General features: G+C 33.7%; 1 protein-coding gene and 1 non-coding gene across 2 annotated transcripts; both read left to right on the plus strand.

Annotated features, from left to right (window-relative positions):
- Positions 1-9,762: 9,762 nt before the first annotated feature.
- raskol (Ras GTPase-activating protein raskol) lies at positions 9,763-40,078 on the plus strand (the record flags this gene model as incomplete). Its single annotated transcript, XM_081764993.1, is given in 11 exon segments — positions 9,763-9,932; positions 11,692-11,854; positions 15,703-15,961; positions 18,608-18,756; positions 19,884-20,050; positions 22,607-22,723; positions 25,477-25,643; positions 28,376-29,340; positions 31,984-32,150; positions 34,030-34,265; positions 38,177-40,078. Coding segments are annotated over 11 exon segments (2,837 nt in total), but the record flags the coding sequence as incomplete, so codon positions are not given.
- A 22,222-nt stretch (positions 40,079-62,300) lies between these two features.
- Positions 62,301-62,375, plus strand: TRNAG-UCC (transfer RNA glycine (anticodon UCC)). The gene has a single exon. It is a non-coding gene; the product is annotated as a tRNA-Gly (tRNA).
- Positions 62,376-66,517: the final 4,142 nt, after the last annotated feature.

Genomic DNA, 66,517 nt, shown 5'->3' on the forward strand with positions numbered 1-66,517 from the left:
CACTAGTGCAGCAATGTCCGGTTCAATCTTCATGACGAACATTATCAAACCATTTTCAACTGATAAGCGATTTCTTATCTTTGTTTTAATGTTTACCATAAAAAAACACACTTTCGCACAAGTACGATATAGCAAATGGAATTATTACTTTTAAAGCAGCAATCCCCAGACCAGGATATTCTTCTCTCCTCATCAGGCAGAACTTATCCAAGTCTTCGTTACAAAAAACCAGTTGCAAAGACTTGTCGCATGATCATTCTATTATTTGGTCAAGAAGTTGTGGGCTTAGATCGGATACGTTAATGGCCTCTTCAATGAAGGAGTTTAACATCTATCTTGAACCAGCACCTTCGTCATTGGGAATATAGATATTACAGTTACTGTATCCACTGCCAGTGCCGGGCGCCGAAAAAAGGGGCCACACATTTCGGAGGAAGTGTGTTACTCATGTTAGGAAAGTACATGTACACATGTGTAAAATAGAAGGAAAAACGTAATAAAATGTGCTCAAAATTAAGGAAAGGTAGGGTTTATTTTGAAAATGTTATTGAGCTTCGTGCCAACCATGGTGGCGCTTCGTAGCTAGTCTGTCGACGTCACTCATATATACGGTGACATCGTACTATACTCTCGCCCCGGGCACTGATTTTCCATGGCACTGTTCACTATAAACAAAAAAATGGATTCTACTATTATAGAAATAGGTATGTTAAAAATCTCACACAAGCTTATTATAAAACAAATTATAAAAGGGTCGCTGGCAAGAGCGTGTGATAAAAGGGGATCGTGATAGGAATTAGATTGAGAACCACTGGTCTAGAGTAATTTTAACCACATTTCTTATAGTTTCAAAAAGATTGCTGTCGGGTTACCTATGGTGAATGGGAGGGGGATACATATAAAAGATTGCTAGAAAATGATCGATATTAGATTCATAGTTTTCGGGGTCGCTTAGATAAATAGTGAGACTTTCAATTTCGCTTAACTCCGATTAAGCTCTCATTAGTAGGGATGGGCACGAACGACTTTTCTTTGAAACTCGACTCGACTCGAAACAGACATCTTTGAGGTCTACTCTTGGACTTGGCGCGAAAAATATCTTCCAACTCGACTCGGATTAGAGTCAAGTCGAACCAAAACGAGCCAAATCCTGTGTGTAGTCCTACCTAGACAATACATAGACAATAATTATTCTATCATCAATTATACTACTATTACTACAAATAATAATAATAATAATATTATTATTATTATTATTATTATTATTATTATTATTATTATTATTATTATTATTATTATTATTATTATTATTATTATGACAACACCGTGTACAAACATGAACAATAGATGGTTAATAAAGGAATACTAAAAGCTAGTTGACTGCCGACGTCGGTAGTCATGAACTCTACAAGGCAAAGACATCGTTCATTACTCTAAGCTGTAAGCGTCGGTGGACTACAGATGGTCAACTATTGACCTCTCGCCAGAAATTGGTGGCCCCGCAGCGACGATCCGTGGTGGCCCAAGTTCCATTTTGAAAACTTTACCACCAGCAGCAGAGACGCGATGAAACGCCAACGAACCACAAAATTACTCTCCCAAAATATGTCAAAATGCCTATATGTGTGGTTTGTTTATATTTAGGTGAATCAAAAAAACACAAAACAAATACCCGGGGTGGACGCAAACTATCAATATTACGATTACTAGGCACGTGTTCTCCTGACTTCCCCACGGAAACGATCATAAAAAGCTTGGTTGTTGAAGGATAAATCATTGACGTCTTAATTTAGCCAATCAGACAAACCCCTACATCTCGAGTTCTAGAAGGTGATACCGTGAACCGTTCCAGATTTATTGCTTCCTGGTGGAGTACTATCCATGAGCAAAATTTGAGCATAATAGCCGACATGCATCTTCGGTGCCTCTTATCTTTAGTACAATTTTAACCAGAGATGGTGTGGGTCAATGAAAATTTGATCCACGACCCACCATGACCCACTATCACTCACCACCCAAATGCCCCATTGGCCCACTCTGACCCATCAACCATCGTGATCCACTCTGACCCACCACCAACTATGAACCACTCTGAGAACCATTGCGACCAACTCCGACCCACCAAAACCCATCGACATCAACTTTGACCGATGGTCCACGTCCTCCTCTCCATTGACTAAAGAGGTTACACTTGTAATAAAACAAGACTGTGAAATTATTACTTATCGGAGTTTGAATTTCTACCGTCAATGGCTCAAGCACCTCTCTGTTACAATACTGGTGGGTCTGACCTTTACGATATATAATGGCAAAGTGTTTCTCATCTTCCAAATTAAAATGAATTTAAATTTATCATATATAATTATTTCTTTGTTGCCTTACAGACACATTTCAGTAGAAAATAGGGTGAAATTTGAAAGTTTCAAATCAAGGAAAAGTAGACCAACGTAAAAAAAAAAAAAAGAGAGAGAGAGAGAGAGAGAGAAACTAATTTTCTATATAATTAAGCATGCCGTACTAATTGAAAATGCCCATGTAATTAAGTTTAGAATACAAATTTTATGGCCATTTTTCTCTAACTTTATGGCTTGATTGCCTTATGCTCGGAACGCTCCATACATTAAACACCAGCTTCAGCAATTATAAATAGAAAGCAGTGGGTATAAAATTCAAAAAGAACTTTAGTTTGCATTACTCAATTTGTTTCTCAACTAATATCAATCGTTTTCGATTATTTTTACAAATCAACCCACTACCAATTTCCAATATATAGAAAATGCACCCCCGTCCCCCCGCTCATAAAAGATAATTTTAAAAAATGCCAGGACATATTTTCTTTATTTTTAATAAAGAGTTATATGTTGAATTTCAGCTCTCAGTTGAACGGCTTGTAAGATACTAAATTTTTCGCAAAAATTCGGACTTCTACTCCCCCTAAGGATATGTATTATAATGAAAGTGACACGCGTATGATAACTTCCCAGTTGGGAATGGAGCCTGATTATATACCAAACGTCAATTCATTTGACTTTGCAATTTGACCGTGATGATTACGCAGACATAGTTACTTTCAATTTTTTATGATACATATCCTTATTTCATATGTTACAGATGATTCAAAAATATTTTTTCAAGCAGTTAGCTCCTCTAGAATCTCACAGGCTGCATCCCAAAATCCAACTCCTACTATCCTATGACAATCCAAAAGTGACTGAACTTTTTTTTTATTAGAAACAAATGACAAAAGAAAAATGGAGATCTTGAAAGTAAAATGTAGAAAAGCTCGGTGCCCCCAATAACTACATATTTCTCCACCCCTTCATCCCGAACTTAAAAATAAAACTTAATTCGAATATGGTTAATTAGTGAATTTATTACAGTTAAATTCCACTCACTACATGCTACAGCTACAACTATGTAACAAAAAATAACAACTGTGAAACATGTTCTGAATTACTATTAGATTTCTTACGCTATTATTAAACATATTAGAATAGTAAAAGAGGATTGTTCGTGAAATAGTATATTTGCTCTTGATTTATAACTTTTTCATACGGAAAAAATTAAAATATTATTCAAGTTTTAAACTTTGCACTCTGCAAATATGTTGCCCTCTAGGCAATGGGACTAATGTGAAATGTGGACTAATGTGGACTAATGGGAAATGCTGCACTGTTAGCGGCGCTGAAAACTTACGATTCGATTCTAATATCGAATGATTTCGATATCTTTATGTCGCTACGTAACCACCCGGGGTGCTAATGGAAGCTTAATTGGACTTGAATTGAAAGTAGAACTATTCACCTAAGCGACCACGAAACTATAGATTCGATACTAATATCGACCCGTTTCTAGCATTTTTGATATGTATCCCGACAGTACTCTTTTTCCAGCGTGTAAGAAATATAGTTAAAATTGCTCTAGATATATCAGAATTATGTTGAAATACACACATAAATCCACTTTTATATTCTGTATAAATAGAGAGTGAGCGAGCGAGCGAGCGAGAGAGGGCGACTCAAGGCATCACCACCTCCACATTGCAAAAGCATATATCAGGAATTGAATTGAAAATCTATGTAAAGACTTTCTGCTGTGGCATGCTTCATAAGGACAATTCCAGTCTGCTCACGTGACCTTTGGGGTTCATGAATTTTTTTTGCGAGCGTTCCGACTTTGGATTCTCTGTTTATACCTTCTGTTTATGCATCGAATAACTTTTCAAGAACATAAATGACATTCTGTATTATGAATGTTGAGAATTACCCTCTATATGACAAATAGCTGCAAATAAATACACAACATGATTTATTTATTGCTATTGAACGAGTTTCTTAACTTGTATTTACATCCTCATATATAATACCGACCTACTGTGAAAATTATCTCAGATGTTATATTTTAAACATAATAATTACTATGTTCTGCAATGATTATGTTATATATACACAACTTATGTATTCTAATGTAATTATTTTATATAATTTTTCATGCATTGCGGAAAATATAATTTTAAAAAAAGGATTAGCCTAGACGGGATTCGAACCCTCAACCTTATGATTTGAAATCCGACAGCTTACCAATGAGCTAACACAATCTTCTAGCAATGTATAACGGATCTCAAGATAATTATGACATTCATATCCATTACAAAGCCGTTTCTGTTCTACTTTGACTTTTATTTTAGTACTCAGGCGATAATTATGTTCTATTTCTTAACTTTGAGCATTCTTTTACATATGGAAAGATTCTTTAACGTATTTAAATGTTCCATTACGTATGGAGAGCTAAATGACAAACAAGCATGTGCTGACATTGAAAAAAAAGGTTTCGAAATATTGTATCATTAAGTATTTCAAGCAATGTTGCTTTTTTAAACACTTGGTAACAAGTCTTATTATATTTAAAAGAAGAAAAACACATCTGCAAACTTTTTCCAGATTGCAAAGGCTGGCTTGGAGGTTCGAACCTGGCTTACTTTTTCCCGAAGATACCCGAAGCTGGACTTAGAAAATTATTGCCTTAAAACACCAGTAAAGAATGCGCTCAACCTTTTTGAGACAATGTGTACCATTTCTTAAAAAATTACTTGTAGATGAAATAAGAATCTACCTTACCTGTTAGCAATAAATATATAATGGCAGTCAGTCATCTTTGAGAAAAGCAATAAAAGGATAGTGCTAAAAATATAACTGCTAGCTGATTCATCTTTTGAGTTTTTTTTTTTCATTTTAATTTGAAATGAAAAAATGAAATCTTTCAGTTTAATGTCCCACGACTGTGCCCTTTAGGCAAAGAGAGACTGATAATTAAAGCAAGGAAATTATGGAAGAATTGGTGTAATGAGAATGTGCAAGGAGATGGGAGTACCCCGAGAAAACCCCACGGACACGCTATTGTCTACCACAAACTTATTTGGCCAGGGATCGAAGCAGGGACTCCACGCTTAAGCGCTCTACCAATGATCCACCGTGTATTCCCCCCTATTTTAGTTGGTAGATACTTTCCAAGTGCAGTCATTATGAACCTCTCATATTGTGTTTCTCTTTTGCGTTTTTCAAAACTGTCTCCTCGTGTTTTGTTTTTTTCCACTAAACTTGTATTTGTTCTTTTCTCCAATATCCACATGTTAAAATGATTTAAGTAATTTTTAATCCATTTTGCGCGCTATATATGTTTCTGTTCCATACACATGAACTATTTTATGTTTTTTTCCTTAACTTTCTTGCCCTTACATACATTTTAAAATAAAATATTTACTATGCAATACCACTCTTCTCCAGCTTATATTTATGTTTCCCTGCTTACTGTCAGGTAATAACTTTCTTTTCGTGTTAAGTATTTTGGAAATACAATCTGGGATGGAGGCACAAGGAGACACAAGTGTACACAGGATCATGAGGAATTAATTGTGTGACTGTATCTTTGACATGATACGATGAATCCTTAATTGTTTTCAGGTGTGGGAGACTCTGGTTCGATTCGCGGCGGGAGCTCATGTGGTTCGGATTCCACATCAATCAGTAGGTCCCGTCTCATAAGCCTCGCTGCTGAAAGGGACGTTAAACTCAAAATTAACTCAACCTTAATTGTTTTCAATATTCTTTCTTCCATCTTGGTAGCAATAATAACTGGAAGAATAGTACAACATAAGGCGTCATTTGTAAAGTTTTATGTGAGCATTTCTTTTATATATATATATATATATATATATATATATCTTATATATAAAAGAGAACGCACAAATCCTTTGTTCCCTCATCACGCTAATACGGCTGAACCAATTTCTTTCATTTTTGGGGGGTTATTAGGATTTGGACCCTAGATGGTTTTTATCATATCACTTTAATTTTCAATTACCAGTGTCTTGAGATAATTGACCATTCAAGTGTCCATAACGTACAAATCCTTTGTTAGTTCATCATAGGTAAAAATAAACGTATTTATATGCAACCCGCATGACCGTGTCACTCGGCGGGTTAACATAAATGACAGGCGATATAATGTTAACATTTACTGCAATCTACTATGGTTTTTATCATATCACTTGAAAGCGAAAAAGTAAAAATTATCTAATTAACAAGGTTTATTGCGTTCCGGGGTGACCCCAGCGAAGCGGGGTGAACGCTGCTAGTATATATATATATATATATATATATATATATATATATATATATATATATATATATATATATATATATATATATATATATATATATATATATATATATATATATATATATATATATATATATATATATATATAATATGTGTGAGAGAGAATTTTTCGTGATAGTAGTGTAAAATGTGAGTGGTTCCTTTTGGAGTATTCACATATACAGAAAACAATAGAAACAAATAGAACACAATTCCGTTCGTTCCTTGCATAACTTTATAAGTAGCTGTACTGTTTTTGTTCAGTCATCCTTTTAACTTAACCAGAATGCATGCATTTTAAACATATTTACTCTCCTAACTTAAAAGTCATACATTGAAAATAAGAGAAACTTCATTTTTTTTTTTTTATGTTATAAGCGAAACCATTTTGTAATAGAGATTGCATATCAGTCAGCAAGTGCCGTAAAAACAGTATTTCTATTTTTTTTAAATATATTTTTTTCGTGTTCGTATAAAAAAAGAAAGAAAGAAAAAAAGAGAACATTCTTTTCAAATAACAATAAAGTTCTTCTTGTGCAGTAAAGTTTTAAATGTATTTTCCATCTTGTTAAGGAAACTAGTTAGTAGTTATATAGTCAACAACGTACAAAGCATACTTCATTAGCCTCTTGTTTTATTCTCAGTTTATTAATTTATACTGTCTTGCAGTCACATCAGCATGTTTTCTTTCATAAAAGCAAAGTAGTTTATTGATATAGAAAGCGTGAAAAAGATTCACTCATATCTATGGACGAATGGAATCGGTGTGATATCAAATTCGTTTTTCCCTCCATTTATCATCAAGTAGTTTCTTGTTTAATGAACTCAAATGGTACTCACTTTGCACTTCTTTATTATAAATGTTCAAAAAAATCATATTAAAAGTCGAGTTTTCTCTATTTTAAACAAGAAGCAAAGTGAGTACAATTTGAATTTTTTGATAAGATTGTTCTTCAGTTGATTTGCATAATTTATAGTCCTTTGTTTCCATACAACATATCTTCCATTCCTAGCTGATTTAGTAATTCTTCGGCTTTTATTATGTCCTATTTTGCAATTGGAATAAGTGCGACGTGTATACAAGGCATCACTTTAACGATTCAGTTGAAGATAATGGTTTATTTGAAGCTTGAATGCAACCTTCAATCGGTTTTTCACTAATATATATTGTTTTTTGTTTAATCCTATCAGTTTTATTAGTGAACCTGTGTTACCATTATAGAAATGTTACATTTCTTATTTATGATCTTAATTTATGTACAGATATTTTTGAAATTGCTAGAAAAATTTTATTATGAACGTTAGTATCACGTTCTTCTTCTTTTCTTACGCTTTTTTAAATGTCTGAATAGTTATCTACACGACATAGAAAATATAATATATATTTTTAACAGCGGACAACAAAAGGTGATTCAAAAAAGAATACAGCTAATAGAATATTTTGCTTAGCTAAAAATCTTACTGAAAATCAAAATCAAATATGTTGGAATAGTTCGTTCTTTCTTGTTCTTTCTTTAAAATAAATAAATAAAAATACGAAAATATAGTGTGATCTATTTATGTAAAACGACACATTAAAGTTAAGTTACGTAAATCCTCATGAAAAAAAAAAAAAGTACAGTAGAGCGTCGATTATCCGAACGTCGGTCAACCGAAAGACCGCTTAACCGAACTGTGTACTCGCTCGCACCTGTTACTCTCCCACCCTACCGCCCATCATCCCCCTCACTCCCAAACCAAGTTTCCCACAGTAGTCGCCGCACTGAGCCACCGCTGGCGGAACATTGCTTCTAATAGGGCTTTCACAAGGCGCTGCTGACCGGCCAAGCCGCCAGTCGCTGTGTTTCAACAATCAGTACACTTCTGTCGGTTTGGCACTGGCTGTAGAAGTACAGTACAGTACAGTACAGTTCGATTATCCGAACAAACCAGTTTTCCGAACACCCATGTCCCCCAATTACTTCGGATAAACGACGCTCTACTGTAATTTTCAACCGTTTGAATAATTTAGTTGCTTCTTATCGTAAGTAATATAGATTTTGAGATGCACCAATATTGTCTAAGGTTCGCCTTTCACCGAATTCCGTATTAAAGTCTAACGTCGTTAGGTCTAGATACTTCACGACCACGTGGAAAAGAAGAAACTTTTCTGATCCAGACATTTTATCCTGACTTTACACCATATCATGAAACCATCACTATAGGTATGCTACAATATTAGTAAGTCATTTGCCGCGAACAAAAGCTATCATGGACTACGATCTTCAGCTTTCCCTTCTCGTTTTTACGTAGAAATTTTCTGTTTTAATACCGTCCATTAACTGTAGCCTCTGTCACTTCTCCCTCTTTTTCCTGTTAATACATCCCTCATGATACAGTTCCTTCGTAGCCAATGTCCCAGCTAGTTTTTGTCCTCTTTTCAGTTACATCTAATCGTGTTTTTCTCTCCTACTGTTTCTAACACTTCCTGATTTGTTTTCCGTTCAATCCAGCTAGTTCTTTTGTCCATATCCATATTTCGAATGCCTCCAACGTTTTTTTCACCTGCTTTGCATCATATCCATGTTTCTGCTCCATCGAGTACAGTACTTAACACGAAATGTTTTATAAGTCTTTTTCTTAACTTCTTAAGGATCTACAAAATAGTCTTTACTTCTCCCTAGATCCTTCCTTCGCCGTTCCTATCCTTCCTTTAATTTCATGTTTGCCCTTAATGTCCTCTGTAATAATATTACTCAGATATCGGAAAGTAATCACCTGTCCTACTTAATCCCCTCCTACTTCTTTCTATATTTGATACCAAGCACTTAGTTCGAATCAGCATTCTTGGGTCTTTCTAACACTTTTTCTCATCCCAATCTGGTGCGTGATTATTTCAAACCTTTGGTTGTTTCACGTTGTGAAAGAGAGAAATATATATTTTTGATATATATATATAACATATATTTGTAACACATTTGGATATCTCGATTCTTTTCAATATGACATTGTTTTTATGTTTTCATTATATATGCAAACTGTGAATTTACTACAACTTTCTTTTAGAATATAACACTAAATGTGGAGTAGTTGTAACTATAAATGTTTGTTTTGTCTTTCTTCTAGGTACTGTGAGCATTCCGGTACATGCGGTAACTTCACGCTACCTCATTGAAAAGTGGTATCCGGTGGTGTCAGAAAAGAATTCCAATAAGGACCCACCAGCGCTTAGGGTAAAATGCAGGTTTCAGACTGTCGATATACTACCTCTCGAGATTTACCAGGAATTTCTGGAGGTAAATGAAAAATATTATTTTTGATAAGCAGCATAAGTGTGTGGTTTCAGAAATAGATGATTTAAATTTTACTGGTGGGAAAATCATAAAACGAAACATTAGAATTATTTTTTTAAAGAACTTCAAAAGTAATGCTTATGCTGGCAAGTGTGCTAAAGGCCCAGGTATAAGTTGATATCCAATATTAGATTCTGCTTCACCAATTAATTGACGTTTTGTTCCAGTCAAATGGGAAATTACATTGTGGGGTAATCGTCGAGCACTAATTGCATATTATTTTAATCCTTAATTACGTTGTGAAAATGAGTTACACTTACACCCCGGTGGGGTTTGCCACACCCCAGTTGTTTTTCATGAATGGAGAATTTTTTAAAAATTGCAATGCTGAGTAATCTCTTTGATCTTTAGTCCTTGTTTTGAAATGTTCAGCTAAGTTCTAATCTTACGTAGACACTCTCAACAGATATTTGTCAAGTTTCATTCGTGTATTATATTAAAATAATAATAATAATAATAATAATAATAATAATAATAATAATAATAATAATAATAATAATAATAATAATAAGTGTAATTTCATCCCTGTTTGAAGATTGGTTGCCGTAGAAGGTAACGCCTTCTCTAGTGCCAATGTCATCTGTTGTGTCGTTATGAAACATCAAATTTATAATTACTAAAGCTAAAAATAATTTTTATATATGAATCGAGTTTACCATTCACAATGTTCAATAAAAAAATAGTAACCTTTACACTCTAGTGGGGCATATCAGACCCCAAGTAACAGATCTTCTAAAAAGTCAGGGTACTTGTTTTTCACTGTATTAATACAATATAGTTCACGCCAAGTTTTTTTGAGGTAGACAAAATCCAGCACCGTCTATTGACTACCTATATATTTAGAGAGGAACAACTGACGACTAGGATTTGTGAGACTCCACCAGAGTATTTAAGGTTTAAGTATATAATTTCTAACAGCAACAACTTGATAGCAGGTCTCATGGAGTTGATACTTCATCCCTCTTGATTGAGATGAGCAAACAGTCGCTCGCATGAGATAATACACATGGACAGTTAACAATTTCAGCTCATCTGTTAGAGTTCTTCAAATATTTTAAGGTAGCAAAAGTTAGAAGAACATGATATACAAGACCTTGTTGTAACTCGTTTTGCATGAATAATACAATATCTTCATCACAATATCACGTACAGACGTGTAAGGAAGAAACCGGTTTTGATTGTAATGCCATATATCAGATCTCTTTATAGCTCGCCAAAATACGGCAGAAAATATGTGAACGATTTTTTTTGTTTTGTTTTGTTTTGTAAGGTATGAATACCAGAGGACTAAGCCAAACAGGGTAAAATGCACTGGAGAAGTTAGCAAGTTTGCGGAAGAATGAGAAAATCTAGGCAATAAACAACGACAGTTGGCACTTGATGAAACGCAAAATCATTGTGATGGGGCTATACTTTTGTTGTTACTTCGTAATAAGGTTTTTTTTTTTTTTAATAAGATCCGGAATTTATCATTCTTAGGTATTAAAATGGAAATATTATATATATTATTTGTAACATTAACTATACAGGGAATGATAAATACTGTTTTATTTATTTATTTTTTTTTATTTTTTTTTTACGACGAGTAATCGGTATTATTATTTTGAAATAATTCATAACATTATTCTCAAATAAACTTAAGGAATAAACGTGAAACATAATAGAATATGTATTTGATATTATTTTCTTTTTTTATTTTTAGTATTTGAAAAGTGAGTACAAGTTACTATGTGAACTTCTGGAGCCGGTGGTTGGAGTTAAAGCCAAAGAAGATATAGCCACGGCAATGGTTCATGTGATGCAACGAGAAGGCTGTGCCAAGAATTTCTTAGCCGATATTGTGATGATGGACATCGACAGAATAGGTAAAAGGATTTGAAATTCTGAGATTGCAGTGTGTTTTTCGTTTTAGTCCTGTCTCGTGACACAGATCTTCGTAGAATGTTTTAGTGTCTCGTGAACACCCACCGGATTTAAGTTGTATCATATACCTCAAGCGTAAAAGAAAGGAAAAATAACTTGGGGTAGATATTTCCCCACGTTGAGCCGAAGTACCATATGTTGCCATCTTGGAGAATGGCTACCGTAACACACTCAAGCAACATATATGCCGTCTGCTTTAATGAAAAGGCCTTCTCTTTTCTATTGCGTACAGTTTTAGTAATTAATACATAAAAGATGTTTAACTAAAGTTATTTAAACAACAATGAAGTATTCACCTTTGGTACTTTCATATAGCATTAAAAAAATCACGATTGAGGCAATGAAGAATTTGGCAATACAATAAGTTTAGTCAGAATTTTTAAACTTGTGTTTATACAAGGTGTTTCAAAACAACATCGACAACGTTTGGGAGATGATTCCTGACACCAAGATGAGACAAAAAGTGTAGACCAACCTGGATGCAGAAACCGGTCATTTCGGAGTTATAGGCTGCAAAAAATGAACTTTAAAGGCCATGGCTCCAATACTATGGGATCTACTGTAGTAGGGTCAAGACTTCACTTAACGAACTAGTATGTGCGCTATCCAAATATCAATGTTTCAGAATCCTACGGTACTTCCGCAACAATTTTTATAGAGGTAGTTGGTGAGTTCTTCAAATTATATATCCGTAGCCAGACTCTCTTTATAAAAATTACCTTAAGATTCTGAAACATATATTTTTGGATAGCGCCACATTAGTTCCTATGTGAAATCTTGACCCGACTACGGTAGGTGCGATAGTATTGGAGTTATGGACCTTTAAAGTTCATTTTTTTCATGTTTTCGGCAACCTATAACTCCGAAAGGAAGCATTTGTGCACCCAGGTTGGCCTATACTTTTTGTCTTCCCTTGGTATTAGAAATCATCTCCAAACGTTGTTGCTGTTGTTTTGAAACACTCTGTATATTGTAACGAAGTTCGGAATAAACGTTTCATCAGTGTTAGTTTCTTGCACAATGGTGAAATGTTTGTACGAACCGCGGGAGATGGTAAAACATAAATTAGTCAAACCTATTCAATGAAGATCGCATATCCTCCGTATCAAAAGACAGACTCTGGTGTTCAGTCATTGTATTAATGAGGGTGAAAGAGTATCTAGTGCACTGGAAGCGCTCACCAAGGGTGAAATACATATAATTCAATTTTTCCAGGCAGAAGACCATAATACAGCCACCATTCATTGTCAAATGATTAAGGAATTATGACGGTAACCTTATACGTGATTGCTGTGCGCACAATTGCTACAGAGAGTTTAAAGATAGACCGTACACGACGAGAGAAACCAAAAGTAGATATCTGTAGCAGAAAACGACCTTAATGAACGTATGAATAATGGGGTTCGTCGAAGAGGTAAAATATGGTTTCTGAACTGGAATAGGAATTCTTGGAATTTCAGGGAAATCAGCAGCCGGCTAAAGAAATAGAATTACATAATGGACGGGCGCTTTGATTGTATTTGATATTGTTTCACGCTCACTAATCCACAATGATTGAACACCAGATGTGGGGAATGTGTGATCTCCAATTAACAGATTTAATTAATTTGTTTTTCGCCATTTCACATAGTTCTCTACAGGGTTAACAGAGATTGAAGAATAAAAAAGGGACCTCATACATATTACGGAACCCTTACGATAGTATGTACAACGTAACATGTTTATTACATGTATACCGGACTGGAAGTCACACCAATAATTGTTATAGTAGTTCAGAGATATACATGTATCGGTTAGGCATTACAACACATGTATCACTGATACGCTTGCCATAATCATATTTAAGTAATGTTTCAATATTAGATTAATAATTTGTCCGAAAGAATGAGGGAATTGAAAATGAAATACAAGCTGAGGCTTTGTTTTATGTAATTCATATCTTATATGGGTAAAGGGACATTTCTCTGCCTGGCAAGAGACAGGAAATATCGCAAAATTAATCTTTCATAATAATAAAAAAAAATCATAATTTGGAATTTATTAACTATAATTAATCATTAATTTTTTTTAAAAAAATCAACTTTCCGGTAAAAGTGACGATTTTCAGGTAATTTTAAATCTAGTTTCCAGGAAACTGATCGTCATTTCTAGAGAATGGTGAGTTTTAGGAAAAAATCTGAAAAGCTCTCTTTGATAGGCAATTTTCAGCTCTTTCAAATTAGTCCAAAACCGAACGAAGGCATCTCTTCGTCTGCCATTTTTACAAAATAGCGGCTTGAGCACAAAGTGGATAGATAAGGACTTCTAGTATATTGATGAGAAAGAGAATTACAAAATTCTGAAAAAAAAAAAAAAATAATCATTACTAATAATGTCTAAGGTTGATAACCTAATTCAACTGGTCTACAAGGTTATACTATACTTTATTCAAATCATCAATCAAACAGCCTATCAGCTTCTGCAAATCTAAATAGAATTTTTCGTACAATCATTTCAAAGCATTAACTTTACTATCAATTTTGCTACTGCTGAAACACCAGTCAGCATTCACTCAGACGGGACTTTGATAGGATTCACTGAGAAAGTAACACTATATATTTTGCCTGTTTCGTACAGAGGGATAAATCCTATTTGTTTGTTTTCTCACTTCCAAAAATTTATCCATAATTTTTGAGTCAATGGCTTTGGATAAATTACATATAGCTTGCTTGCGTACTTAATTGTCCTATTCTACGTCATCTGCAGTATGAATAGCTAAGAGTAAAATAGCAACGTGTGGGTAGCTACCATGAATGTGCTACACCAGGAAGTTGATTCAAGTAAATTATTTAGACTGGATTTCCTAACTGGAATTGTTTAAAAAGTGTCTTTCGTTACGCAATGCGAGTTTTTCAATAAAATTCAAATATTGGCAAGATAACGACCCAATTTTGCTAAATCTTGACTTGATATTTTAATGCTATACTCAAACAATCTGCTGAGTACAATATCTTTAAATCGTTTTTCCATTAGTATTAGTCGAAATTCAGTTACGGACACCAGCCTTTTATTTCTTTCGTAGCTAAGGCATATTATTGCATACTTTAACTAAGAAGACCTGATTTCTTTAACTGCGTTCAACTTGTTAATGGGATAGAGTGAATATATAGCAATGGGAATATTTAGTTCTTTGAACTTTACCCTAGTTAAGTGAGTGATGAACTAAAATGTAAATAGAACTGTGCGTAACTTGCGTTAGTTACTTAATTTATTTTTAATTTTTAATTTGGTTTTCCTATCACTATTTCAGGTTTAGAAAAAATGAACATTCATTCCTCCTCTAAAAGCTGTAGTTCCCACGGAGAATTACAAATTCACATGTACTGACAAAAATGAATTTTACACTTTGAAACTACAACCTACTTAGTATATAGCAAGAAAAAAAAAAACTATTGACTGTAAATAACGTATGCACTATTTGTCTATAATATTAGGAAAGGAGAATCTACTCCTCAAGACGTACACACTGATACCCATAACTCAATTTCGACCAAAAAGTAACATTTCACCCTTATTCCCCGTAGTCTTCAAATGTGAAACGTTTCTTAGTTTTATTTTGTTGTCATCCATAGATACAGTGTTTGAAATCACAGTGCTTTTGTTACGCCGAAAATGAGAAAATTAGATTCATCCATTATTAATGGAAATTGTAAGAGTCCACAACGTAAACAACATTTTGCTGTAGGTCTTGAAGTTACGTGCAAGAGTTTTCTGCGACGAACGTTGGTTTTAATATTTGAAACTTTTTCAGATGATGAACGTCTTACTTTCCGTGGTAATTCGTTGGCTACCAAAGCAATGGAGGCGTATCTCAAGTTAATAGGAGACAGGTATCTTCTGGAAACGTTAGGAGAACTGGTGAAAGTGGTGTTAGAGACCGGCCACGATTGTGAGGTCGATCCCCTGAAAGTAAGCAATATGGCAGCACTTCAGAGGCAACAACAGAATTTGAGAGCTGCTGTAGAAATGGCATGGGCAAGAATCCTAGGATCACATTCCAACTTCCCTGTGTAAGTAGCTTTGACCATTAAAATCTTACCTTGTACCTGAACCAGTGCTCCCACTAAGTATTTCACTTCTCACTTCATTTCGGCCCTCTCTGTGGCCACGTACGTTCACCTATAAAATGTAAACTGGAATATCACTGATCTTGTATTTTGTTTTTCTTAGTCCCGTGAGAAACTAACCGCAAGTATTCCGAAAATATGTTAATTTTTGTATCAAATCACTTTTATAAAACGTAAAGCTGCTTTTTGTGAATTGCTTTTATGTATATATTCAATATCATTTACCACTAATTCTCTCTACACAATTATTTTCTTCTGTTCTGTGAATTCTGTAATCGTAACATTCACTTTTTACTTCTGTAACATTTTCATATTAACTTGTCACGTATGTTGAAATTTTGCTTCAATTTTGTGACTTATTTCTATGTTGGTCCACACGGAATTGTTTGAAATCTTCTGCTTGGAAGAACGTGTACTCAAATGAAAATTAGCACAGAGGCTATATGCAAGTTGGACTCACGTTTCTTAACAGTGTTCTCCTATCGGGAACAAAATCCAGGTATTTCGCAATATGAAAGACAAAATACATAGCAGAGTTTTGTGATAGATAACTATTTTTTGAACCACATTTATTTTCTCTCTTCTCGAAGAGAGAATAAGCAGAATGCTAATTTTAAATTTCAAAAGTTGTTAGATTACGAGTTTTAATTAAAATTTGTAGATGTGATAAGCGCTACAATTTAGAATAATTTATATTGACGAACTATAGTAAATAATAGCACTATTAGTGGGCTTTTAGGGGCTCGATTTCCGGTGGAACTTAAAATTTCACATTAAATTGTGGAACCATGTCTTAGTCTTGATGCTAGAAAGTCGTTAAATACAAAGAAAACATTTTATATTGAGCCATACTCATAAATAGTCAAGCTACTCTTTAAGAGGGTATTATATACAGTAAAACCTTGTTATTTGCCAACAGCGTGATTTGACCCACCCACACAGAATCATACAACTAAAGGATTGTCCAACCTCTTCTGGTTTCATAGTATATATGTTTTCCTTTTCGTCAAATAAAATAAAGTGAAGAAAGCTTACCTCTACTGACGAACTAAATTACAGAAATGAACTTAAATAAAGCTCTACAAAGATTGAATACCTGTAAATTAGATCTACATTAAATAGTTATTCTTTTTAGTATTCTTTGCCGTCAAAACTCAAGATACTTTATACACTTCCTATCTTGATAGTTTTTATTTTTTTTTCTTCTACTTTCCTTTTATGTTAGTTCCCACGCAGCAATCCGAGTGATAGTATGTCGTCAACACTTTGAGGAGAAACTACGTGTAGCAGAACAATGAAATAGCTTCTTGTAATGTTCTATGAATGATTTCACAGATTTGCGCTGAGAATAACTTCTTTGTGTAGAAAAATAGTGGTGCACAAGTTATTTCTTGTATAGTCTTCGTACTGTCTCTTGGTGTATTTATAATTGTGAATAAAAAATTAAATGTGATCTTTCGTCAGATACATTAACCGATAATTATCTGATAGTATGTCTAACGAACAAAATTATAAATTGTCGAAGATATAACACAAGTTCATTATTAATGCATAGTGAGTCTTTGGTCAGAGTTAATTATTTATTCAGCTGTAGTTTTATTTTATTTAGTTCTACATTCTATGATTATACTCTTATATCGAATGAAGTTACTAGGGGGTATATCGAAAAGGTTGATCCCGAAACCAAGTTTACGAAGGTGAGTGAGTTACGTATCTGGTACCTCACCACCATTTCAATTACAGACTTCCAACTTACCATGTACACTACACTAAATAAGGAATTGTATCAGAAATAGGTGTTCGTAAGCCTGATACGAAAAAGATAAAATAGATACTAGATTTATATATGAATACAACAGACACGTTCTTTTTACTACAATAAAAGGGAAAAAAATAATTAAATATCCGATATGTGTAATGTACTAAGTAAGAAGACGCCGAAAAAAGACTTAAAACCTTATGAATACATTGTCAAAATGCAAAATACAACTTTGTGTAATTTCATTGTTTAAAGCAGGGGTTCCCAAGCTTTTTTTGGCTGATGACGACACAATTTGCTGAACACCCACATCATCGCGACGCACTATTTTAATTTTTAATTGTTATAATAGTGTTGGACAATAAAAGTAGTGACTCTGTGTAGTACTGAATATTATTGCTGCCGCTGGAAGCGTTAACTAGTACAGTCAGTCTCAAAATTGATTGTAACTAATTGTTAAATCTTGCATGATTTTGTAAAGTCTAAAATTTCGCGATATACCCTATTGGGACTGCGTGACACACTGGCTGGGAGCCACTAGTTTAAGGAATTGAGACTATATTGGCTGATTCAATACTATATTTTTTATATATATAAACTTTATAATTTGTTTTATTTATTTTCGAAAACGTACTAAACACATTCTATAGTTTACTTTGAAACAATTTGATTTTTGTGTCTTCAGTTACTATTTTTAAACAGTTTCGACTCATCAATGTTTTGAGTGTTTTTAGTTTTCGAAGTGCATTGTATGCTGTTTATAAACAGAAATGACCTTGAAGATTTTCGTGTGTTATATTGATTTGTTTGTTTAATTTTCTTATCCACAGAGAATTACGGGAGTGCTTCCATACGTTCAGACAAAGGTTATCAGCGATGGGCAGGGAAGATATCAGCGATAATCTTATATCAGCTTCCATTTTCCTTCGCTTCTTGTGCCCAGCCATTTTGTCTCCAAGTCTTTTTAACATCACACAAGGTAAGGACGTGTTTAGTTTCAGAGTGACGTAAAAAACAAGCTTCATACAAAATACGAAGTTTTGGTTTTAATTTTATATAGTAATCCCTACAAATTAAATTTACTGTTGTATTTTTTTTTAAAATTATATTGTAAGATTTAGCTTTAGTTGATATGTCTCTCCAATTACTGATAAATGTGCGTAAGTTATGTGGATGTTTCTTTATAATAAATACATAGTATGTATTAATATTATTGATGCACAGTGTTAACTTATTTCAAATGAACATATAGCGCGTATATTTAGAGTTTCTGGCTTAATCCTTTTGATATTATTTATTTCTGTTTTTTTAATGTTTGTCAGCAGTATTTAGAGTCCTGTAGTACACGGCATTTTTTAAAATGAAGTTTGTAATAAAGAACTCTTCCCAATTCCTTAACCTAAGTGGTGTAGCACAGGTTTTGTTAAATTGTGGTTCTCGAAGTTTGCCCTTGTAGTGCTCTCTTACATTGAACGTTAGTTTACATATTAAAATGGGCATATCACACTATAAAAGGAATTTAGGAATTATACAGAAGAGGTATCATTCACTGTTTCTCTTGGACTGATATTTTATAAAATTTATTTCCGTACGCACTCTCTATAAAGTATTCTTGATAACTTTCAATTATTAAAGGAAACTTAATATTTCTTCTGTTAATATAAAATTAGAGAGTTTTGATTAATACGGCTTTAAAGATATTAGCATTCCAGTATTAACATATTCTCATTGCTTCTGAAGAGGACAAGAGTATCATGGTTCGTAGAACATTCCGACGAATAAAAGAAGTTATCACTTAAAAAAGTATATTTTGCTTCATAAAATTGCGTATGTTAATTCAGTTTCTTCATTAGCGTATTGTGTATAGTTTGCGAGAAAAAAATCTGTCCTTGAAGCTTATGACCTAGGGATGACATTAATCAAGAACAAAATCCCCTCCTACCTCCTCGGAACAATGCCAAGTCGTTAATCCTTTTTAATGGTGGCAACACTGACGCATTGATAGACCGCACTGTGCCCTAATGTTAACAATGTTGACAATATTTACTATCAATTTAAGTTGAAAATATACTCTTTTATATAATATTGTTTTATTTATTTTTGCAGAATATCCGAACGAGAAGGCTGCGAGAAATCTGACGTTAATAGCGAAGACCCTTCAAACTCTTGCGAACTTCACAAGGTTTCAAGGGAAAGAAAACTTCATGGAATTCATGAATGATTTTCTGGAAAGAGAAGCCATCTCAATGAAAAACTTTCTTCAGTTGATATCTGTAAGTTTTGTTTCACTTTAACTGATTGTTAGAAATACAATATTATTTCAGAAAAAAATCCAAGAATAAATTTATTTGAGGAAAAAATTTATAGTAACAGTACTGACTCTATATTTTCTGTAAATTACCGTACATTTTATTTCATTAAATATAGGGGTGCAGCAGTACTATAACTTTTGGGGGTTGACTGCCTCCCTGACTTCCATTTAAGCTTCCCGCTATTTGAGAATGGGGACCACTTCAAGATGATACTTTCTTAGTGCATCTGATACGATATGAACATGAATGTAAATGAAGCATGAAATAAATTCCCTTCAAAAAAGGTTTTAAATGAAAATTTGATCTACCAATTTCCGTAAAATATATACTATTAGGATCACCAGAAATCTATGGGAATAAAAATGATAGTGACTATGTTTGGGACTTAATAACTCTTGAATCATCCACAGATCTCGATCAAATTTTCAACATAGATGAGGTTCGGGTCTGGGTTCACTTTGATGGTGCAACTTAGGAGAGGGGAATATAGATAGATAGATAGATAGATAGATATAGATATAGTACCAATATTAGTGTCGAATTCATAGCTTTCGAGATTGCTGAGATGAACAGTGACACTTTGGTGGATGTCATTTAAATCTAAATTCAGCCCCACAACTTGGAGCAATATATATATGTAAATGATAAAAAATTACCGGTATCAGAGAGCCCTTTAGTAACAGTAAAAAGTGACTGACTAACGGAACATATTACTTATTTTTCTTATTTTAACGCAGCGAAATGGGTAATTAACGCTAGTAATCTATCTATATATATATTTCTTAAGACTTTAAGTTGATAATATTGTCCATTATATTTAACGTGTAAAGCATGGAATGGACTCCCACCATACCATTTCCAAAAGAAACTGAAAATAATTTATAACACTGCTGCTGCCCCATAATGCTCATTTGAACATTACCGTAAGATGAAACATAAATGTAATCTGGACCCTACCTTCAGTAAAACGCCAGCTGGGGTCCCTAGATGTAATACAAGTGTTTATTAATGTTTTGAATAGTAGAGAGGTCATGTTTCGTTTCGTATTTTTCTAGGGTGGTTACTTTTTGGGGGGTGGGGATATGTTAATTGTTTTCCACCCCAGGAAAAGTTCCAAGTTACTGTTGGGGTGCAGCTTATACGCGAAAATTAAAAAAGAAAAAGCACATTGTTATTAGTATTGTGTAGTTTTCTTGCCGAAAGTCTCTTTCAGTTCGTTTCTTTTCATGTGACAATCATTTGATCCGGGAAAATATGCTTTTATTGAAAGGAGGAGTGAGTGAAGAAACAGAAGAAAGCGGTTGAATTAATAGAGCATTCAATACGTAAATAGAAAATTCAGTTGCTGGTTCATAGGTGTGGATGAATCCTTCAATGGACAATTAAAGGATTCAATCCAAATGAAGTCGACACGTGTTTCCAGATAATCGGGCTGATGATGGCAGTGACTATTGCCGAAAGCGAAATTAGAACACAAATTAATAATACCTTAAATTATTCAGTGTTTGATTTGGTCAGATGTTATTTTTATTTAAATTATGCGTAGATCCAAGGCTAGAACGAACTGTATGCAAATGAATGATGATTTACAAAGTTCACATTGCCTTTGAAAGTCGGAGAAAGTCGAGGAAATTAAAATGAGTCAGGGATTTTCTTCAAAATGTGCCGAAAGTCAGGGAAATTTACTATATTTCACAGAAGAGTCAGGGATTAAGCTTTAAGCTGCCCACAGAAGATACGAAGAACACCTCAAAGAATTAAAATGACCCGAAAAGATAAGAAAGAGGTTTTAAAAAATCTTTACATATAAAAAAAACTTGAGCACCGTGAGGCGTTAAAACTTCAAGCTCTGAAAGAAAAAAAATAAATTAAAAAAAGCAAATTTTACAGAAGGAAAAAAGTAAGCTAAGTGTGTTGGTTGCAGATAATCAAAGAGATAAGCCATATTATATGATATAATGTATGTTTAGTTGTTTATGTTTATAAGTGTATTCAGAATACCGAGGTATTGAAGGTAGCTGATGTATAATTCTTGATTGGTGCTATGTTTTATTGTCTACCAAATCCAGAAGTTTGACTCATAATAATTATTTACAGTAAGAAAGTGAACTCGCACTGTAGTTGAAAAAAAAAAGAAAAAAAAGTGTTGAACGACTATAGAGATGGTTGGAACCGATTTAGAAGAATATATTTATTTCCTAAACGTAACCATAAATGATAATGTTCGCATGTCAGGGAAAAATTTACTGTCACGGAAATACAGGAAAATCACTATCAGAGATTTCAGGTGTGAACCCTGATTAAGTAATCGGTGAAACTATAAAGAAAACTAATGCCCATATACATAGTTTTTACTGATTACGTGACACAATCAAGATTGGAACGCATGCATTTCTACAGGTGAAAGTTTTTCACCACTCAATAAGTACTATATTCGCAGTTTTAGTTAAAAAAAAAAAAATATCCATTTATTATTTATTATTCAAGTAGTAATAATTTCAATTTTTCTCTTTACAGAGTCCGTTGCCTAAAGATCATCACTATCTGGAGTTTGATGGTTACATCGACTTAGGAAAACAACTCAGCGTTTTACATACTCTTCTACTTGAGTGTATCCCAAAGATTCCTCTCAAGGTAGGATTTTTGTTTGTTTCTAATTTGTGTCATTTGTTTCCAATCACATTTAAATGTTTAATTTAAGTAAATGTACTGCAGTAATAAAGCAGATAATTAGCGTATATTGAGAAATCTATTGTTTCTTAGTTACGTTCAAATTCTGACCTATAGAAAGGCCAAAAACTCACATTATACATATATATAAGATCTTCATACACTTGAGAAATAGGTTTGGTGCTATTTTTGGTTGGATCTTTTTCCGTATTGGAAACCCTCATGTTGAATTCCTTATAAGCTATTGAAGTGTACAAATAGTTTGTTCGTAACTATTAGGAGTATTATCATTGTTGGGAAAGGACACGATCAAATTGTTAGTTTTTTTTTTTTAATATATAAGCAATATATATCAGCAGAACTATCAATTATAGACAACGAACGACATATTTTTAGTGCCATTAAAATTTGTTTTTGTTGGTATTCTCAGAAACTACGCATCAGAGTTTATCCTTAAGCATTTCATTTTGTTAAGCCAGATGTAATATATCGACTGATATGTGTTTTACCTTTGAACAATATTTTAGTTAAATGGAAATTAAAGCGTAAGATATCTCATTAACTATACTACATACTGTTGTCTTGCTAGTGCCATAATGAGGAGCTTCGTGAGCATATACATCAGTATCAGTCTCACCGTAATAGATGGCGTCATTCTTGTTCAGCACCAGTTTTTGAGTTTTAATAAAAATAATTCGTTTTTCTTAATTTTCTCGAAAACTACGCATGAATCTTTTACATTTTGTTCTACTCATTGAGATCTATCAATTGCTCCATGCGTCATCTTTGGATATATTTTTCTTTAAACACCAATAATACTGTGTAAGGTCTGTCCAAACAGTATCAGGAATGATTGTTTCTAGCCAAGAAGAAAGTGTGATCTCCATAGACTTGGTCGTTAGTAAGGGATGTCAGGTATACGACGCGATCTGGTTTTGTTGCCTTTGCAAAGTGTGGTTAGTGCCCCGAGTGAGCAGTTGTTATATAGTGTTGTCAGTGTTTTGAGTAAATGGAAATGATTAGCCGACATTGTAAAATTAATCGGAGAAAGTGTTTAAAAAGGAAGTTTCGTTATTCATTTACTGTATTGTTTATAATTACCCGTTAGATTGTCGAGAAGAAGGTAGTGTTCAAATAACTTAGTAGTTAAATCAATTGGTTTGTTTTTGAGCTTTCAAATTAAGTAAGTGTGTAGAGTGAGAAAGCTCTGTTAAATGATAATATTAAATAAATAAGGAGAATTATAGATAGTCAGAGTTATTTAATAGTTGATATAAACAGTACCGTAGACTGTTTCGGCATACTCGCCCTTCCCTCGGATGAAACGGAGCCAAAAAGGACACAATTATGGGACGGTGAAAGGAGTGCAAACAGCTTCAGCAGAGTGTCTAAAGGAGATTTCGCTTGCATATTTCAGTGGAGGCGTACTAAGCACGGTAGACGCGCTGGCAACGGTGTACTAATGTAAAAGGGTCTTATTTTGAAGAATTTTAACCCATTGTACATATATCTGCAATAAAGTGTTTTCCGTGCATGTAGCCTCGAAACTTTTTGAACAGACGTTTCTAAAATTTGTAAAATAACAAATTTGTTAACAATGTCGTATACCTATGCCATCTTAGTTTCTTTTTAGCCTATTGATTTATTTGGGGAATTATTTTTTCTATTTTCTTTGAAAAGAACTGGAATGTAATAATATAATAATGCAATTTTACTCATTTCTTCAAATCTAATTAAACCTCCCCTATTTTGTGAAAATTACCTTTTCTTGATACGTAATTTAAATATATACCTAATAACAATATTTAAATTAAATAATATTAAATTTATATGTAACTGAAATTAATTTTGAAAAAAGCAAACAACATTTAACTAGATTTGCAGGAGAGTTTATTTCAAAGAAACCAGACAAATAATTCCTCGTATAAATCTATGAGCTGATTTTTTTTTTTTTTTTTTTAAAGAAATGAATAATGAAATTAATTATCCAGTATATTAATTAATGCTAATATTCGGATTTATTGGCATAGTAGAAATCTTTTGATGTCATCGGCTTATAAGGTATTAAGAGTCGTATTTATGATTTTGCACTTGGGTTTCATCAAGAGCGGAAGAATATTCCGTAGATTGATTTCTAATGATTATTTTAAAGACATAAAAAATTGAGTTATAATAATAACTATAAACTCACGTGAATTTATTGTCTCGATTTGATATGTGTCCATAAATTAAGGATAATATTTCCTATTCCAGGCATATTCTCAAATAATAACTATAAACTCACGTGAATTTATTGTCTCGATTTGATATGTGTCCATAAATTAAGGATAATATTTCCTATTCCAGGCATATTCTCAAATAATAACTATAAACTCACGTGAATTTATTGTTTCGATTTGATATGTGTCCATAAATTAAGGATATTTCCTATTCCAGGCATATTCTCAAATAATAACTATAAACTCACGTGAATTTATTGTCTCGATTTGATATGTGTCTATAAATTAAGGATAATATTTCCTATTCCAGGCATATTCTCAAATAATAACTATAAACTCACGTGAATTTATTGTTTCGATTTGATGTGTCCATAAATTAAGGATAATATTTCCTATTCCAGGCATATTCTCAAATAATAACTATAAACTCACGTGAATTTATTGTTTCGATTTTATATGTGTCCATAAATTAAGGATAATGTATCTTTCCTCTTCCAGGCATATTCTCAAGAAATTGATAAGCTCCAGAAGATCCTGGACAAAATTAGATTGGCATTAACTCAACCTGTTGGCCTTCTGAGACAGAATAGTTCTCCTGTGCAAAGTTATAGACATTCAGAGGGCGATAAGCATGCTTTCCAGAGTTTACAAAGAAACATTTTCAGGTAAATGGAAAAGTATTTACTTCGGTTGTTCATTTTTTTCTAACTTAACTACCTAGTCAACTGTGATAAGTTGATAACTTCTGTGGTAAGTTGGTGGTTCACCGAGAGGGAGTAAGGTAGTAGTTAGTATTCTTATTTCGCAGTCGAAAAGATCCTGAGTTCGTATTCAAATTCAGTGGCCTGCCATCCTATTAAGTTGGTACGAATGAAATGTCTGCCTCAGGTGCGTCATTTTTAAGGTCAAATACAATAAAAACTACAATACGTGAACAACCAATAGCCGTCTGCAATCGCACACTTTCGCTTCGCTGAGTCAACGATTGGATTTCTTAGCGAAAGAATTCGTGAGTCTGCGATGCGAAGAAGTCTTCAACCGTATGTGGTACATCCCGATTATCAGGGAGGTTTTTCCTCTCAGAAAGAGCTTGAGATCTCGGAAGAGAGAATCAGTGGTGAATAAGAAAGAGTTTCATATTACAGGGTTGCAAACTGGCCAGTAAAGTCAGTAAAAGTCAGTATTTAGTCAATAATTTTTAAATAAATCAGTAAAGTCAGTATTTTAGGCTCTTTGGAAGGTTAAACAAAAATTTTCAAATTTTAAAAGCAAGCTCAGCTGAAATTGAAAAAGGGTTTTCAAGCTCCCTATGCATTATTGACTCCTGATAGGGCTATCATGTCACAAAGGGTTCTCAATGCTCATTTGCAAAGTAAGGGAGCTCTACATGAGATATATGATGAAGCACATCTTATATATATATATATATATATATATATATATATATATATATATATATATATATATATATATATATAAAAGAGCTTTTAGATCTGGCACATGCTGCTTACAAAAGTTATAGAGAGTTCTGTAAGCAGCAGAAGAAATTGAAGGAACAACAAGAAAGAGAAGCAAAGGGAAAACAACGGGCTGCTGAAGAAGAAAGGAACAATTGAAGAAAAAGAATGTTCTTTAAAACGTCTAAGGGATAAAGAAAAAGAGAAGAGACAAATATCTGATAGGTTACTGAAGGAAGCAAATGAACAGTTGAGAGAGTCCATTAAGAACAAAAATCTTATTGGTGCCAATGTAGCACAAGTAATGCTTGACAGTGCCACAAAGATGAAAAAGCTGATGAAAAGAAATAAAAGGCTGATAAAAGTTAGAAAAGTGTAGAAAAAGGAGACTTCATTAATTACTACCTTTTTCATGAAGAAGAAGAAGAAAGGAGTGAACATCATAATAATATTCTTAAGTTTGTATGAGTAAAAGGAGGAACGGAAATTGGCCTGAGCAACTGTAATTATTTTTTCATCTTTTGAAAATGAGTATACTGCAATTCAGTTTTCTATGTATTTAATTTTGCTTAGACAGTTTTAAAAAGACAATCTTGGTATTTTTCCATCTCTTGATTTAATATACTTATTATCATATTATATTGCAAGATTTGTTAATAACTGAGTTAATATATGCTTACAGCTGTTCAGTGGGGAGTAGGGTGGCCAATTATTTGTTAGTCTCATTTTAAATTGTAGAGCTCATCTCATATACTCTTCCTGCTGCGACCAGTAATATGTTTTATTTAAAATGTGAATTCGTTTTTTCATCTTTCTTTCTGCTACTTTTACAGCCATGAAAAAATAAGTTTAATCACTGCATCGATGTAGTATTTAACATGTATATGGAATAAATAATAAGTGTTTTGTTGGAGATGTAATTCATCACTGCATACTTTGACCGGTCGTCAACCATTACGACATAGAACGGCTGATCAATATAGCGCTTCGATAAAATAACACCAAAGTGACACTTAACTCTTTCTAAGCACCATACTGATGTAGAGTCAAAAGTTTGGTATTATTGTTGGTTTTCGGTAATTTTGAAATTGAAACTAACCATTTTGAATTCCTTTAAGCAATAAAGGTCAATTTTACTTTTTCAAGATCGATGTAATTCTTTATAGTATGGATTCAGTTCTGGTTTTCAGTGAATTAGGTTAACACATAAGGGTAAACTTGCTTTTACTTTTCTGCTAACATTCTCTATAGTTCAAGGTTAATTCAAGTTAGCACTGATAGGAAAGTGAGTGACATAGTAATGATAAATGAGTTTAGGAGCACAGGAAAGTGAATGACATTTTAAATGATAAATGAGTTTAGGAGCAAAGGAAAGTGAATGACAGTAAATGATAAGTGAGTTTAGGAGCAAAGGAAAGTGAATGGCATAGTAAATGATAAGTGAGTTTAGGAGCACAGAAAAATGAATGACATTGTAGATGATAAATCAGTTTAGGAGCACAGAAAAGGGAATGACACAATAAATGATAAATGAGTTTAGGAGCACATGAAAGTGAATGACATAATAAATGATAAATGCGTTTAGGAGCACAGGAAAGTGAATGACATAGTAAAGTAGAGTTAAGGAGCACTAAGAAAAAATGAATCAAGTTCCTATTTACAGTATGTAGGTTTGTACTTGTAATTCGTAAGATCCACATAACTCATCTACATGTGTGAAATAAAGGGTATCTTGTGTGTAGCGTAAATATGAAAATTATTATTACATTTCGCTTTTCCTCTTTTTGTTATTCGTCAATTACTACTTTCAGATCATTTATAACGTAAACTATCTTTCAACAACCGAGGAAAAAGAAGAGTTACTCAGTTTCTAGTAATATTAATCCTCTGCATATACTCAATAATGTTTTTTTAAACAAAATTTCTTGTTTATTCCCCAGGTTTAATGATCCAACTGTTGGAAATCAACAACATGGCGAATCATCTCCTGTATCTCGTTCACCAGGGTTGAAAGCATCAACATTACCGAGAAACGCTTTTCTGCAGGGCGCTTCGAAACACGTCCTCTCTCCAGATTATGTTGTGTACAGTGGCATGGACAGTGAGGGCAACAGGGAGCGAGTCCCTGTTGCCAGTGGACTTGTGTGTCATCATAACCAGTTTGTGTCTCAGAACTCGTACATTAGTCATTGTAATCATCACTGTGTACATATTCATTGCCAGCCTCACCTTAATTCTAGTACGCCGAGTGCAGAACAGTTCCATAGGCGATTAAATATGGCGAATGGGAACGGAAATTTGGAAGAATTTTCCGATTTCCTTCAATACGCCGATGACACTGTGGAAGCTGGTTCTTCAGGAGAACTAGAAAATAATATTAAAGGTAGTCAAATCTCAATTTCCCAGTTATCCAACGTTGCTTCGTCCGGGTACCAAAGTTTTGCCTATAGTCAAAGTTCCAGCCCAGTGGATCCTACGATCAACAGAGAAAACGGAAATCCTATTGCTAATCAGACTGCTGTCTGTCAGAACGGTAATGGTAATAACAATAATAATAACGGCAACAATCACTGTGTAAATGGTACAACAACTAATAACAATGGCGTACCGCTTCAGCCATTAGCATTTACCAATCCTGTCTATCACATGGACCAAAATGGTGAAGTTGCTGGAAGGCGGGGGAGTCCAAGCCCTACCCACGGGCGTGATAGTAGGCCTCGTCGAAGGCATTCGTGCAGCTCGTCATCAGGATCTGCTTCTCGGACGTCGACGCCGACCCCACCCTCTAACAGACGATTCGGAAATCGTGCTCCACGCACAAATCCTCAGTGCACATTGAAGAACTGGAGAACACAACAGCAACGCGCATACCATGGCCATTCTCCAACGTTGTATGCATTTGCAGGTAAGACATGAAATTTGCTTGTAATTCCTTTTAATAAAATTTAATATACGTAGATATAAGCAAGTTTGTAGGGTCTAGGTCAAAACTCCCACAGTCAAGAAATGTCAAAACGCCCACACAATCGGTCATAACTCCCACACAAACGGACAAATGTCCCAAATGCACGAATGGTCAACTCCCACAGCCAAAACCCCCCCACACTCAAGAACTGTCAAAACGCCCACAGAATCGGTCATAACTCCCACACAAATGGACAAAACACCCACACATAGCAACGGTCACAATCCCCACATAAATGGACAAAACTCCCATACAAATGAATAAAACTCCCACACGCAGAAATTGTCAACCGTCACACAAATGGACAAAACTCTTGCAAAATCTTACAAATCTCCCACACTTTGAAATGATCCTGGTTGCAAGTCTTGTAAGTTTTACACGCTAAAAATAATAAAAAGAAGTACAAGGGTGTTTTGATCGTTCGTGCATTTGGGAGATTTATCCATTTGTGTGGGAATTATGACCGATTGTGTGGTCGTTTTGACATTTCTTGAGTGTGGGAGTTTTGTCCATTTGTATGGTGGTTGTGACAATTTCTGCATGTGGGAGTTTTGTCCATTTGTGTGGCAGATTTGTCCATTTATGTAGGGATTGTGACCGTTGCTATGTGTGGGAGTTTTGCCCATTTATGTGAGAGTTATGGCCGTTGGGGGTTATGACCGCTTACCTGTGTGGAAGTTTTGGCTGTGGGAGTTATGACCGTTCGTGCATTTGGGAGATTTGTCCATTTGTGTGGCAGTTATGACCGATTGTGTGGTCGTTTTGACATTTTCTGAGTGTGGGAGTTATGACCGTTTGTGGATTTGGGAGAATTGCCTATTTGTGTGGGAGTTATGACCGTGTGGGGGGGCGTTTTGACATTTTCTGAGTGTGGGAGTTGTGACCTGCTCCCATTTTGTAGCCAAGATAGAAGATTAATACTTTCAGCAATATATTAGATTTTTCAGCTTGAGTGTTACTGGCATAGGGCATTTTTTTAATAATGTAAGACAATTTGAAACATTAAAGAGATTCTATAATCATCAAAAACAGATGAATATGTACCTAATGCCGCTTTCTTAGAAAAATGTATTTATTTATTTATTTAATTGTGGGCTCTATTTTTTTGGTTTGCTATCAAAAACTTGTTGCTCCTTCGTTATCTTATTTGGAAATGAGTTCTACAAAGACAAGAACAGATACAAGCTTCGACGAAAATCACATTGGAATAGGTAAAACCACAAAGCACTTTTGGAGAGAACGGATAACGGTTTCGGTGAAAAACCGAACCGGCTTTTGAAGAAAACCGAAATATCAGTTTTTCAGTTTTCTAGAAACCGGTTTCCGGTTTTATTAAGAAAAACTTTGCCTATAAGTTAAAATGTTAATTATTCTATAATCAGTCAATTTACTTTCAGTTTTGGTTACTAGATTTAAGCTAGCACTTGTATCTCAAATCAAGTTTATATAATATGCGTAGTCTGTAAAATGGGAAAATCTGTATCAGAATTTTTGTTCTAAATAAGTGAAATATCCCCTTTTTGTGAGGTGGAATTGAGCACTATTTTGTGTTACTTTTTTATTTCTTCTAAATGATTATAAACGACTGTTTATATCCTTCTACTATTTAAAAATCTGATTGGCTTAACATGTAGTGCTTTACGACGAATTAGGGCCATATAGAAAATATGCAGCAGAAAGAGTGGCAATGCTATGTAAAACAATGATTTTCTTTATTTTCTAAAATTTCCTGAGCAATTAATGATTTTAATAAGCATTAGAGATAAGAAATTTTAAGTGCAAAATTTTACTAAAAAAAAAAAAGATGCAAAAGTCTTTTTCAAAGTACAAAGTTTGGTAAAGAAGAAATGCAAAATTTTGAAAAAATAAAAAGTTGCAAATTTCAAATGTGACTAACCATAGAAACAGTACCAAAACCAACTGCATCATATTTAAGGACTTAAAATTTATTCATGTATTATAAGTTCTGTCTAAAACAAGTATTTGTAGAAAACCATTGAAAACATCGATTGATGATAGCCAAGATTGGTTAGTTTGATATTGCTATTTCCCTTTACTTCCTACGCAGCAGCTTTTGCTTAATGAGACTGTACTGAAGCGAAAGTCATGTGATGCCGTACATGTTTGGTGTTCCTTATTTAATTGTTATATGAACAAAATATGACAAAGATTAAAAAAAAAAAAAAAAAAAAAAAATCCCAAAAAGGTGATGAAATTGAGGAAAGGCACAGAAAGCTGCTTTTTGAAAAAGGGGTATGACTTCTAGGGATGAATCATTTTGCGTACAATTACATATCTTAGTAACTCAAAACAAATCAGCATGCTTTAGTTACACAAGCTTTGTTGATTATTGTTGTTTAAAAGACTGAATAGATAGTGAATTCCGTTCACACTGTGCAGTTCTCAGGTCAGTTTATTTGATAACTGTATACAACAAACTTGATCAAACTAGCAAAAATGACATCCTAAAGCAGTCAGAAACATAAAACGTGTTCCATAAACTATGCAGTTGATTTTATAGGATGCAGTTTGTTTCTTGTTTAGGTTTAGTATTAACGTTGTTTGTTAATTTTATCTTTACAGAGAAACAACATCCCAATTGTTGTCCGAAATCTAGAAATCGTATACCAGTCGATCGCCAGGTACAGGATTTGTCTGATTCATCGGGTGACGAACATGACAGCAGTCACAATCCACGAGGTGGAAAACTTCGGGTCCAAGTGCACAGAGATATGAAAACACCAGAAGAGGTAATGTTTAGTAGAAATGTAATTATATCCAAAAATCCTTAAATTCACGGATTATTATTATTATTATTATTATTATTATTATTATTATTATTATTATTATTATTATTATTTCAAAGTAATTTATTGGCAAACATAGCTTGACAGCCACAAGTGCGCCAAGAAAAATACAAAATACAGTGAATACATTGAATCATAAAATAAACAGTTTATACATAAAATCATAATAATGAAAGAAACATGCTAAACACATCATGATAAATGAATATATATAAAAAACAAAAACAAACATGTAGTATCTGCAATTAAAAAAATACATGCATAAAGATTACATGCAGAAAAATTACATGCATACATGGTAAAATTGCATGTATGAAGCTAAAAATCAAAAGTACTTTTATATAAAAAGACCGATATTAATATAAATAAAAGAAAATATATAGGCCTCTTAAAGGCACCCATCCGAACAAGACTCACGACTTTTAAAAAGTTTATCTAATTAATAATGAACAATTGAAAATTTAAATTGGAATAGATCTAAATTAGAACAGAATTTATTAGCTGTCTCAATACAGCTATAAATAAGATTTGGAAAATAGCCTGGTACAAACAAAAGGAGTTAATATCATGATTCTACAGTAAGGAACTCTTAACGAAATGAAACCATCTAAAAAAAAGTCCATGTAATAGATTATGTAAAAATTTTAGATCAAACAAACTTCATCTATAATAATAATAATAATAATAATAATAATAATAATAATAATAATAATAATGATGATGATGATGATGATGATGATGATGATGATGATGATGATGATGATGATGATGATGATGATGATGATGATGATGATGATGATGATGATGATGATGATGATGATGATGATGATGATGATGATGATGATGATGATGATGATGATGATGATGATGATGATGATGATGATGATGATGATGATGATGATGATGATGATGATGATGATGATGATGATGATGATGATGATGATGATGATGATGATGATGATGATGATGATGATGATGATGATGATGATGATGATGATGATGATGATGATGATGATGATGATGATGATGATGATGATGATGATGATGATGATGATGATGATGATGATGATGATGATGATGGTGGTGGTGGTGGTGGTGGTGGTGGTGGTGGTGGTGGTGGTGGTGGTGGTGATGATGATGATGATGATATTATTATTATTATTATTATTATTATTTGAATGAGCCACTGCTGATAAACAAATTCAAGTTTGTAGCACTTAAACATCAATAAGCATTTATTGTGTTATGACTTTATGTGCTAGTTTTACTGGCAACTTTGGTAGGTAATAAAAAGGAGGTTAGTGAAGGTAGGATGTAATGTTCCACTTCGTGCTTCATTACAGATGTTTTAGCGAAGATATAGCAACGTGGCTTATAACAATTTCCTGCTGTGGAGAAACCAGTACTAGAAATTCAAGACGCTTGTTGTTGTATTGTTTATAGTAGATTGTAGTATATCAATATACGTACTTATTCATTCCCATTTGTTTTATCGCCATTAACCCGATTTTTCTTGCATTCTATGTCTTGACAACGCTGACAGAGAAAGTACCAAAAGTTTGACAAATGATAATTTCATAATTATTTTAGAAATCCCCAAAATAGAAGGGAAGAATAAGATGAGTATTTAGTAGGTTTATGTAGAAATGAATTTACTATAGTATTAATTTTCTGCTACCTTTGAACTCAGATTTTATTTGATATTTATTTATTTATATATTTAACAGCTACTTTGAGATGTTTTATCATAGGCATTTTTTTCATCTTTCCATTATAAATTATAGTATGACATTTTCACGAAAGTGTTATAATTTTATTTCAGTACGAGCAAGAAATCCTGCGGTTACAGACCAGTGTAGAACTTCTGCAGATGCGCCTTGAACAAGCGCAACATCAGTTAGATTGGCAGGATGACAAAAGTAACAAAATGCAGATGGATTCCCTGGAGAAGAAGAAGAAACACTCGAACGATCATCAGAAGGAACAGAACAGTATTTCCTCTGATCAGGAAGACGATGATGAAGATGATGATCAGAAAATGAAAGGAATAATATCCAGGTAGGCGGAATCAAATAAACTTTTCTTACATTGGTATCGATAACTTCATCATAGTCCCTTCCTTGAATTATAAATTGTGCTAAAGATATTTTAAAGTAGGATTTGGAGAACATGTTAAGAAAATGTAATAACTCAGTCTCAGATCTCTCAAAACATATATTTGAACAAAAACGTGAGATTGTTAAATTAATATTTTACATACACAGTGGTGTACTTTGAACGAAATACTTAACAATTGTTTTATATGAAAGCAATTTCTTGTCCTTATAAAAATCATAGTACAGTCATCGACAAAAATAAACGGCATATTTTATACAGATATTACACATTGTACACATATTACACAAGTTGTACCAAATCATTTAAAACTATATTCAAATTATTTTTTGAAATGGCCAGGAAGGCTGAAAGTAGCCTAGGTTGTGTATTTTTTACACAACAAGTATTGTGAACATATTATCCGTTACATAAATAGTAATATTGTCAGCGGTGTTCAAAGTGAGGAGAAAAGCACTGGCGGTATGTTTTATTACGATTTTGAATTCACATACCTGCTATCTAAATATTGAAATATAGTGAGGGTATGTTGCCTAAAATATTGCATTTTTTATTTACATAATGACTGAAAACCACTGGAGAGTTTCTCTTTAGTTACAGGAGAGGGGACATGGAGAGACTGATCCCTCACCAACAACTTTCTGAAAAAAAAAATATTTAAAAAATCCCCTTTATGTTGTGTTATAGATAATTACATACGGAAATGCTCAAAAACCGAGTTTTTACATTTAACAGTTTCCTGCGGGAAAACTCTCGTACCCCCACTCGACTGAGGAGTATTCCAGATTCCCAGAAGGTCTGTCCCCACAGCAGAAAACCCTAAATCCATTCATGCTCGAAACATGACATTTATATGAATTAAGACAAAAAGACACTCACATACAGTATTTACGAAAGAAACAATTCAATATGACATATCAAAATTTAACTAGATGAACGTCTTTGAAGACATCTCATTTTAAAAACAAAAGGTAGGAAAAGAAACCATTTGTCGGTGGTCTCCAGTGTCGGTGTTGTGAACGTAGAAACTATTACTACATAAGAAATAAAATCTTTTTACTTGCAAAGCTATTCGTCAATTATTGTTTATAAAAATGTATTTGTTAAAGGTATTTCACATCTACTCTCCAGTGACAGTATGTCATGATCACTGAAAGACCAGAAGCGGTATTGCATACTGCCGCATACGGTCCCATTTCGACCACTGATTGTCAGCACATACGCAAGTGTAGTACACATCTATTACATTAAATATTACAAATTTTATTTTACATTCCCAGACAAAGTATTTTCCTGCGTTTTCCGAAGAAAAATGAAAAATAAAGATGAAAGTAAAACTGTAAGATTCAATTTGAATAGATTGATAAATCTTATATGTTCACAGTATACTTGACGTATGACCATTTGCATACTTGAAGGAAAAATTGATAGGTTAAAATTGGAAAGGTTGGTTGAGTGGAATACCAGTGTTTGATTTTTCTGTTAGTTTGTCTATATAAAGGTCCGGCAGCCAATCAGAAGAACAGAAATAAGTTTTCCTGTAGCCAGGCATCGTCAGATTCGAAGTATGAATCAAATTAAGTGGTTATAATGAAAACTGAAATTTCATATATACGTTAATTTCAAAAATTAAAACTAACAGCGGCCATTTTTGATTAGACCTAATTACTATGAAAGTACACATTCTTGTCGTGAGAACATCGACAATTAATTTCCTTAAAGTTTTATTATTACTTGTAACGTCTTTTCGTTTTGAGGTGCCAAAAATTTATTTCTATATATTTAACCTATTTACTAGTGAGATGTCACCCTGTTCTGAAAATGACCGTGTCTGAAGTGTTTAGGTTGAACACTAAATTTGGCGCATTTTGTAATTCAACAAAGAAATTTTTATATCAATCGCAATATGAATTGTTCTTTCGTATAATTTATTACTTCTCATTAATACTCAGTTATAAATAAAATTATATACAATAGTATTAACGTAAAAATAAGTTTTATTCTACTGTGACATACCGAATAAATCTTCAGACATATATTTTCTAAGGAGTTTGGTTTACCGAAAATCCTCAATATATTTACCCTGGTTGTTCGTATGTCCGTCCGTCTGAGAGACAAGAAATCTCAAGAACTAAGTGATGGATCTCTATCATCAGCAATTTTGGCTAGGATAGAGAGGGTTAACAGCTAGGAATTGAGGTCGTTGATGGAGATGATACAAAAATACACACCAAACTCTTTCACGTAGTGTACAGGTGACCCTGCTATTTTTATTCATATTATAATGAAACTGAGATTTATTGTATGTAGCTGAGAAATAACAGAATTACAACCGTAAAAAAAAAAAAAAAAAAAAAAATTAATATTTAGATTAGCCCATTAAATTTATGACATTATTAAAATCCACTTCAAGTTTTGTATGTTTGTTCAGGTTTCGGTTACGTGATTGTGTTGTTGTTCTGGTGGAGAACTAAGTCACACCAGCAGTGGTGTATTTACTATTTTGTTTCGGGGGGAGGGGGATTTGCCTGAAAATGTGAAAATTCTGCAAGACATTTCATATACTTTACTATAGTAAGATTTCGGGGGAGGTTTAAGCCCGGAAGCCCCCCCCCCCTAAATACGCCACTGCACATCAGGATGGATAGCTAGATAGATATCGAACATGAAGCACAATTGAATACTGTACCCAAATATAACGGAAGATTATTTCCTGTCACATTCTTACTCATAACTGGTATTAGGAATAAGATTATCTTGTGTTAATCTCTTTGAAACTCTTTGGTACACTCATAATGTTTTTTTTTTCCCTAAAATTTTGTGAACGCAGTAATTTATTATTTGTTGTTAATTAAACTTAGTTTAGAATTTTCGCTAACCTTCTTACCGCTTTCTCTAAAATTTTGTTAACACAACAATAATATATATATATATATATATATATATATATATATATATATCTATTTTATTCTGACGAATCTTGGAAATTTTAGTTAGTTGTGCGCTCTGCAGCTTTTTCTAACGCTGTAGCAATTAAAAATATGGTTATTTTGAAAACTAGGCCCTAAATGCTATTAGGTGTATACCCAACAGTTATGTAGTCATTATTAATTACACTAATTTGGGGTATACAAAAAACACATGAAACTTTCTACTTCCGGGTATTTATTCTTTCTTTCTTTTCGTTGTCTGTGCGTTAATCACAAAAATTGATAAAGTAGTAGGAAGAGTAATGAAGACCTGATGTAACTACTTTCGCGAAAATTTTGTGAAAAATTCTGAAATTTAGGAAATGCTGTGAGTTTTGCTTTAAATTACAGGGTTCCTGCTATCGAGTTGAGTTAGCTTTTGTGTTTACATTCTTTTACCTTTTACAACACAGGTTACATATATATACCTCTGGAATGGAAGGGGGGAAAAACACACCAGCTCTAATATAATGTTTTAGGGTAATTACAGTAAAGAAAAGAGTTTGGTTTTCAAGAAGGAAGGCGTGCGCTTTCTTGGAAGCTTAAGAATTACTGCTTGGGCTTGAAATTGATGGTGGATAAATAGATGTAAACGTGAAGTTAAAAATAAGTAAATAAATCGCTCATTTCTACAATATGCAGCATCATTAGCTTGAAAAGTAGTTTAGACCGAGGATGGTAGCACGTAAAACTCCTTACTTACCTTAATAATGCTACCTACACCAAAAATGTTACACATCCGTGTTATACACGCAATTCCTAGTTTTAATGTTGTAAGATAACTTTTTTTTTTAATCCTTAAAATTTATTGAATGAAAATATGTCTGAATAAATTTAGGATTAAAAGAAGTTTTGAGATATTTATTCCCTTTTTTCTGTTTGTAGGTTAATGTCACTAGAGGAAGAGCTTCGTCGAGAACAACAGAAGATGGCAGACGCTCTTCATCACAAACAACAAGTAATTGATGCTCAGGAACAAAAGATCCAAGCTTTGGATGCGGCTAATAATAGACTTCTTTCGGCATTGTCCCAGTTGAAAGACCGGTATGCAATGCAAGGGAAAAACGGAGTTAGTCAACATCCACCAGCTACAGAATCTCCATTGTCCAACCAAGCAAGAATATTGGCTGAGTTAAGCGAATTGAAAAGTAGTTCGTGTTAATAAGTAAATGTAGATGATGCTCTCAAAATTCGATTTCCTATCGCACTCTTAAGAATTTGGTATTCTTATCTTTTTGTTAGATGGGAGAAAGAAAATCACAGTAATTAAAAGGGGGGAAAGTTGTCATATCACGTATTTCATAATTTGAAAGATATTTCCTTTTTAGAACTTTTTTCAGGTACAGTACAAAAGCGATTGATAGTATTTGGAAAAGAAATCGAGGCATAGTGTGTGGTTCAATTCTAATACTAATTGTATGTACGTGAGAAAGAGAGAGAAATCTTTATAAGGCAACAGAGTATTATTTTTTTCGCCTGAATGTATTGATGTTGTGATTTCGAAATAGGAGTGTTAACGTGCAGGTATTGTCTTTGAGTCCAGCAGTATTTCGTTATAGTACCTATATATAAATATGTATGTATGTTTTTGTGTGTGTGTGTGTGCGTGTGTGTGAATATTTTGGAATACTTGTAGGACTGTATGAATGTTTCATTCGTGATTAGGTTCCATGCATTATCAAAAATGCATGTTCTGTTCGTCTCGTTTTATATAAAATAAAAAGTGCTTGCAAAATATGCAGTTATATATATTTACATCACATATTTAGTAGTAAATCTATTTTCAAACGCAATTGATTAGATGAAAGATGATGTAATAGTTGTTTCTTGTAGAAAGTTCGACTGAAAAGCCTTAACAGTTGTTGGATGATGTTTTGAAGTTGAAACTGTCAAAATTTGAAGTTGGCAAAAAAAGAAGAAAAAAAAGTTCTGCATAACTAATTGAAAAATTTTAACTTTTATTCTTTACTTTTTAACTTAAAGATTCATTGATGTGGCATGCACACAGTTAGAAACATATTTTTAGCTCTTGTACTGTATTATATATATTAAGATCTAATGGTATTTTCATACACATTATTATTTATCTCAAATGGCATGCACATACTTCTTCCAAAACAATGGACATTTCACATTCGTATCTTATGTAATTTTTTTCAAAAAGAGAAAATTTAAAGAATTTCTAATGTAGAAATAATTTAATAGAACATCATAGACCATTTTTTTTTTTTTTTTGCTATATATAATTGTTAATACAATTGTGTACATTGTTTACTTTTTTCCCCTTTACCAAAGATTGCTTTTGTGAAGAAGGGCTTCACCAGCTACTTCGCAAAACACTTAAAAAAAAAAGAACTCAGTATATTAAAGTGAAAGATATAACTTTGATACACCCCACCCTTAAGAAAAGTAGATCAATATATTTGTGTATAAAAGAATGTATTAAAGTTTTTTGTTTTATTTTTTTTTGTGTACAGCATAATAATTTTATGTAAAAAGACCAGTGATATACGTACTAATAATTTTTTTTTGTTAAAAAGTATTGTTCGTATTTTAGGAATTGTAAGTTTATAATTTTGTGTAGATTTCCTTTTTTGTTTCCGTGTATGATTCGAGTAACTTTAATTCTGTTTTGACACATCTGAGGTCTTATTGTAAATTAGAATCTCTTGTTTATATAATTAAGAAAAAAGTGTATTTTGAATGTATATATGAACCAATAGCTGTATTGTTGTAAGCGATGTACTGTAAACAGTATTTATCGTAATATAATAGTAATTTATTTGATGAATTTTATTTTCCTAGTAACACGTATATCGAGATTTCCTTAATGTCACATAAAATTTTATACATAACTTGACACTTTTTTTTGGGGGGGGGGGCATCTTCGTTTTCTTCACTTCCATTGTTGAAATCAAGTTCTGATGGTTAACTTGGAGATTTACACGACGTCTTCCAATTTCTGATCGTTTGTCCTCAGTGACAGAATTCTTGTGCACGGAAATGTCACATACGATATCTTCTCACTCAGTGACAGAATTCTTGTGCACGGAGATGACACATAAGATAACTTCTGTTTTTTCTTTCAAACTCTGTCAGTTTGCAGTGAAACTTAATACAAAATTTTCATTGATTTTTGCTGTATTTTCAAAGACTTTAGCTATGTTGAATATCTGGACCGCCTTCGTATACGGGAAAATAACCATTATGTTTTCTTTGAAATAAATTGGAATTTTAATGGTTTTGTTTTACTGATCTCTTGCTTCGTGAAAAATTTTGTTACATATAACTTTACTGTTTAATAATCATATTTATGTACAGGGGTTGTTCCGCGTATATGTGACCAAATTGTACTTACCAAATAGTTACAAAATCCAGAGCTGAATGTGTACCTTGGTTCCTGAAACGAAGGCCCTAAAACGTAGTAGTTTCCATTGTAGAAGGTTCCGTTGAAGAACTACAAGGGAAACCTTGTTCCATTCCTCTTTCACAGCTTTCCAGAGTTCACTCACAGTTGTCATACGTCCTTTGCCCAAAGGTCATTTGAAGTCCAAATCCACATAAGTCCATTAGACTTATACCTGGAGACTTTACAGGTCTCTCGTTGAGGTACGGCCTTTATTTCTGCAGTCTCCTTCATATCCTGGTAGAATGCGAGGGACGATCTTGAGGTGTGTGATGAAGCTTTGTGTTGATTGAAGCGGACTATTTTAGTCTCATTTTCGTACATTTCTGGTAGTCCCTGCTCGTAGGTCGGCCTCAGGATCTCCTCCTGGTAGTACTGCTAGTTAGCTTTGCCGTTTCACGCCCTGCAAATAGTCAGTTTTTCCCTTTCGGCAATCACGACGAACCCTTTCGGTTAAATGCCGCTTGTACAGCTTCCTAGCTTTACACTTGCGTTCCCGTCGGTGGGCAAAATTAAAGTGTTGAAAAGGTTTGAGCAGCTTCTCAAAATTCAGTCTTTTGCGCAAGGTGTGGTTGGTAGTTCAAAGATACATTTAGACGATAAGGCTGCGAAATTTACCTGCGTGCTGATGGTGGCTTCTCATTCCCTTTGTTTGAAAACGCTGCGGCCACGGAATCCGTATTTCTGCCATGATTAAAGTCAAGGTAATATCACAACCTTTGCTTTTACTCTGCTTTCTCATCAATGAAACTCTCATATATATTGCGTTGTATAAAGATACAACATTAATCTTCCCAAAAAAAAGACTATTTTGTGGACATTTTTAGCCCAGCAAGACAGCACGTACTTTCACTCACAGTTCACACATTACACTAACAGATGCGCTTGCTAAGGTCGGACGAGTTTTTTCTGCGCACGGGGAAAGCAATCGCGTTTGGCCAAACATACACGAAACAACTTTCTACATAATGCAAATTCATTTCGAAAACGCGCGGGACAAATAAGTAGACTTGAAGAGGAAATCGGTTAATTCACATAATTAAAATTCCAGTTAATTTCAAAAGAAAACAAGAATAATTCTTCTTATAAATCAATGGACTAAACTACAAAGATGGCGTACAACTTAAAGGAAGCTTGCCTGCTGCTGAGATGGAAGGAGTAAAAGTGTCGAGGTTGGGGAATCTGGCTCTTATAGATCTCCGTACAGTTGTATTGAAATTCAACTAGTTTTCTGTGGATATGTACAACTGCGAAAGCAATTTTAATGAAAATAATAATAAAAACTTTCCATAGTCTTTGTCCTTATAATAGTTCTACAACTAAATAGAAATTGTATGTGAACATCATCACTGTGTGTCAAAAGTCCAGGGCCAAAGTCTAACTCAATGTGAATAAAGATATACAAAAGTGGAAAATGGTTGGAAATGGATGGTTTTCAATGTAAAATGATCGAGTTTTTTCAATCGCCCAGTCATTTCGAACAGTCAATACTGGTAAGGCGCCCTATGTCAAGTGAAAATGCAACATTTTCAATTCAGCAGGCTGTTCGAATGAAACGTAATGACATGCAAAAATGACGCAGGAGACATGCTCATTGTTATGCGAGGGAATCCAAAACACACCGAATCACTTTCTCAATAATGCTGTATTCTTGATATGATGAGGGCAGAAGATAACAGCCTGCTGAACTGACTAAGTTGCTTTTCCATTTAACACGCCTGATATGATTCCTGAACGATCGAAAATCGTAAATTTATTTTGATTTTTTTGTTTGTTTTTTAAATTGGAAAGATGGACCACAACCTATACATATGAAGACCTGGCTACCACAATTAGAATTACTACCCAGAAAAACTGAAAATAGTCGAAGTTTTTCGAGCTTTCAGATTGCATGTAGTTTCCTTTTATTGAGTTTGCTCGTACTACCCGAAATATCTCATACAACCATGGGTGTGTCGGGCAGGAAAGGGAGATGTTCTTTTCAAAATCTTGTGAAGATGATACCATAGCTCGAAAGTGAATATGCTTTTATAGAAAAAGAAAAAAAAGTAAATACCATATTTGTCTGCGTATAAGACTACACCATTTTCTTTATTCGTTTTAAACAAAATATTTTCACTGCATATTTAACACTCTAAAGCGATATTTTAGCAAGGACAAGTTTATATGTATGTGAGGCACTAGTAGAAAAAATCAAACAACAATAGGTACAATCTTCTACTTAAATACTGTACAATTTTCTTATATTATGCATAAATAAATAGACCAAACAACAATGGGTACAATCTTCTACTTAAATACTGTACAATTTTCTTATACGATACATAAATAAATAGATCAAACAACAATAGGTACAATCTTCTACTTAAATACTGTACAATTTGCTTATACGATACATAAATAAATAGATCAAACAACAATGGGTACAATCTTCTACTTAAATACTGTACAATTTTCTTATACGATACATAAATAAATAGATTTTATTCTGCAGGAATATAGTAATCAACTGCATTAGATCGGGAACGAACTTCATTCTTAATGCCTAAAAATTTGTTTTTCTCGAAAACTACGCATGAGAATTTGCTCGCAACCGTGTAATTTTGTTCAGCGTGATCGGATCTATTGATTGATATATGTCTTTGTAGTTAAACAAAAATTAGTCATAGTTTTTAGCTATATTTATTTATTGTATTTAAATCTCAACCATAATGTGTACCGTCATCTTGTTAGTGTCATAATGAAACCCTTGATAATGATATACTCTGGCGCTAATTTCATTTTAATAGGTGTACTGACTCAATTTTTAGGTTTACAGAGACAAAAAATCTACACAAACTACTCACATTTCAATACTGTCATAAAAAAGAATAAGTTAGTGTTTTTTTTTTTTTTCAATCCTCGCTTATACATAAAATCTCCATCATTGACTAGTCTGCTCCATACTGATGCACTATTGCACGGACTCTCCTGCCCTGACTCAGTTAAATTGCAATCTGGGCTTTAGTGACACCTAGCTCAACTTGGTTAGTTGATTTTGCACTATCCTCGTTTATGTGCATACACTCCGTCACTGACGCGCCTGCTCCCTACGGACGAAGCCTCGACCCCCTACTGTACTCCTGCTCTGACTCGATTGGATAGCATTCTTGCTTTTAGTGTCAACCTTTAGTGCTATTTTGCACAGCCGTTTTTATGATATACGTTCTAATGCGTAATTATACCCATAAGGGAAGTCATCCTAAAGTGAATCTGCACCCACGAATGCAATCTTACCCTTAGGAACCAATTCTAATGCTCTGTTAGTGAATTTAAATAAATGCACATAATACGATAAAAGGTAATAGCAGTGGCGGCTAATGTTAGTGTTGCAGCGTTGCGCAACGACCAAAATATTTCAAGAAAAAAAATATCAATAGTAGTAAAGAACAGAAAAACACTTTTTAATACTCACATATATACACACGATTTCTGTAGTTACAGTGCTTGCATGCCCATAACTATTGTTAAATTTTGAAGCAATGATAGGTATAAGTATTAATTTGATAATTTAATATACAAGAATATCGGGCGTAGATTAAGAAAGAAGAGTCCAGCTTTAATAAGACGTTTTGTACTGTTATTAATCTGGGATAACAAATAATTGCGTTCAGATTGATAATATGCTAACAAACTGAAGTACCCTGGAAATGATTACATATTATCCTATTATATATAATATGTGTAATTATGCTATCACGAAATTCTCACGTATTTTTCAGAAATTATTTCTTAAGGTAGGAGTTGCTTTTATGCGTACGGATTAATTTTACGAAAGCTTTCCCTTAAGGTAAAAATGCGCATCCAGACATATGCCACATATACGAAAGTAAAAAATAAATAAAATAAAACACTAAAATCCAGAATTCTATTTGACAGTGTCAGGGCAAGAGCAAGAAGGTGGCCAACGAGAGAGTACGTCCGTAAGGAGCAGGCACGTCATCGATGGAAGTTATAGTGCAAAAAATAAAGGATAAGACTAATAAATGCATAAACAAGAATAGTGTAAGAAACCCTTGACATCCTATTCACTCATTTCAAGTCAAATATAGCCCTTGTAATGATTTGATACTGGTAACATTAAACTTCTAAACATAAAATACTGTTTTCCTACATTATACAGGTATGTTCCGACAGTGGAATTTATGTTTGTCCCGGACAATCCTCTTTCCTACGCACTCATACATTTTAACAATAAAATTACTATTTGTTTGACGGGCTATTCTTAACCAGTACCAAATATGGGATACAGTAGTTTTGTGAGGAAAGTCTGATGCAGATACAGTATGGGCGGGTAAGCATATTTGCGGATCCCAAACGTTTCAGCATATCCTCTGATCTGATTGGTCGATACAGATGCGATATCACAAGACATGATCTACATATAGCACAAAATAAACGAAAGTTGTTGTTGGCTCTGGTAGCCGAGTGGTCTAGCGTAACATGCTAGTAACAAAAATGTTCTTAGCGAGGGTTCGAATCCTGCCTACGGACAGTTTTTTTTACTACTTTTAAAAATGTTTATAACACTTCTTTCGTTAAAATAAGATTAAAAATAATAGTCAAAAAGTAATTTAACGATCATTGTTTTAAAATTTTCATTAAACTTCTTTCATTAAAATAAGTTTGCCCTTGTACTATATAGATCCACAGCAAATGTAGTAGTAGTAGTAGTACGTTTGCCCTTGTACTATATAGATCCACAGCTAATGTAGTTGTAGTAGTAGTAGGAACGGGTTAGAAGCCCCGCAGGGGTTGTTTGGATTATGTTCTCGACATCAAATTGGCAAGAATGCTGAAACGTTTGGGATCGGCAAAAATGCGGGCGGTAACTCCAATAGCTGAAAAAAAAAAATGGCTTCATTTAGTTTCCTCTGTTTTCATCTTTTTTCCTCTCGTAAACAGTCTTCGATGCCATAGCATAAATAATGTCAAAAGACAGTCATTGCCTCGTGATACACACAATTTATGAAACATTTTTCGTTTTGAGTGTGATCCTGTCGGGAGCAGGGAAATTCGGTGTAGAAAAATTCGATGTACAGAAAATTCGGTGTACGGAAAACTCAGTGTGAGGAATGTTAGGTGTAAAGAAAGATTCGTTGTAGTAGGCCGTAGGATTTATTAAAAACTCAACTTTGAGGATAAATGAGCGTATTAGTTTGAAGTTCAAATTTTGTGTAGAACGTACTTTTACTGTCTACTATCATTTTTACTGTTTACTGTCTACTTTATATTGCTTTATATTGAATTGTGTTCCTGAAATTATTGGAATTCTAGATTTCGAGGGATTTTAACATTTTATGGCCCTTACATGACGAGAAATTTGTCCTCCAATCAGACACTTTAGTCCTCAAAGTTCTCCAATCAGACACTTTAGTTTGTTTACCTTAAGGCAAACAAACTAAAGTGCCTGATTGGAGAAGTCAACTATTATCTGATAAAACCATCCTGCTTTATATTGCCCTTTCCACTAAGACTTTTTTGAGCAATATATTTTTGCATCTTACATATGTATATACAGAGTGATTCTTTGAAAACTCTTGGATTTCATTTGGCTCTAGAATTTCTAACTGAAGTCAGATTTTCCAAGGGTTTGCCGTAAATCATCAAGGAGGGATGGGAGATTTATGGGACTATGTTTACTGGTTTAAATTCATCCGGGGTAATATAAAGCAGGCCGCAAGAAAAACAGCAAATATTCACCATTGTACGTTACAGTTCGAATGAGATAATGGATATTTGAAGCGAAATCACATGTTGAATAGAGATTTCGTGGGTGACTTAGAGTCGGTACCTGACATCTTTCACACATCCGCCAGCGAGGTCCGATGCTTCCCTGTCTTCCTCAGAAGCGATCCTGTTTCCTACAATTTATTCACTAACGACCATATTATGTTCATGTCTGGAGCAGAACGTGAGGCAAAGTGGCGTGTAAATGCCCTTTGCGTAGCAACAACAGATCCCGTTCTCCAAAATCTTTTTAACGATGAAATCACGTTGCTCCAAAGAGTACATTATTGTAACTGTGTCCTGATCATACTGATACAGTAGCACAGCATAATTCTCAATACAACGGTCCAGTTTCTTGTTTCTTATTGACCATCGCGAGGTTGCCATCTAACGAAGAAACTCAAATCTCCACACCGTACCTCACCTAATTCCAATTCGATACAGTAGCGAATATTTGCTGTTTTTCTAGATGCGTGGCCGATATTACCCCAAATGAATTTAAACCAGTAAACATAGTTCCATAAATCTCCCAACGTTCCTTGATTATTTGCCAGAAACCGCATGAAAATCGGACTTCAGTTTGAAATTCTAGACCCAAATGAAATCCGTGAGTTTTAAAAGAATCACCTTGTATATGTTCTATGATGTACTATAGGAAAGGTGTTTTTAGTTGTTCCTATAACTATTCTCTGAACTTATAATTGTTTTATTTCTGACAAAAAGTGTCAGCTTCATTGTGTGATGGAAAGTAGTTTATAGTAATACCCCGCGAAAGACATGCAACGGGTAGTGGACTGATGGCAAAAAAAAAATAATAAATAAATAAATAAATAAATAAATAAAAAATAAAAATAATAAATAAATAAATTTGCTTTTCTTGAAATATGAAATAACATTTTTGGTTTTCGTTTTCACAATATGAAGTGTCGTAAATTATTGTAAGTGGTAATATTCAATATGTATTACACCGAATCTACCTTACACCCAAATTTCCCCACACCGAAATTTCCTACACCGAATTTTCCTAGACCCGATCCTTTCATGTGTACGTCATTTGAAGAATCAGATTTTTTAAATAGTTTAGTGCAGGGAACGATTTTATATCTAAGCAGCACTTTACTGTTTCAACGTAAGCTAACTTAACCCGCATTTAATATAGAAGGGACAAAATACTTAGTGAAATTTCGATGGGGTTGCAACAAAATTAACTGACCTAAATTTTGAATGATTTAATATAATCTATTAAATTCCAAATGCCTGCAGAAAGTTAGGAAATATATGATAATACTATAGCTATACTAGCTGAACCTGCGCTCTCTACACAGCGCATCTTTCCCATATGAGCATGAAAATCCTTATCATTCCTCACAACATCGGTACATATCCCTTTACAGACACAAGTGAAGGACGTCTTGATAAAAAACGCCCAGGGGTGTCATAAAGGGGAGGCTTTTTCGATTATTTTTTCAATATCTTGCGCCGTTTGCAAGATTTGAGTCTACTTCCGGTTGAAGTTTTTAATTCATGTACGACCAGTGTTTACTTTCTTCTTGCATACAGTAAGTAATATGCAAATACATTATACAAACAATTAATTATAATGTCAGTGATATAGGTCTTTATTGAGTAAAACACTCCAAACAATAAAGATTCATCTTAGACTAGAGAAATGGTTATCCTTCGTTTTTCATTATCATTTGGCTATGAAACAAACGCCTGATTATATATATATATATATATATATATATATATATATATATATATATATATATATATATATATATATATATATATATATATATATATATATATAACCCCTATATACAACTGTGTACTGTTGGAATGTATAATTCGTAGAATATGATGCTTTAGTTTTTCTTTTAAATTTCAACACTTCCAGTATACCCGTAAAAATGTAATGAAGAAATAATGGCCATGTTTTTTAAATATTCAATTAGAACTGGCCAATCTACACAAAATTTGCAATCGATCAGTGAAAAGGTCATATTTCTAGAGCCTATAGTTCCCGAGATCTCATTGTCGAAAGGATTGGCCACAAACATATACACGTATACAAACATATAGTTTAAAAGAACTCCAAAGATGGCAGCACAATTCATTTGTATTGATTTTGGAGAAGGCTTAATAAAATACAAAGGCTTTGAACAATAATTTTAAAAAGTAAACTTTATAAAAAAGATATATTTAAATAATTTATTTAAAGCACATATAGTTTAAAATATTAGTTTTTGTTAAAATGGAAATCACAAATAACGTAAATCAAAAGTTTGAAATTATAAAAAAGCGTTTATATTGGTTTTGTAGCATTTTAATAGGTAGATATTCATGGGTATTGATGGGCAAAATGATTCACTTCTTAGATCGTCGCTCAATGGTTCACATGAATCGGTTTATTTGAACGACTCAGTGACTCACTTATATTTTTTAGAAGGAGGAGGGGGAAGTTAAAAACTAAAATTTTATTATCAGACCAAATATATTATATAAAACAAATTTAAAAGGTATAACTCCAATATTAGATTACAAGCATATAGCTATTAACAAATGTAACTTCAATGCCATTTACCTGGACTCACAAGATAGGTGAATGAAGTTACTGTCTTTTACACTAACGTGTCGATGTCCAGCCCCTATTTCAAACATGGCCCCATTCACCATACTCTTAGAAAATTTATCTACCTGCAGCCCCACCCTCCCCTACCCCAGCACCGTCTATTAATGGCTATGTTGCATTTTCATATAACATTGGGCGCATAAAGAGTGTACAGCCCAAATGGCTCGTCCGATTTAAAAAAAAAAAAATCCACTTTTGGAGACGGTTGCATTACATTTTACATCCCCTCTTACACTTTGTTGTAACTCTGATAATAACAGTTACCCTATGTCAGGGGACTTTTGAGACACCCTGTATACATGGGCGCCTGCAGAATTATTTCCAAGGGGCAACACACACACACACACACACACACACACATATATATATATATATATATATATATATATATATATATATACACCACTATCTCTCACACAGTCACCTTAAGAGATGCGTGCACAAACTAATCAATTAGCATATAACATAACTTCATTAACTATATATAAACATATATGAAAAATCAATAAATTAGGTATTAGGATGGTATTGGCAGAAAAAAAAACAATACAAATAATCTATTTAGCCTACATTTCATTCACTGGTGTTTGTCGAAGAGAAATTGCAGCCGACGAGGACCCTCCTTAGCGAATGTTGTAATTGTTTGTTCTATTAACACATTCTTGTTTTCAAGCACATGTTCTCGATGGACACAACATACCCAATCCACTGAGTCTTTTCTCCTCCATTCTTGAGCGTAAGCAAGTTTTTACTTTTATTAAAGCATTAATTGAACGTTCTAGTGTGCAAGTAGTCGCTGGAAGCGGAAGAAATGTTTCTACGGCAGTAGCTACATCAGGAAATAAGTTCTTGCAATGTTGTAATAAATCAATAGAAACACTGAACGGGTATTTACGTCCTTGTTTTGCCATCAATGGTACTTTCATTTCCTTGAATATTGAATTTAAAATCAAACTTTTGTCACCGGAATAGCCTATAAATGTATTTTTTTTTTCGAAAATCCAGAGAGGGGCAATTGTCCTCTCTTGCACCCCTCTGTGGACGCCCATGCCTGTACATACACATTTATGAAAATAATGACTAATCAATTAGTATCTTACATGCTTAATATTACATAGAATAAAGCATAAAGCATTTTCTTTGTCGATAATGTATAATGCAATTTCTATTGCGACACCCTTTTTTCAAGTTTTTACAGTAAGATCGCAATGGTGCCCCAAAAGTTGTTTCTATGTCTATGCCAATATAAAATATAATAATTCCCTCCCCCTCCTTTTCTGCGAAATCCACTCCCCTCTGTTGACCTAGTCGTGTTTTTGATGCATGTGATCCAAGCTTAAAGTTTTGAATTCCTATCCCCTTAGTACAAACTCTTTAATTAGAGTGACATGATAAAATCCCAGTCTGAGGCAGGTACTATGTCCCAGAATTAATTCCAAACTATTTCTCCATAATGTTATCACATCATATTTTCGCGTGATCCTATCACAAATAACAGAGAATGGCTATTTCAATCCCAAGAAAAAATATTGAAATTTCGTGAGAAAATTCGTGAGATACTGTATTTTTCACATAAAATTTGAACCCCTCTACACCCTTAGGTATGTTCTTTTATCAAAGAAATGATTAAAATATTAGCTCAAGATAAGTATAAACTATGCCCCAAATTTCACTCCAAATTGTTGAACTGAGATAAGGTCACAACAGACAATATCGCTTTCAACATGAAAGGAATTATAGAAAATGCCCCCCCCTCCCCACCTTCTCTCCTTAAAATAGATACGCTGAGACACATGTCCATACATTGTTAATGAGTACATATACAAAGTTTCATGTTCCTAGTTTGATGGGCTCGTGAGATACTGTTTTTTTAAACATAAATTTTGAACCCTTCATACCTCCTTAAGATGCGCCTTTCAATCGAAGCAATATCATAAAAACTCAGTTTAAGGTAGATAATAACTTGTATGTTCAAAAATTCATTTCTTAAAACTTTTCAATCGTTTCCCCCACTATTCGATCACAAACAACTGGCAACACCGCTTTCAAGGTGAAGAAAGAAAATATAGAAAATGCTCTTTCCCACTTAAAAGGGGAATTCTCAAAACGCTGGAATATGGCTCTGCTTATTTTCAGTGAAGAGTTTATATTTCACGTTTCATACTCCTAACTTGACAACATTGTGAAACTAAATTTTTCCTAAAAGTGTTGGGAACCACTTTCCTCGTAGTTAATCTGTAGGTCCACGTCTCATATAGCTTCGCTGCTGAAATGAAATGAAATGGAATATTTGAGTTTATCGTCAAACGATTATGCCCTTAGACTAAGGTAGACGATGGTTAAAGCAAGTGATTGATGATGGAAGAATTGGTGGAATGAGAAAGTGGAAGGAAACGGAGTACTCCGAGAAAACCCACGGACACGATGTTGTCCACCACAAACTTACTTGGCGCGGATCGAACAAGGGACCCAGGCTCCAGGGTTAAGACTTTACTACTAAGCCACCATGCTTCGATGCTGAAAAGGACGCTAAACTCAAAATCAAATCAAATCAAAGTAACATGATGGAAACTGAGTTCGACGGAGATGTTAACTATATCCAAAAATTAATTTTTAATCGGTTAAATTGTTTTCTCGTGAAGTGATCACAAGATTCTTGTCATTTTTATAGGTCTATAGGCCTAATAGATTTATTGTATCTTAAATGTAATATTGCGGCTTACGAATGTTTGAAGTACAAAAAACCTTAACGGGAGCATCAGTTCCAACCATCCCAACCCTGTGTACTTCCATAAAATTTAGTTATGTTGTAGAAACAACTTACAGGAATTACGTTTTGAATTTTGTATTTGGTCTAGGAATTAATTCGTGCGGTTGGTACGCACACATTGAAGCTGTAGTACAAACACAAAATACATAAATACCTTAAGAAAAATATTGTCCATCGCTAGCCACCACTTTCGCCCATCTGTCAGGCAATGTACAGATTCCGTGGCGAAAGAAGTCCTCATCCTTGGAAGCGATCCAGTCAGAGACCCATGTTTCGATATCTTCTGAAGAAGTAAACCGCTGTCCAATCAAATCGTTGTTCATGCAATCGAACAAGTAGTAGTCCGAAGGAGCAACGTCTGGTGAATACGGCGGGTGGGGTAAAACTTCCCATCCGACATTTTCTAAATAGGTTTTGACCGGTTTTGCGACATGTGGGCGAGCGTTATCATGTTGAACAATAAGTTTATCATGTCTGTTCTCCCATTCTGGTCGTGTTCTGGCCAGAGCTTGCTTCAAACGCATTAATTGTCGTCGATAACGTTCTCCATTCATAGTTTCACCCGGTTGCAGCAGCTCATAGTACACCACACCTTTCATATCCCACCATATGCACAGCATAACCTTTGCACAGTGAATATCTCGTTTTGGTTGTGATGGACCTGGTTCACCTGGTTTCACCCAGGCCTTTTTTCGTTTAGGGTTCTCGTAATGGATCCACTTCTCATCACCCGTAATAATTCGATGCAGAAACCCCTTTCTGCTCTGTCGTTGAAGCAGCAATTCGCAAATGGTTTTTCGTCTTTCAACGTCTCTGTCTTTCAATTCATGTGGAACCCAATGTGACATCTTTTGAATCATTCCCATGGCTTTCAAGCGTTTGGAGACTGTTGTTTGATCAACGCCTAATGCTGCTGCAAGTTGTTCGTGCGTTTGACACGAATCCTGCTCGAGCAATGCTGTCAATTCTTCGTCTTGAAATTTTTTTGGCTGTCCAGCTCGCTCTTGGTCTGCCAAGCCGAAATCACCACTTCTAAACCGTGCAAACCACTTCTGACACGTTCGCTCAGCTAGAGCATGGTCACCATACACTTCCACCAAAATACGATGACTTTCAGTCGCACTTTTCTGCATGTTAAAGTAATGCAGCAGGACACCCCGCAAAAACACTTTATCAGGCACAAATTGCGCCATGTTCACTTAACTACAAACTGGTGTTGTTGACGCTTTAATCCACTGCCCTATACTACGAACGATACGCGATGACAGGGGTTTGCAACACATGTGTGGATACACGGAACTGTGGGACGCTCCGTTCGTTGCACCATCTCTTGTCCACCCGCACGAATTAATTCCTAGACCAAATACATCACAGCCTTATACTCTTAAGTAGACATTCGTTATTTAAACTGAAATTACCCTTTGCAATGAAAATAATGAACTAAGACATAGTCAGAATCCATTCTCTCTAATTATAAAATATATTTAAAATTTACTGAAATTATTAAGAATGTATTTGAATTACATACGCTAATTTTAACGTATCATTTCCCTGTAAGAATTATATAACACATACCTTTGTTTAAAACTAACAGTTACACAATTGATGTAATGAAGATGTGCAGAATTACTATCAGTTCTTATCAGTACTGCTGGTGCGCTATGCACGCACTCGTTCTCATAGTTTAATTTCTGAAATGAATAGTCAGTCAATTGTCTACATGCGCTGCGATTACAATAGCAGATCTAGGTAAATGAAAAGAACCTGCTCTTACGAGCTTTTTACATACTTGACCTACTCCCGCATTCTTCAAATTCGATTTTAAATGGTAGTTAAAAGTTTTCGTTTTATATGTAAAATATCATTGTGTGTCCAACTGCCACATCAAAGTGCTAAATATTTATGTTGTTGGTACGTTGGTACTCTTTTTAATTTATTCATGTCGGAGATACACATACACTAAGGGAACGCACATTTCCTGAACTCAACTCAAGAGGCGCTCTCCTTAGTAAGAACCAGCGAAACCTACCCCTCCAAAACAGCAACTGACTTAACCAACCAAGATTGAAAAGCAAGAGCAGTGTTGTCACATTTGGTACAATTGTACCAAATTCAGCCCCTTTTGTGATTCACCAGCCCGTTGGTACCACACTGGCATTTTCAGTCCCTTTTGCGAAAAAGTTGGTACAATTCAGCACCATACATACAATTGTGACTTCAAATTATTAATGTGCTGCGATGTGATTCAGGAAAGGTTCTAGGATCCTGGACAGGTTTTACATTTTTTTACAAATGTCAGTTTACCTATTCTTATTACGGTCTATCCTCCTCCTTCGGTCGTGAAATAAGCAAGAATATGTTGCAATAATTTATATTTTAATATTTTATTATAACATATTGTTACTGTTTACACACGAATTCGAAGATGATTGATTAGTTCCTCGCTTTATATATTTTTTCATATATGGCCATAGTACCGTTTTGGTTTATTGGTCACTTTGAAATAATTAGAGGCATGTTTGGTTTCCTTACAATACATATCGAAGATAATAATTGTTTTCCTTTTTAATTTTGAGGCCTCTGTTATACTTCCTACTTGCGAGAAAAGTTTCATCTACTTCTACCGTTGTTTGGGATCCTCCTATTTGGATGATTTTAAAAAGAACACTTTCTTGATTTTAACTCTTGAAAGAAGGTGGAAGTGTTCTAGAACTTTACCTCTTTTAGTTTTGTGTTACAGAGTCATTGTATTACACTGGTATAAAATAATGAATTCAGCCCTTTTTGTTTCAATTTGGTACTATTTTTCAGCCCACTTCATAGCTAGGACTGTGGCAACACTGAGCAAGAGGGAGGTTCGCGAGTGAGCGACGTACAAGATTCACGTTCTCCAAACATTGTCACTCCTAAAGAATCGTCTGGTTCAAAAAGAACCATGACTCCTGAAGAACCACAACCTCCGAAGAACAATGACGAACCATGACTCTCGTATTTAACGCCTATATACCTTGTTACTATGCAGTCATTTTAAAGATACTTACGGTTTAATAAACGAATATTTGAAGTAAGTCAATTCAATCTTACATTCATACATTTAATAATTCAAATAAGTCAATAGTTGTCGGTAGTTGCGCTGCCTCCTATCAAATATGAGTAATCTTGGTATTATACTAATCAAATATCAATCCTTAAATGAAAACCTGATATATCTTATAATAAAAAGGAAACAAATCAATCTGACATTCACACATTTTAATAATTCGAATAAGTTAGTAGATGTCGCTAGTTGTATTGCCTTCTATCTAACATATATATATTATATTGTACTAATCAAAATATCCAACTTTAATGTAAAGCAAATACATCTTATGATAAAAAGAAGAACAAATCAGTCTGACTTTCACGTATTTAATACTTCAAATAAGTTAGATGTCGCTAGTTGCGCTGCCTCATATCTAACATGAATAAATAGCTACTGGAGTAATCGAAAAGCCTATTCATAAATGAAAACCAAATATATCTTATTATAAAAGCAAACAATTCAGTTTGTCATTCACGCATTTTAATAATTCAAATAAGTTAATAGATGCCGCTACTTGTATTGCCTTCTATCTAACATGACTAGATTTCAATATTGTACTAATCAAAATACCAATCCTTAAATGAAAACCTGTTATATCACATTATAAAACAAACAAATCCGTCTGACATTCGCAATTTAATAATTCAAATAAGTCAATAGTTGTCTATAGTTGCGCTGCCTCGTATCTAACATGAATAAGTAACTAATGCAGTAACAAATCGTTTCCATAAATGTAAACCAAATATGTCTTATTATAAAAGCAAAACAGCCGTCTGTCAATCATACTTAAATAGCTTTAAACAAATAATAGCTGTCACTAGTTGTGCTGCCCCGGCTATCTATTAAAATAAATGTTAGTAATGTACTCTTCAGCTAGCATGACATAAAATTGCAACCCATTTATATTATAATATAAAAACAATACATGTCAGTCTGTCAGTTATGTGTTTAGTAGTTCAAGAGGATAATACCTGTCACTAGTTGCGTTGCCTTGTATCTATTCTAAATAGATAACAATATTCCAACAACCATCACTCAATCACTCAATCCGTGATATACTAAACCATTTAGTTCTTATTATAAAAAAGCAACACATAACAATATATCCCTCAAAATCGAAATAATTCATAATCATAGCATTTCTGAGTAAAACCTATAATTCCAAGTACATAATAAGTCCGTACCGTATATTTTCACTGATATCAACTCACAAATTAAAACACTCTCCAAATGGATCATAATATTCGTCATAGTTAAGGCTGTTACTTAAGTTGATTCCAGTTAGACAAATCTAAATGACATTAATAAGCATGCCATTTATTGATGATTAAAAGAGTCGGTATCACAAAATATTTATAAATAATGTACTTCTATCTGCTAATTGCAATACAAATAAATTAAACTTGTATAGATAGAATATCTCCAATCCAGTATAATAGCTGTCACTAGTGTACAAATCAATTGTCCTTGCTCTTAAAACATGGTAACCATCTACTTAAAAAAGTAGTAATTTCAAACCTACAAACATAGTCTGAACTTGTGTTCCTAATAAGTCGTAATTAGTATTAGTTATCATCTACAAACAAATAATCGGGAAAACTAATTTATCCTAAAATGTATGCAATATGGAATACAATAAAGTAGTACATCAGTAAAGATATCATAACACATAATTAAAGCTCTAGTCAATATAGTAAGCAAATATTCAATGGTAAATTCAAACATAGTACACTGTCTTCAATGTTATTTCAATATACTTACCAATTCTGATTAAATATATTTTAATAAGATATAACATGATATAACAAATTAATTTGTAGTTGTTCCCGGTAATGTTACATTAATATAATACAGTAAACAGGTTTCAAGTTTAAATAACCAATAACCATATATCTATTATCCAAACAATAAAGTATCAATCATTTTCACCATCATACAGTAACATCGTGTAGTTAATCTGTATCTCTATACAAAATAATCTCCTAAAGGATGTACTTGAGCAAAATACAAGCTGTAGTCAACCAAATCTTCATATAGTGGTTCTGTAGGATAATCTTCTACCACACATATATAATACAAGCTATGTCAAATTCTAATATGATCGTGCATTGCAACTTAAATGTATTTACACTATACCAAATACTAATGTGTTCACATGTCAATGTGTGCATCTCTGATTCCCAACTTCAATTAAATCTATGTCAAATACTCTATCAATAACAATATATTCTGGCCTTAGATAGAATCAATTCCCATATACCCCGTAAGAAAATATTTTTACCGTAAACATCCGATAAGTAACATAAAATTTCGAGACAAAAACAATTTTTACCTAGCATAATTCTGTCAGTGATTTAAATGTAAATGTATATAAATCGTGTCAAATAAAAGCATATGTAATAAAATATTGTTGTGCAACATAGAAAATAATCAGCTAGTACGTCCAAGTGTCAACCAAAAAACTTGTAATTCGAGTCCGTTTGAGGGCGTAAGTTTAAATATCCTCACTATATTAATTTGAAAGTGTAATAATACAGTCATCAATAAGCTTGAACTAAATCCTCTCTGTAAAAGGCCTCAACTAAAATCTGCGTCAATATCATTGATCTTAATACTAAAATCATTTTAACTCCTACTTCACTCGGCATATTCCTCAATACTATCACATAAAATAAATAACTGTACAGCTCTGCAATTATCAATAATTTTTCAAACAAAAGAATAATATCTATTCTTAATTATAGGGAACACAGTGCCTAATTGGTAGCGCCAATATTTATGATTCAATTCTGGACCATATATGATTGTAATAGACAAACATCATGCATAAGGAATTTTCTCAGAGCTCTCCCGTTTCTTCCCACATTCTCATTCTACCATTTCATTCATTTTAAAAGTGAACTTTACCACAGTGTTCTGGTATAAGTTACCCTAACAGTTATAATCGTAGGACGTTAAACTTAAAATTATTAACTGTTCGGCTGTAACCTCTAGTGTATTGGGATTCTTAGTGCAATTCCTAATGAAAACTGTCGGCAAAACTAGTATTTCTGTAATCACATTTTTATTCAGTAAACAGATATTCATTTCGTCTACAAGGACAATAGTAAATAATGCAATAAATGCCTATTCCATTCAAACGCGGCAACAAGTTTTTCTAAGTAATCACAAATATAAATTTCCCACTATAAAGAAAAGAATTCTAATTTCAGAGCATAATCCAAATAAGTTTAATGTAAATCAAACCGCCAATGTTAATTTCATGCAAGCAAAACAGTGTGAAACTGGTATAAGTTCTAGTAAAATAGTTGTGTGTTCCTATATCTTTCACATATCGTATAAGGTAGTGTCGATAGTAAATACGAAGTTTAATTAGTAAAATTTACGCTTGACATAATCCATAAGGTAGCCATTATTTTGAATACAAGTTATATTAAATTAGTTCTAAAATATTAAATTCGGTTCTTATACCTCAAATGTATATGCATTAATGTGGTATTTTTTTTAAAATGCAGCGTTCTTTGTATACTAAATAGAAAAGAATAAGTACCTAACAAAATAAAAAGTAGTGTATCTCTAAAAATTCGCCCTCCAAAATACCTAAAATACAATTTCAGTTTCAAATATCATATCACCTATGTATGGAATGTTTATTCTTATACATACGCAACATAAAATCTAAACAGCAGGGCATTAGGTTGGTAAGCAAGTCTTCTACGCATTTTCAAATTGTTTGTTCCTTCTTGCCGATTATATAACTGTTAGGATACACACACTAAACAATAAAGACTCTAAATAACACAATCCCAAAGTAAGCTAAAATCATATGCTCTCCGCAATTAGTAATAAAAATTATTAACTGTATTATACACTTCCATTAGTTGTAACGTATAATTTCATATTTAAATAATAGGACATACAATAAAAACGATCGCATCTACATGTTAAGTAATATTTCTACATCCAGTTTCATATACTAAAAAACGCAATCACATATTTATAACAATTTCCTGTAATATACAAAAAACTGACTCTCTCCCAGCCATATCATAACAGATAGTAAATATCAGTGGCAGCTAATGTTAGCGCTGCAGCGTTGAGCAACAACCAAAGTATTTGAAGAAAAATATTATTAGCAGTAGTAGTAAAAGTACAGAAAAAATACATTCTAATACTCCCATATATACTTTATAAATAACATATTTTTACTTCTGTAACTGTCTCTGTAGTCTCCTTTCCCCTATCTCGGAAGTTAAAGGCTCTGGTCGTTGCAGTGCTTATGCAATACGGCCCTTTTTCCAGTGAACGATAAAGTTTTTCGCGCTAAGTAAGATATCTGAATTTTATTTCAGTACCAATTAACAAATTGAATTTGTTTTTATGTATTCATATTTTTAAATTACGGAACTATACTGAAGCAAACCAATATAATGACATTTTAAAAATAGTGATTGCAGAATTACAAAATAAGAAAGAAAATATGTAGTAGAGGAGAAAAGAAATGATTGTAGACCCGCATTTAAAAGTTAATTCCTAGCTTACATAGATAATGAAGGCCTCTTGTACAGTAACTTGTGTACCAAATATTAATAAGTCAATATATAGAATCCTCCCCTCTGTGGATAGTATTTTAATATATGGGGGTCCACCGGGTCCGGCCTTCGCAAAAATTTCGAAACGCGAGTAACATTTGTAGACTTTAACGAATATACTTGTTTAACAGAGAAATGATTGATGTAGGCTAAATATTTTATTTTACGCCTCATCATGTATTCTTTCTTTTCTTGTAAAAATAATCGTTCTATCATTTTTTTGTAAAAGATATAGGTGACAGTAATTAAGAATTACTTATTGTCTTTTCGGGTGCAAATAAGACAGGTACGATATTACATAGACGTATTGGACCCCGCAAATACTTTGAGCCCCTCCCAGCAAACATTTTTGGGTATAGAATTAGCTATTCTGTTTGTTTTGAAGTTTTTGACCGTTAGTTTCTGTCAATGCTGATCCTACATCTGGCGGGCTTCGAAGTTTGATTTCCAGAACGTATGACATTGATAAGCGTTGTTTCACCCCATGTTTAAGTATATTGTGTTCATCGTGCAATGCTTAACAACCAAGACGGATGATTTGGAATGTAGTTTTTCTTTTATGCATGTCTATGTGTTGATATATGTGTATCTGATATTCGCAATTCATATACCGGTACCTCTTTTGTATCAGCTGTTTTGGTTTTTAATTCTTAGATTTAATTGTATTATGTGTGCTCTAATTCTATAAATAATCTACAAATTCTGAATGAATTCTATACCATGACTTCTGTAAATAACTTAACAAAAAAGGAAAGAAAGAAAGAAGTTTGTCCAGCTTTCACCTGACGAAAAACCAGCCATTAAGGCTTAGACAAAACAAGGTGTTCGAAAAAAAAACGGTTTAAATTCACAGGACATCTTATGGCAGTAATGTTATTTTAAATTTTTGTAGATAAACTGTGAACAAAGTGTGTCAAATTTACATTTTTCAATAACACTAATCTCTGCCACGAATGTCTTCAGTCTACGCTGCAGAGGAATTCGGATCACTGTCAGGGACTGGATTTGCTAGAATGAATTTTTCGCAATAATCTAGAAAAATTATTTAGTGAATCTACAAAGCCTTTGAAATTAATATTAACTGCACCTATGACGTCAGCAAAAGCAGAAAGGCTTTTTTCCACATCGAAAAGAATTGATACTTTCAAGGAATTGAATGTCCCAAGAAAGATTATCACCATTGGTTATGCTTTCCATCGAAAAAGACCTGACAATAAGAATACCAGAGTTTAACCAGCATGTATTAGGCAGATTTGCTCCATCAAAGAGAGGAGAAGGAACTTATTAATTAAACAAGGTGACTAACCGGATAAATGTTTTGTATTATTTAAAAAAAAACATAATTTTATTTAATTTCACATATCACATAGCATTTGCATCTAAATTTATGCTGATTAGTCAATGAGTCCACTTTATATCTTCTGCCTCCGATCGTTCGTACTGCAACACCCAAAACCACAATACACCAGCTGCCACTGGTAAATATCATAACGGACTAGTAATTCAGAAAGCATAAGTTTCAATCGTATTAACGTAAGATAATACTTATTTTCACATTCGAATAATAATAATAATAATAATAATAATAATAATAATAATAATAATAATAATAATAATAATAATAATAATAATAATAATAAATCGGTATAAGCGGAAATTCGAATTCAAAATGTATTATCAATCTGAAATGTTCTGTAAAAGAGTATGGTTCAAACTTGCAAGGAACAACAAATATCCTACAATCAAATGCTGTTCCTGCAATCAGTGTCAAATAAGCCATGCTTCCGGTAAAGAGCAACATACAAGTACCAGCATGCAACGTCAGCTTGTAAAGATATCTACTTCTGGATAATATCCGTATGTCTGACATATAGAAATATCCACATTGCAATAATGTAGTTTTCGTACTTTTTAAAAAGTTTTTTCTTCAATACATAAGTGCACAATATTTATACTTTTCATAAAATTATAATATCAAATTCATATTTCACGCAATTAATTATTATTTATTAAATACAGTAATGATCTGAATCAAAATACTCAACCGAGGTTATAAGTATACCCTAAAACCGGAAATTTCAATTGCGGCATCGCAATATTTCTTCGATTTTGGTTCGTGCAACAAGTTCTACTACGTCATAAAGAAGATTGCCAACGGCAATGAACCAGCGGGCGACAACAAACAACCAGGTAATAGGCAGCACCGAAGTAGCGGGCATGTCATCAAAAGTAACTGAAAAGGTATGTATTAACTTTCTCTTTTTATGTGAGCTAAAGTATAAAAGAGCCGGCAAACAGAAAAATGGCATTAGCGCTCGGCGCAGCGGGCGGTCAAACAAAGCGTGCGGTATCTATGAAAGAAAAAGCGGCGACAAAGCTGTCAAACCGAACGAACATACCACAAACATGGACACGGACATGTTCTTAACACTGCATGAAGCAAACAAGTAGTCGGGTATATAAAGGAAAACAAGGCTGTCGGGGCAAACAAAATCAGCCGGACACGGACATGTCACAAACACTGACACGGACATGCCACAAAAACACAAACACTGACATGTCATTAACACTTCATGGAGCAAACACAAGTGATCGGGTCTATAAAGAAAAACAAGGCTGTGGGGCGGGCAAGACCTGACAGACACGGACACGTAAAGCAAGCCTACATAAGTAAAGAAAAGTATCATTGCTATATAACTATTCCCAGGGGGTAGGTCAGATCAGGACACAATACTACTATCCTCTGCTTCTCTGTGGCCCCGCGTAGCGTAGTCGCTAACGCTCTCGCCTTCCGTGCGAGCGGTCCCGGGTTCGATTCCCGGTGGGGTCACTCGGTCGAAAAAGTGTAACAGCTTTTTCAGGCCAGCCACCCTGAATGAGGTTTTCCTGGGTTTTCCTCATTCACACCAGGCAAATGCCGGGGTGGTACCTAACTTATAGGTCCCAGGCCGCTTCCTTCCTTTCCCAATCCTTTCTTCCTTCCCTTTCCCCCGGATTGTGTGCTCGCCGAGGGACGTCATCCCTCAAATCGTGAAGGGCTAAATGGCCTTAGATGCCGACAGCCCACAAATCTAAATCCCTCCTCTGCTTCTCTATCTTTTCTTTTCTTTCTTCACCTTATGTATACAATTTTCAGGGAATTTGGACTTAATAGTTAACTACTAATACATGGAAACAAGTGCAAACTACGTGTCTTTGAAAAATTCTATATCGCTACCCACAAATGGCTGATATTCAAATTAAAAGACTCTATTGATCATACGGTTCTATCTGTCACTCATTTCTGACATTATTTTTAATCCAATAAATCTGTCTTCAAAATAGCATTTCTCACTTGAGATCTACATAAAAGGAAAATATGTAGTAATTTTATAATTATACTATTAAGTCAAGTATATGAAAAATACTGACAAAAGCTAATTAGAAATGGAATGATTGGCAGTACACATTTGTAGAGACAAGCTCACTAATTTTGCGTCGAAAGTTTTACTTGAATGAAATACAATTTTTACAGCTTAGAATATTTTCAATGTGTGGGGATGTACTATTGAGCACATTGTCATAAGTAAATTTCAGAATTAGTCAAATACAAAATACAGTACTGTATTTTTAATTTATTTTTTACATGATTCAGTAAAGGTAAGCTTTTTAAAATTATTGTATAACTGTGTGATATAAAACCTCTTACAGAGATCAAGTCTCTTGATAGTGTGAGATGTCCGAGTGTATTGTGCCGAGGAATACAAATTGACATGTGAGAGCGAATATCTCTATAGTAATGCTATAGTTACTGAGTTTTTGCATAGTGGTATCCATAATCTCAATATCTCTCTTTGTATTAGCTTCCTACTTTCAAATTCCTGGCGTAGTCTTCTGTTCTACTAACCTTGTGATATAACTTGCTACGTTATGTAAATGAATTAAAACTACCTTACAGTTAAAGACTCAAACGTTCGTCCAGATGATAGTTCCCGTCTCTTATTTGACGTGGTCCATGATTATACGTATCTATACAAAAGGAAACTTCCGACATAATTTTATTCATGACACATCTTTGTTAACTTCTTTGAAGTCTGAGACATTTATTTCTGACCCACTAAATATACAAGTGCAAAAATAAAAATAATAGAAATAATTTTTCCGTTTAGAGTAGTTGCACTGTACTAGTGAGCTCAAAATATTAATATTTGAAATTCTAATCTTGCATTAACTTTATATTTTTAAGCATTTGTGTTGCTATGTGTTGTTCGTTTATTGATCTTCGCACATTTAAAAGGGATAATAATATTATTTAATAAAAAACGTTTATGAATGTGCTAGGAATTGGAGATTTAATTGGTTTAGTCGGTACGTAATTGCAGAAATGTTTTTTTAGTACATAAAATTATTATGCACTCTTTAAATTAGGATGCAGGTCAATCGAGAATCTTTGTAATAACGTATTAGGATGACTGCTTTTCCTAGTATTTTGATTTTGTGGGTATGCATGATAGAGAAAACATTGCTTTAAACAAATTTGTATTTTTTTTTTTTTATGTAACTAACGACTCAACCAAAAATACCTAAACACTAAAAATAATTAATGTTTTCAACAAAATCTGAAAACCACAAATTTAAAAAATCATTATTATAATTTTAACAATTAGAAACGGACTTTTGGCCGAAAGTTGAACCTGAGTTAAATAAAAGATTCCGAACAAATTCTTTGAAACAAATTTATAAGGGTTCCAATCAATGAAGTCTTTTTATAAGTAAGATTATAATATTTGCATTATGAGTAATTACCTTAGGATTGATTGTCATAGAAAAAGAGTACTTACAAGGAGACTTACGGAAGTGTCACTCAAAGATTTGAAGGAAACTTTGCGCATTTGTAGAACATCGAAAAATAATCGACTCGACATCGTATTTTTTATTTCGGCAGATATGGCGGGTTTAAGGGTAGAAACCATCCTTTGAACCGTTAGGGGTGGTATCAAAGCATATACAGAAAAAAATCATTTAATGTAGAGGAGAACATAATGCCAGGGAGCTTTAGAACAAGTAATTCAGAACCTGATGTTAAAATTACAAAATTCAAAATGGCGGATCCAATATGGCGATTACAATTACGAAAAGTCTTCTTTTTTGAAATACTGTACTTTTAACCAAGAACAATCATAGCAGAGATTACTGCGAGGAGATTGAACACGGATTTGAAATCCCTTTCTGTACTTATTTTAACGAGATGCTTGATTAAAGTGCGTCTCTGCACCTTCACTATTGGGGGTGCGTATTTAAAGTGAGCCCCCTTGACTACCACTATTCGGGGTGCATATTTAAAGTGAGTCCCCTTGCCTACCACTATTCAGGGTGCTTATTAAAAGTGACTCCTCTTCCTTCTCACAAGTTTGGGTGTATATTTAAAGTGAGTCCCCTCTCCTCTTACTATTCGGGGTACTTATTAAAAGTTAGTCCTCTTACTATTCGAGGTACTTATTCCAACGTCTAATGCAAAGTCGATTTTGTTATTAGATTCGTGGAGTGGTCATAATTCATCAACTTTTGAACCTATTTGAAGAACAAAAGAGGAACTCAAAATAGAAACAATTTCTGCAGGAATAATTAGTAATATTCAGCCTCTTGATGTGTTGTTCTTTAGGCGATAGAAAAAAAAACTTAAGACTGTTTTCTGACATTGTCCTTCTCTACAACTATAACATGACTTTACATCTACGTAATAATATAACTAAGATCCAATCACTGATTTATAATCAGCATTCTTCTCCCAGATTTACAAATCTTATTAGGTATTCGTGCTACAAAAGTAGTTTTTTGAAAAAAAAAAAAAAATCTGCATTTGAAAAGCACATAACATTTTGTTTCAAAGATTGTGCATCATTTTGCGATTTGGGCACAATTATTGCTGTAATAAGGTGTGTGTGGTGTAAATAATGTTTATACATCACACTTGTTTTAACGGAATATCATTACTGCAAAACGTTTTCTCAATAAATTCATAGTTTTAACCATTGAGGATAGACTATAGAGTTGTCATAATGAGAGGCAAGGGGACTCACTATACATAAATGAAATTAAGTGAAATCTTCGAGGTTTACGTCCCACGGTTATGCGGGCTAGGGTAAAGGAGACGGAGATGATGAGAAATGAATGAAATGGTGGAATGAAGAAAGTGGGAGGAAAAAAGAGAACTCCAAGGAAACCCACGCACATGGTGTTTGTCCACCACAAAGTTCACTTAGCGCGAGCTAGTATCGAATCAGGGATCACATGTACCAGAGGTGAAGGCTCTACCACTAAGCCACCGCGGCCCTGACTATACATAAGCACCCCGAATAGTGGGTGCAGAGACTCATTTTAATCAAGTCATGTTAAAATAAGTACAGAAAGGGGTTTCAAATCGGTGTGCAACCTCCTCACATTAATCCCTGCTAACTTGCCAACTATGATTGTTCTTGGCTAGCACATCATTTCAAACCTGAAGACTTTTTGTAATTGTAATCACCATATTGAATCCACCATTCTGAATTTTGTAATTTTGACGTCAGACTCTGAATTAGCTGTTCTAAAACTCCCTGGCATTAGGTTTTCTTCTACATTAAATGATTGATTTCTGTATATGCTTCGATACCATACCTAACGGTTCAAAGTGTTTTTTCTGCTCTTAAACACGCACCATTGCCGAAATAAAACAAATACCAGTCGATTATTTTTGGATGTTTCAAATGTTGAAAGTTTCATTCAAATTGGTGAGTGACACTTCCGTAAGTCTCTTTGTTAGAGATACTTACCCGAATCAACAAGGATATATATAGTCTGTAATTATTTACTAGTTCTCAGTCCTTTGAAAAAAGAATTCTGAATAAGCGACGAACTCGATTATTCTTGATGATCTTAAAATTGCGATCTGGCCTGGAAGAGTTGTAATTATTACATACCTCGGTCAAAGTAATCTCTGTTACAAGAAAGAAA

The sequence above is a fragment of the Thermobia domestica genome, chromosome 7, assembly GCF_964235325.1.
Source record: "Thermobia domestica chromosome 7, izTheDome1.hap1.1, whole genome shotgun sequence".
Classification (NCBI taxonomy): Eukaryota; Metazoa; Arthropoda; class Insecta; order Zygentoma; family Lepismatidae; genus Thermobia; species Thermobia domestica.